Below are 60,948 nucleotides of genomic sequence, written 5' to 3'. Positions count from 1 at the left end.
AAACCGTATTGTATTTAAACAACAGCTACATGTAAGCATGGCATGTGAGGCTACTTCATCAGAGATCATTCAGGGACAGAGCCAATTAGTGGCGTCATTCTCACCTCCCAGCACATGGAACCACGGGGAAACTCAGAGATCCAGGGTGTCCTCAGGGAACGGAGGGAGGTGTGTAAACTGCAGGATCACATTTGCCTGACTTTGTGTGTATTTTCTCTACGAGGGAGAGACAACAAATCTCATGGGGAGTGACACAAAACATCAATTCGGGTATGTTCCAAATTCAAGATTTGAATATGGTAATGGGAGATGTGTTGGACTTACTGACTGAAATAGTGGCGTAGCTTTGAGGGGTCACAGAGCACAGTCACTCAATCTAGGATCCAGTTCCATTAGGTCAGAAGGGTTCACACTGATACAGAACAGATACACAGCCTCACTCTGCTAGGGATCTGAAGGGAATATGAATTTGGGTGATATTAGTTTACTTTATAATATATAGCTAAATCAAATTGGACAGATATAACCATCAGTTATTTATCATAAGAGCTTCCTGTCATCTATGAAGGTCTGCTTCTCACGTCACCACATTCCCGTGGATACAGGGTTGCCGAGGTTACCCCCTCTGGACCACATGACGCAATCCCAGTAGCTACACTGACAGCTCATTGAAAGCTCTCGATGGCTAGCCTACCACTAAAACTTACATTGAATGGTTTGCAGTTTTCAGCAAGTTGAAGAGCTCCACTAATGTCTAAAGACAAAACAGACTTTCAGTAGGAAAACATTTTTCAATTTTCTGTTACTGACAAACTAGCTAAGCTAGTTACCTACAGATTTCAGCCACAGAGACCTCAGTAGCTAGCACGGCACCTGCACCTGACAATCTCAGCCGCCGGCCACCTGAACATAAGAACTGCGCGCGTCTGTAGAGTACAGACAAGACAACCAGCCAAGTCACCCATCTCCATATACAGTGCATTCAGAAAGTATTCAGATCCATAGACTTTTTCCACATTCTGTTACATTACAGCCTTATTCTAAACTCTTTCAGAGTGAACATCGGGTTCTTGGTCACCTCCCTGACCAAGGCCCTTCTCCCCTGATTGCTCAGAATGATGGAGGCCAGTGTTCTTGGGGACCTTCAATGCTGCAGACATGTTTTGGTAGCCTTCCCCAGATCTGTGCCTCGATACAACCATCTCAGAGCTCTATGGACAATTCCTTTAACCTCACGGCTTGGTTTCTACTGACAAGCACTGTAAACGGTGGGACCTTATATAGACAGGTGTGTGCCTTTCCAAATCATGTCCAAACAATTGAATTTACCACAAGTGGCTCCAATGTAGAAACAGCTCAAGGATGAATGGAAACAGGATGCACCGATGCTCAATTTTGAGTCTCATTGCAAAGGGCCAGAATACTTCGGTTTATTTCTTTTTAATACATTTGCAAAAATGTCAACAAAAAGAAAAAAAAACATTTCACTTTGCTATTATGGGGTATTTTTTATTTAATCCATTTTAGAATAAGGCTGTAACGTAACAAAATGTGGAAAAAGTCAAGGCGTCTGAATACTTTCTGAATACACTGTACATCCTAAAACACACTACATAGTTGTTTCATTCTTATTTTGTGTACAGGACTTCTCATCTAAAGCATTATATTGAACAATGAGGACTTGACCACACTCACTACCTAGAAATTGTGTGAAAACCCAAAATGATGGTGGTTGAGGATTTGAGTAATATTAAAGCAAGTTTAAGAGATGTAAGCTATAATACAGACAGGCAAGCAAGCAACATTGCTTTCTAGCTATCAGATGGCTCAGCATCTGTTTGCAAAGTAAAGTCATGGATGGAGCCATCACAGAAAAAGTCTATGAACTTCATCAAAATATGAACTGAAATTACCTTTGTCAACACAAGACTCTATTCAGTGACCTCTCAAGTATTCCCCCATTGAGAAAAAAAATGAACCATAAGCCATCTTTTAAAGAGAGAAGAGACAAAACACAATTCCTTTCAGCTGTTCTTCTGAGAGAATATAACATGTTCACTGTCATTTCATTAAAGGCCACAGTCTGTTTTTAAAGTGGAACAGAAATGATTGAGGAAGTGGTTTCTTTCCTCACTTCCACTCTTAAAGCTAGAATCCTTAGTTGCTCCATACTTATTTTGGGTTCTAACGGGTACAACAGGTGAACTAAGCTCATGAGGCATTTGTGAGTTATATTCTTCAATAATCAATGGGTATATACACTGTGTACAAAACATTAAGAACACCTTCCTAATACTGATTTGCACCACCTTTTCCCCTCAGAACAGCTTCAATTCATCAAGGTGTCAATAGTGTTCCACAGGGATGCTGGCCCAGGTTGACTCAAATACTTCCCACAGTCGTGTAAAGTTGTCTGGATGTCCTTTGGGTGGTGGACCATTCTTGATACACACGGAAAACAGTTGAGCGTGAAAAACCCAGTAGCGTTGTAGTTGACACACTCAAACCGGTCCGCCTGGCACCTACTACCATACTCCGTTCAAAGGCACTTAAATATTTTGTCTTGCCAATTCACCCTCTGACTGGCACACAATCCATGTCTCAATTGTCTCGAGGCCCAAAAATCATTTAACCCGTCGCCTCCCCTTCCTCTACACTGATTGAAGTGGATTTTAACAAGTGACCTCAATAAGAGATCATAGCTTTCAACTGGATTCACCTGGTCAATTTGTAATGAAAAGAGCAGATGTTCCTAATGCTTTGTCCACTCAATGTATATACCCATTGATTATTGAAGAATTACAACTCACGAATGCCTCATGAGCTTAGTTCACCTGTTGTACCCATTAGAATCCAAAATAAGTTTGTAAACAATGTATAGCCTCAAAACTATACATTTGATATCATGGATGGTCAGTCCTTGTATCCATAGCGGTCTATGAATTTGAAAGCGGTTACATTTCTCCAGCACCATCCCGTAGCTTTGTAGAGAGAAGTGGAGAGCACAATGCCTTGGTATTGTTTTAATGAAAGATTCTAGTTCTAAACTTGGATTTTATTTTGGGGATTAGTGTTACCCATCCCATCCTGAAAAGACACTGAATGTTTATCTTTTCTTCAAACCAAAAGGACCAACATTGACACCACTTTTTTGTGGATCAACATAAGCCAACAAACAATACGTGTCAAGAAAGATGGCCTACATTTCTTAAAAATATATTGTTATATAAATATAATTAGGTAAAAATAAAGATTTCTTGACACACTGCAGCCCAAACCATATTCATAAGTGCTGTCTGATCACAACTTCTGCTCACTTTACAGGTTCATCCAGTATGAGTTCCCTTTTATTCAAAAGAATCTGGACAGGTTAAGGCACTGTTCTTCAGTCCTGATCCTGGAGACCAGCAGGGTGGGCAGGCCTTCCTTCCAGCCCAGCACTAACACACATGATTCAACAAGCTCTACTGGGTTGGAACAAAAGCCTGCATACCCTGTGGATCAACAGGACCATGATGGAAGAACACGGAGTTAAGGCAATTTCACAGAACTCTGGGGCAGGGACTCACAGCGAGTCTTTCATAGAAAGGAGTCATCTGAGGGTGGTGCATAGGAGAAACCTAGGAAGGCATCGTCAGCCTCCATCACAATGGTGTTGACTATGGAATCTTCAGTATAGCACACAGAGTTCGTAACAGTCTCGCCTGTGAATTCTGGATCAAAGTTTGTGATGTCATGAGGAGAATTCTGCAAAATAGGGGGAAAGAAACAACATTCAGTTCATTCATGCCTGTGGTCTGGTGTCTTACATATCTGTGTGTATCTGTGATCAGAATCAGATATAATCCTGAGAACATTTACCACATTGGGAGTGAATGGAGGTGGAACCTTCCTCTGTTCCAGGTCATCCCAGTTGATCTCTGAGAAGAAGTAGTGCTCTTTGATCTCATTCTGAAAAATATATAGAATATAATTCATGTTTAGGGTCTAGAATGACCAAGGCAAATGTTATTTACTTCATACTGATAAGTGGTGTAATGCAATCCATCTGCCCACGAGAAATGAACACTGCAGCTATTGAGAAACTCCTTGTCATGACAATATTTCTCCACCAGAGGGAATCAGATGCCATCAGCTATGGCAATACACTAGTCAGTTGTGAGACTGATGCTGACCACTCACAAAATCATCTCTGGAGCCCAGTCTGTGTGTGCCGTCCTTCTCCAGTAGAGCCTGCAGGAGGGACCAGGCCGTGTTGGACGCTCCGGGACGCATCATCAGGGGCTTGTGAAGGATGTTGTCATACATCTCATGGGTGTCTCTGCTGTAGAACGGAGGCTGTGGAACAGAGGGGAGACAGCTGTATTAGCGTAAGGGCAGCGTGTGATCAGGCAGCATGTCAAGGGTGCACGGACAGTAAATGTTGTTCCGGTTTTCATTGTCTACAACAGTAACTCACCAGGCCAAAGAGCATTTCATAGAGCACTGATCCCAGACACCACCAGTCCACTGTGTTGTCATATGGTTGTTTCCTCAGGACCTCTGGAGCTAGGTACTGGGGAGAGGACAGAGTTACACACATTAGCATTAACTGGCCTATTCAGTCTCAATCCAGAACAGTGGTCTAGACTAGGGTTGCAAAGGAAGGGCCCTTATCACATGTAAGATATATAAAATAATCAAATAAGATTTTCAAATAAAACAGAATGACAAATGATCTTAAATATAAAACCATCAACTTAGTGAATACCAGTGTTTAATAACATTTTGAACACTGTTCGCCACACAGATGGCCCATTATCCTCAGTCAGTACTAAATAATCTATAGTCATTGTGGAATTTTGGACAGAGTAGACCACTTACAAATTTCCTCACTTTCTCAATAAGGCCAGTCAGGAACGAGTAAAACAATCAAATCACAAGCATTCTCTACTTCACAAACTGAAAATGACACTGTCATTCATGAGAGATGTGTCTAGATGAGTCAGCTGGTAAAGGATTTAAATCTATAGTAACTCAGGTAATATATACTTTATTTTTTGTACTTTTTACCCCCCAATTGTCGTGATCGCCAATTGGTAGTTACAGTCTTGTCCCATCGTTGCTACTCGGGAGAGGCGAAGGTCAAGAGCCGAAACAACCTTGCACAGCTTCTTGACACACTGCTCACTTAACCCGGAAGTCAGCTGAACCAATGTGTCGGAGGAAACACCGTACAACTGGCCACCAAAGTCAGCGTGCATGCACCCGGCCCGCCACAAGGAGTCACTAGAGCGCGATGGAACAAGGACATCCCAGACCAGCCAAACCCTCCCCTAACCCGGATGATGCCGGGCCAATTGTGCGCCGCCTCATGGGTCTCCCGGTCGCGGCCGACTGACAAAGCCTGAGATCGACCTCGGGTCTGTAGTGACGTCTCAAGCACTGTGATGCAGTGCATTAGACCACTGCGCCACTCAGGAGGCCAGGTAATATATACTTTAATAACTTAAAAAATGTATTCATATATACTGTATTAATTTTATTGACTTTTTTCACAACTGCCACCAGTTTTAGACCAAAACATTGACAACAGACATGTTAAATAGCTGCATAAAAAAGGATTTCACCAGAGTTCCTGAATGAAATACCCTTCATATTTATTCATGTATTTAACATGTCGGTTGTAAATGTTTTGGCGTAAAACTGGTGGCAGTTGTGAAAAAAGTCAATAGTTTAAAGATTTGCAGAGTGGATAAAAAATGATGCATTCATTGATTAGATGCTTTTTCTTTATTAATTAGGCTGTTCTCTGGAACCATATAGTTGATCTACAAGAAACTCATTGACAATATGGACACCGATATAGAAAATGAATACAGTATAAATCCATTATTTTAAAAAACATTATTCAAGTATATATTACCCAAGTTACTATAGATTGCCATAGAGTCAGGTAACTTTGGTAAATTACTGGTAGCTTTGCAACCCTATTCTAGAGATGAAAAGGTTCTTATTACATACACTGCCCTGGAAAACATTACTCAAGCCCATTCTATACATACTACTGTATATGGCACTTAAAATGAGACAGCCATGTCAAGTTATTAACCACTGGCATGCCTCCCTCTTCATTTTCATTATGTACAATTTCCTTTGTTAATAATTAGTAGTGACTTGACACTAAATTGTGACGTCATGTGAACCACACGGCAGCAAAAGGAACACGTGGCATTAAATCGACCGTACTAAATGCTTAATGTTACCTCTGGTGTCCCACAAAATGTGCTTGTCGTCTCGGCTTGGGAAATGCCTTCCTTGCACAACCCGAAGTCAGTCAAAACTATATGTCCCTTTAAAGAAGGGGAGACAGGGAACATTTTAGACACTGTTCGCCACACAGATGGCCCATTATCCTCAGTCAGTACTAACTAATCTATTGTCATTGTGGAATTTTGGACAGAGTAGACCACTTACAAATTTCCTCACTTTCTCAATAAGGCCGGTCAGGAACGAGTAAAACAATCAAATCACAAGCATTCTCTACTTAAACTGAAAGTGAAATGGCCGTTTGTGACAGATGTCCGCTGGTGAAGGATTAGGCTTCACCACAGATGCTTGGATTGGTTTGTTTGGTACATTCAAATTCACATCGCATAATTTGTTCCACTGACTTGTAGTAAACACTTAGTAAGGGCTTTACTAAAGTACAACTTTTAACTAAGGTTAAATTGAATTGCAGAATTATTTGGGGTAATGTAAAAATACAAGGTAGACGACAGCCATGGGAGGATGCTTCCAGTTTCAAGAAACATTTGTTTGTGAACAGCTGTTTGTAAACAAACAGCCTGCATAAGTTTTGCTAGTGCAGGTTGTAATGAACACAGCCCTAAGCTACTACACATAGAACGGACTACTTACCCACTGCAAACAGAGTTAGGATGTCACACTTACTTCAGAGTCGAGAAGGATATTTTCTGGCTTCAAATCCCTGTGAAAAAAATACATCTCACGAACATTCATTATCCAAAGTCACTGTTATTGGATAATAGAATTGTGCTTAATGGATTACAATGGCTATTGTCTCACTACTTCTGGGAAAGTGGCCAATTGAACAGCAAGAGGGAATCAAAACAATCAAATCATGAAGAGGGGTTATTTAGTCCTAGTGATATGCATCCAGACATGATCCAGTGGATTACAATGTACATGATTAACAGAACCAGCATTACACTAAACTGAAACCACAGGCAGAGTGGATGGCTTGAGGTACTTGTTAAGGGGAAAATTGCCCTCACATGTCAATTAATGTATGATTATACACGTGCAACCGTGACGTTTGACTTAATGAAAATTACTACAGTGGACGGCTTTAAATAGGAACACTTCAATGATCACAAAGATCCAGGAATTTCCCATAAGATGCCATTAGAAATGGGACTTTTCCCAATAATTGAAAAGGGTGTGTTGCATGCACTGCTCATTCAGGATAGTTATTGTGGAAAACTGTCTCTCTACTACAAACCTCCAGCAGCCAGCTGGTGTACCAGAGCAATGACAACTGGGCCTTTGTAACACAAACTGGATTTGAACCTGGGTCTGTTAGCCTGTTGAGTGAAAGCCCACAAACATTGTTACATACGCACAAACAACCCACGTACCTGTAAACTATATTAAGAGAATGCAGATAGCCCAGTGCGCTTGCGATTTCTGCGATGTAGAACTTGGCTCTGGGTTCCGGAAAGGTCTGTTCTTTTTGAAGATGGAAGAAGAGCTGGAATCATAGAGGACAGTGAGACAGTTCCAAAGGACACGGTGAACTAATAGGAGCATGCCGTGACACAGTTCCAAAGGACACGGTGAACTAATAGGAGCATGCCGTGACACAGTTCCAAAGGACACGGTGAACTAATAGGAGCATGCCGTGACACAGTTCCAAAGGACACGGTGAACTAATAGGAGCATGCCGTGACACAGTTCCAAAGGACACGGTGAACTAATAGGAGCATGCCGTGACACAGTTCCAAAGGACACGGTGAACTAATAGGAGCATGCCGTGACACAGTTCCAATGTACATGGTGAACTAATAGGAGCATGACTGGATACAGTTCCCACCACTCATTTTGGCACCTTAGCAAATATAAACATAAAAGGCTGTGGAAAAAAACGTCTTTGCTGTGGTTAGAGCGTTGGGCCAGTAACCGAAATGTTGCTGGATCGAATCCCCGAGCTGACAAGGTAAAAATCTGTCAATCTGACCCCTGAGCAAGGCAGTTAACCCACTGTTCCCCGGTAGGCCGTCATTGTAAATAAAACTTTGTTCTTAACTGACTTGCCTAGTTAAATAAAGGTTAACAATTTTTTTAAATTACAAATTCAAATTATCCTCTTGGTCTTTCATTCAAAAATCAAACCTTAAAATGATTGAAAGAAATACATGAAAACAATATTTTCCTCCCAAACGTGTGCCACAATTATTGGCACCCCTAGAAATGACCACCTACATAACCTCAAGTTGTTTGGGATGGTTGCCATAAAAAAGCCTTTGCTGTCATCAAACAACAAACTCAAGCCTACAGTTTGCCAAACGTTACTGGAACTTTCAATGGGACCGGGTTCTATGTTCAGATGAGACCAAAATAGAGCTTTTTGGAAACAACCATGGTGTAGACAGAAAGATAGCCATGCAGAAAAGCAACTTATCCTCACTGTGAAGTATGGTGGTGGATCTTTGATGTTGTGGGGCTGTTTTTCTTCCAAAGGCCCTGGACAACTTGTTAGGATACATGGTATCATGGACCCCATCAAGTACCAGCAGATATTAAATCAAAACCTGCCTCTGCTAGGAAGATTCAACTGGGCCGTGGTTGTATCTTCCAGCAGGACAATGATCCAAAGCACACCTCAAAATCAATACAAAAACTGTTCACAGACCACAGAATCAAGGTCTTACCGTAGCCATCCCAGTCCTGACCTAAACCCCACAGAAAACGTGGACCGCGGAATCTGAAGAGATTCTGTATGGAGGAAAGATCCCTTGCCATGTGTTCTCCAACCTCCTTACAGGAGAAGACACAGAGCTGTTATCTTGGCACGAAGTATTGAATGAACAGGTGCCAATAATTGTGACACACCTTTGAGAAAAATATGATAAGAATTAATTTTTTTCTTTGAATTATTTTACTTTAATTAAAAGGTTAGATTTTTTAAAATGAAAGATCAAGAGGATAAACAAAGATGTTTTTTTAACAGTACATTTTGCTAATATTTACCAATGGGTGGAAATATTAGTGGAGGGCACTGTATTTCCACAATATTTAGCCCAGGTTGCTAACAATTGTAGCAGAGTCATGACACACAGCCATGGGTCAAAGTTCCTGCCACGTCTGCAAATTCCACATCACTATTACAATTGTCTCAAGCCGCACGTTGAGGGGATTAACTGAGTGCCTGAATACTAGCATCAACATGACATGAGCTACGAGATTAGCCTCAGCTCCCTGGAAAAACACCATGTGTAGCTTACCTGCACTGCCAGTTCCCAGATTCTGTGATTTAGGAGGAGATATCTAGCATAGTTCCCCCCAGCTAAAGCACATACTGATGACAACGGTAATCAGAGACGTTAGCTAAGGCACATAGCCTTCAGATCTGGAATATCCATAGGCCTCTGTAGCTTTTTGTAAAGATATCTGTAGTATTTCAATACAGTCAAAATATTTTTACAGACTTGCCATTATACCAATGTTAGAGAAACATTAAAAACCTTCCATATTGTCTGAACCACTTGGTTTTTGCTCTTTTTGACAGTCCCAGAATGGTATGTATAAAAATGCAAATAAATATTTTTACAAGAGTTAAATTGGCCAACACTGCACTAGTGGTCAGAAGGCATTTATTCAAATGTGGAAATTCAGCTCTCACCAACTGCACAGTTCCTTTTTTTTTTTAAAAGGAGGCGTTGAGCTTCGAAATGTATGAGTTTATCAACACCTACTATATACCTAAAACAAGTATAGCTTAAAACGAGTATAGCTTAAACCAGTGCTTCTCAAATGGTGGTTTGGGAGTGGATCGCAACAGATTATGTTTGGATAGTGTATGAACTGTCTATAAACTTTCAATGTAAATTCTATTTAATCTGAGTCTGTGGAACCAGCCCCAACGTTTATAAAGGGTCCTTGCCCTCAGGTCAGGGCTCATATCCCAGGGCTTTTTAGCAGGTTTCCTGTGCTTTGACCTCAGTGACTCAACAGTGTGTCTATTATGAATAACAGTGAAACTACTCACTTCTCCCCCGTTGACAAAATCCAAGACGAAGTACAACTGGTCAGTGGTCTGGAAGGAATAATGCAAGCCAACCAGGAAAGGGTGTTTCATGTTCTTCAGTAGCACATTGCGCTCCGCCATGATGTGTTTTTGCTGTTGGAAACATTTTACTATTGGGGTGAACGTACAAATAACATACCCAACATCAAGAAACATGTCCAATTCAATAATACTCTGGAATAAATTACCTCTCTCCTGTTGAGGATGACCCTTTTCTGCAGGACCTTGATTGCGTAATACTTTCCGTCCAGTTTCCGTTTAGCAAGGAGAACCTTCACGCGGGCGAGAAGAGACAGCATGGTGGACTCGCTGTTAAACCCCCCCAGTTACCATAGCGACAATACGGTACAAACAATGAGGCAGTGGAAATCCAGAACTGGAAGACGATCACTTCTCAAACAGAAAGGCTATCTAATAATAGACAAAGTAGTAAACCTTTTCGTTACCACACTGGAAAGACCAAACTAAATACCTGATCGTTTCAGTATTCATTGTTTGTGTTGCTGTGATTCTCCTTTGAGGGACCTACTTCAAGAACCAAGACCAGAGGTGTCAAACTCATTCCACGAAGGGCTGAGTGTCTGCAGGTTTTTGTTTTTTCCTTTCAATTAAGACCTAGACAACCAGGTGAGGAGAGTTCCTTACTAATTAGTGACCTTAATTCATTAAACAAGTCCAAGGGAGGAGCGAAAACCCTCAGATACTCGGCCCTCTGTGGAATGAGTTTGACAAGAATGACCAAGACATAACGGCTGTAATATTAAACTTTCAATAAAATCCCTGGTTTTCCTGAAATCCTGTTTGGAGAATTCCAGAATCAGGAGGAAATGAGCAGGAATACCAGAATCATCCAACCAGGATATCTGGAAAAGCAGGTTATTTATTGAAAGTTTTTTTGCAACCCTGCGTAATGCACTGTATTATACATAATCACATACCTTTCCAAAGCTCCCCTTTCCAATGACTTTAAGAAAGTCAAAGTCTGTGGGCTTTGCACTGAAATGTGGAAAACAAAAAAAGGTTGGCAAACAAAAGTATCTAGAAATATCTTTTTTAGAACAAATGAATGGCTATGACAAGGCCTGCAAAGGTTACTTGGAGGAAAAAGACATCCAGAAATCACACACATTTTCACAGGTAAAACAGAAATATCTGCAGACCTCAATTTACTGTGAGACTATAACCTACTGTGGATTTCCAGACGGTCCCAGGTTAATATTTCTGGAGGTAGAGCCGTTCTGTAAAACAGAGATGGAACAGATTATCTGTTAAAAACACAGGTTTAACGCAGGTTAAAAAGTGAGGCCATAGGATCTAAACCTTTATTCTGCCAGAAGTCTCAAGGGGTTTGAACTACACATACTGTACAGAATGACAATGCTGATAATGCAATATACAAACCTGCTGCATTATTACGGTTGTATAATGGAATCAATGATCCCACATTGAAAATACAATATCCAACACAGAATACTTCAAGTATTCATTCGTGCTGTATCAGAGCAGAGATGTTGGTCAACATTTCTTCATTTGAAAGACATGACTCTTTCAAAGATTGAGCGGTCATATCTCCTTCCCTCAGACATCATACTGTCCTGTCATCGCCTACCTTGTCATCTTCATCTTCTGATGGGTCTGAGAAGTTTTGAGATTTGTCCATCTGCAGGAATGCTCTGACATCAGGCCTGTCAGATCGTTGGCGAGAGAGAGGTCACATGTTAGGGGTCTGACAGACACACACAAAGCCACAGCTGTTAGAAAAGCGCTGCTTTCAGACTCCATGTTAAACATCACTGGGTTAGGAGATACTGCCATAAAACAGGGTTAGATCCTCCCTTTGTCACAGACCTAGGACCAACCGATCATCCCCAAATCCTAACCATACCCATTAGGGAAGAAAACGCTAAACTGACCTTGGATACAGATTGATTTGTCAAACCATCAGAGTACAGTGCAATAAATCGGGTCGTTTTTAAATTAATTTACCGTAAAGTCAGTTGTACAATACTTACTGGTTTCTGAGCTGAGGATGTGAGACCAGTCTTTGAATGAACTCATGTAAACCTGTTCTTCTTTGCTTGATAAACTCTAAAAGAAAATGGAAAATGTTATAAATAGTATATTTAATATTGACCCTGTATTCACAAATGAAAGACAAGTTCTAGACACAAAATCACTTAGTTGTTCTGGTTTAGTTTCATATTATCCATAATCCAGTTTGTCATGTGTACATGATCTAATTTGTTAAACATTTAAAATAAAATACTGGGCTGAAGTATAGAGGAGAACAGAGGGGCATGTATTGATTTCTGATCTACTAAAAACATTGAGTGTAGTTACAGATACTTTTACCAGACAATGTCAGATTAATCAATGTTACCTGGGTCAAAGTTGTCCCCAAATATTCTCTTGGGTGGGATTTTCAAGTTCAAAGATGGAAACTGTTTCCTCAACTGCACAAAACAAAAAAGTCAGACAAATCAGATTATATCAAAGATGAGGATAGGTATGTCATGGGGACCAAAATTACTCTCCATCTCTACCCCAACCATGAGAGTTGAATTAACTGATTTTCGAAATGTCAACTATACACAAATCCACAGTAATAGTGTCTAAATACAGTGAGTAATATAATGTGTGTGAAACGTCATTAACACGTCTTACAACATCAAGTCAAAAAAATAAAATTAAAAAAGAGCTAAGACCTTCAATGTTAAAACATCTGATAAGGTAAGGGATTCTGTTTTGATAAAAACCGAGCTTGGCCCAGTTTAGTCAGCTGATCTCTGATGAAAAGGAAGCCTGCAGTCTTATTACAACACGTATTTGTTACACAGGAACACTTCCATGTAGCAGAAAACCTATAAAATATATATTTGTCCTCCGAAGAGGGTATAAAAAATAAATAATTCAACTTACTGTGTTGTAGAGCTTGTCAAACTCTGCGTATCGCCTGAAGACAAACCACTCATGTCTTCCTACATTGACCATCACTTTGTAAACCTGGACAAATGTGGGGGGGGAAACACAGTATAAATCTAGACAAAAGACATGATGCCCTACTTTCTATAGATACTGTAATACTGCAGTCTGCAATACAGCCTGTTGAACAGCTGTTGCCACAACACTATAAAAGCATACTAGGTTTGTCTTGCTCCTAGCAGAACTCGGCTAGGCGAAGCAAAAGTTACTGTCCCTCTTGAAACACCGGAGCAACAACATTGCTTGATTGCTTCTGTGGAAAGGTGTCTTTTATACAGGTAACAAGCTGAGATTAGGAACACTCCCTTTAAAAGTGTGCTACTAATCTCAGCTCGTTACCTGTATGAAAGACACCTGGGAGCCAGAAATCATTCTGATTGAGAGGGGGTCAAATATTTATTTCCCTCATTAAAATGCAAATCAATTTATAAAATTTTTGACATGTGTTTTTCTGGATTTTGTTGTTATTCTGTCTCTCACTGTTCAAATAAACCTACCATTAAAATTATAGTGTTAATTTCTTTGTCAGTGGGCAAACGTACAAAATCAGCAGGGGATCAAATACTTTTTCTATACAGAAATAACAAAACAAATGCAGAAAAATTGCCATGTAACCAGGTCAGAAATCCCAACCTAAGGTTCACAAAGCTCCCACGTAGGGAAATGAAGCCTGCGAGAAGAACCCTGTGGCTTCAGGATATACGGTGTTTATTTATTTTACCTTTATTTAACTAGGCAAGTCAGTTAAGAACAAATTCTTATTTTCAATGACGGCCTAGGAACAGTGGGTTAACTGCCTGTTCAGGGGCAGAACGACAGATTTGTACCTTGTCAGCTCCGGGGTTTGAACTTGCAACCTTCCAGTTACCAGTCCAACGCTCTAACCACTTGGCTATCCTGCCGCCCCGGTGTGAGAGTGGAAAATTGTGGGGATACAGTGTTCAAGTAGGCAACACATAGCTATGTTTTCCACAGACATTTCACTTGTTTAGTGTAGTCCATTTGTAACTCCTCACTATTGTAGCTGTATAGTCTGTTAGTGTTGATCAAATCTAATTGTATGTGTCACATGCACCGAATACAACAGGGAAATGCTTACTTAAAAGTTCTTAACCAACAATGCAGTTAAGAAAATAACTTAAATGGTTAGTTCATGTGCGGGGCACTGGTGCTGAGGTAATTATGTACATGCAGGTGGAGTTATTAAAGTAGATGATAACAGAGAGTAGCAGCGGGGGGTGCAAATAGTCTGGGTAGCCATTTGATTAGCTGTTCATGAGTCTTCTGGCTTGGGGGTAGAAGCTGTTTAGAAGCCTCGTTGACCAAGACTTGGCGCACCGGTACCGCTTGTCGTGGGAAAGCAGAGAGAACAGCCTATGAGTAGGGTGGCTGGAGTCTGACAATTTTTAGGGACTTCCTCTGACACCGCCTGGTATAGAGGTCCTGGATGGCAGGAAGCTTGGCCCCGGTGATGTACTGGGCCATATGCACTACCCTCTGCAGTGCCTTGCGGTCGAAGACCGAGCAGTTGCCATACCTGTTAGGATGCTCTCGATGGTGCAGCTGTAGAACCTTTTGAGGATCTGAGGACCCAAGCCAAATCTTTTCAGTCTCCTGAGGGGGAATATGTTTTGCTGTGCCCTCAACACAATGGTCTTGGTGTGCTTGGACCATGTTAGTTTGTTGGTGATGTGGACGCCAAGGAACTTGAAGCTCTCAACCTGCTCCACTACAGCCCCGTTGATGAGAATGGGGGGGTGCTCGGTCCTCCTTTTCCTGTAGTCCAATCATCTCCTTTGTCTTGATCACATTGAGGGAGAGGTTGTTATCCTGGCACCACACTGTCAGGTCTCTTGACCTCCTCCCTCTAGGCTGTCTCATCGTTGTCAGTGATGAGGCCTACCACTGTTGTGTCATCAGCAAACTTGATGGTGTTGGAGTTGTGCTTGGCTGTGCAGTCATGAGTGAACAGGGAGTACAGGAAGGGACTGAGCATGCACCCCTGAGGGGCCCATGTTGAGGATTAGCGTGGCTGATGTGTTAATACCTACCCTTACCACCTGGGGGCGGCACATCAGGAAGTCCAGGATCCAGTTGCAGAGGGAGGTGTTTAGTCCCAGGGTCCTTAGCTTAGTGATGAGCTTTGAGGGCACTATGGTGTTGAACGCTGAGCTGTAGTCAATAAATAGCATTCTCACATAGTTGTTCCTTTTGTCCAGGTGGGAAAGGGCAGTGTGGAGTGCAATAGCAAGTGCTACGGGTTGGTAGACATTTAGGCAGGTTACCTTAGTGTTCTTGGGCACTATGCTTGAAACATGTTGGTATTACAGACTCAGATAGGGAGAGGTTTAAAATGTCAGTGAAGACACTTGCCAGTTGGTCAGCGCATGCTCGGAGTACACATCCTGGTAATCCGTCTATGCCAGTGGCCTTGTGAATATTGACCTGTTTAAAGGTCTTACTGATATCGGCTGCGGAGGGCGTGATCACACAGTCGTCTGGAACAGCTGATGCTCTCATGCATGTTTCAGTGTTAATTGTCTCGAAGCGAGCATAGAAGTACTCTCTTACATTTTTCTAAGTAATGAGAAAGCTCGGGAGGAGGCAATGTTGAAAAGTAATCTTTAGGCATTTTGTACTTTTCTTAAATTAAGTTTTGTAATTGACTAAAACAATGAGACAAAAAAAATGTGTTTGAAAAGTTCAAGTTTTTGCTGTGAAACCAAGGTAAACAGGGGTTATTTTCCCCCCAGGGCGGGCGGGCCGCAAGATTTTATCTAATTCCGACTGGGAGTGTACTAAACTCATTACTTACAGTGTAGCGCTTCTTCTTGTCCCTCTGCTCATTGTAGCAGGGAATGCTGACGTTGGGGTAGCAGGGAATGCTGACGTTGGGGTAGCAGGGAATGCTGACGTTGGGGTAGCAGGGAATGCTGACGTTGGGGTAGCAGGGAATGCTGACGTTGGGGTAGCAGGGAATGCTGACGTTGGGGTAGCAGGGAATGCTGACGTTGGGGTAGCAGGGAATGCTGACGTTGGGGTAGCAGGGAATGCTGACGTTGGGGTAGCAGGGAATGCTGACGTTGGGGTAGCTGGACTGTTCCTCCATCCTGAGCTGGAGCGGTCAGAGTTCAGAGGTTTAAGGGTCAACAGGTCAAGCCCCTCAGCACTCCTACACAGCGTCCGGTCCTGGACAGAGCTCACATTGACGACTGGACCATCCCCATCCTGGTTCACTGCTGTGTACAAGAGATGAGAGTGATTAGACTATAGATAGAAATTTACTCTAGAGAAGGGATACTGCTCTAAATTCCATATAAGAGAATGAGCATACCTGCTCTATCATGTTACATTTCTACCTTACAACCTTAACGTTTCAACCACCTGAATAAACCCCAAGCTTAGCCCCCACACATTGATCCTGTGTGGAGCTGATTGCAGAGCACTGTCAAATGGATCCTCAGCAGTTGTGGAGGGAGCTGGTGGTTCTAGCTGCTAGCGTGGCAGAGAAGAAACCACACTGGGGTCAGTGAGCAGCAACATCAACAGCAGGCTCATCTCATCCTGGGCAGACAGACATTAGGCTACCCTGCCAGGCCTCCCCGTTACACTCCCATTCAGTTTCTCACTTGTTACTTGGCCTATACAGCCACTATGACCTGTTAAATTCTTCCCTCACTATTATCCACCACCTCACTTCATCTCAGCTCCACATTTTCATCTCTCCTCTTCCCCACATGCCTACAATCCCTTCCTACCCCACCCTCTCTCCCCCAATAGGCAGACCCAGAGCTGCATGACCTCCTTCTCCCCTCTTATTCCCTCTCACCCACACCCTCTTCCCTACTCCCCCTCTCACCCACTCCCCCTCCCCACACACCCTCTCGCCCCACACCCTCAAAAACATCCCCCCACCCTCCCTCTCACCACACACCCACCCCTCTCCCCCCACACACACTCACCACACACCCACCCCCTCTCCCCCACACACACTCACCACCCTCCTCTCACCCCTCACACCCTCCCTTCCCACACCACTCCCACCCCCCCCGTCACCAAATTCACCCACCCCACACATATAAACCCTCCATCCCGCTCGCCCAAAAAAAAAAAAAACACCCCACCCAACCCGCCCCCACCCCCACCCCCCCATCCCACACACCCGCCCTTCCCACACCCACCCACACACCCTCCCTCTCGCTCCACACCCTCCCACCCACTCTCCATCGCGCCCAACCCACCCTCTCACCCTCCCTTTCACCACACACACACCGTCCCTCTCGCTGCCCACACACACGCTGGGTCTGTGACATTCTCCCTGGCTCCTGTCAGAGTGTGGAGGACTGGAGGTATTTATAGATAAACTTCAAAGAGTCAGCGGAAGGTGCACAGGCTCGTAAGAGACCTTTAGGAAGCTGCCCAGTGGGACCACCAAGACAGGAAGAGGGCCATTATAGAGACCACTCTCTACAAAGGTCATAGTAGCCTATATGGAAGTCATCTTGAAGACCTTATTCGTGTTCAGATTTGTTAACGTTTACATGCTGATTGCGTCATGTCTGTTATCTTGTTAGAAACAAAGCTCTTTGTTTGGTGGCGCGACGCTGTGACTGTGCCTTTGTTTCCGAGTGAGGTCAGCTAGCATGTTAAGTCATTTCTTTCAGGCCCTGGCATTGTGTGCTCGGTGTAGGCTATAACACGCTGGTAGAGATAGTTTAACTGTGCTGTACCGAATGTCCCGAGTCGAGAGATCTAATTCAACTCACGTAGTAGTAACGACATCAAGGGACAAAGCCTGTTAAAATACACAAGTGCAGGGATCGTCAGTTCCAAACTCACATCTATGCAAAAGCCTGGCAAAATGACTGCGGGTCACCAGACAGAATCCGCTTTTTAACATACCAGAAATACTTTTGTTCAAAAGAGAAATAAACTACCTGCGGTCTAATCTATAAAATACTCCTTCATTTGGAATGCAGAATATTCTTGAATAATATTCTTGATGAATCCGCAACCTCAAACCCATATTACAGTGATACACATGATCAAATAGGGGGAAATCAGACTTTAGCCCAAGTTTGTGTTCAGGGGATTTAGGTCACTAAATAAATACATCAAAAAGAAAACGAATCCTCACATTCTACAACAAAAACACATTCACTGATTGCCAGATGTCGTGCGATTTGTTACAACACTGGGCTTGAATGAACTTGTGCTGACAAGCTCAAATGTATTGCTATCAGAAATAACCCTCCTCTTCCAGGTTTGTTCAGACACACACATCCCTGCGTTCTGGACATCCTCTGAGGATGTTGAACAATCTGAACGGAATCATTTGTAGGAGTCTCAGCAGCACACCGTATCTTGTCAGCGGTTAGACCGAGAGGTCAGGAAACTCTTGATAAACAGAAGTGACCAGGGGTGGCATGAACCCAGTCAGTAAACTGTGTAGACATTGGGGGACATGGCCTACCTAACCAGGGGTGTCCTCTTCTCTGCTCTTATGAAAGGATGGCCATGGCACAATAGTATTTTTACAGACAGACCTACGTGTTGTTTAATTGGTGAGAGATCTAGACTATTTGTTATGCAACAGTATGGATTATTTCTAAAGCGCCGACTACCGTTAGCCTGTGGGCTAGAAATTAGCAACGAAACACTAATCTACAATAGACAAACATCCTCTCCCAGGGAGGAAATGATAATGAAAGGTTTCTCTCTAAAAAAAAAAGGGAGGCGTGAGCCTAACCAGGCTGGCTGACTAACCAGGCTGACTGACTAACCAGGCAGCCTGAAACGAATACCTGCAAAATCGTGTTAACGTTCCTTACCGGCCAGAATGTTGAATACAATGACATTTAGACTTACTAGTTGTTACATTTTAGCCTACATACAGTCCCATCATAACAAGTGTGAATTCTCAATCTCAACAGGGAACACTGCATTGACGTGAAATTACAAGTGGAAAAGTAACGTTACACACAGATGTTTTCACATTGAAGACATCTGGCTGTTCCATGAACAGACAGGAAAGAACAGGGGTATAATTATTAGTCCAAACAGTTGCAGAGTTTGTTCGGTCCCTCTCCGTTTACTTTCGTTTAAAAAACTTTTTGCAACAGAATCGGCGTAATTTTTTATTTAACCTTTAAATTAACTAGGAAAGTCCGTTAAGATCACATGTGTGTGTAATGAATACACCCAGGACTTTAAAAAAGTGTTTGTTAGTTGAAAAACGTTAGGTAAAGAGAGAGCTGGGCTCGGTTTCTCAAAAGCATCTCAAGAACGTAACCTTACGATGCTTTTGGGAAACCAGGTCCTGTAAGTTGCTGTTACTGAACATACATTTCTAACTGAATAAAAAGTTACGTAATGACACCATTTAACAGCTTTAGGGCTGTAGATGAGGCAATGATATTCGGTGAGTTGCATATACATATTGTACTACAACATTTCAGAAAAGTATACGTGCAAACATACCTCCAACTAACTCCAATGACGTGTCGCGCTGAAGGCAAATTAATGTGTCGGTAAAAAACGAGGACAAAATCCGGTGAGTTTGACTCAACTATGGGAAACGTACTCAACGGTAAAGCGTGTACTTTCTACCATCCACTCCGAGCTTCAGTGGAGGGGTAGCTCGAAACAGGAAACATCTAGAGGTTTGTGCTCAAATTCAAATGAAATTAGTCACGGGACCACACTCCAAGAGGATGAAAACATTTAGGTGGAAACATTAGCAAACAGTACCCCCCCCCCTAGCGGTGGAACGTGGGCAAGGCCACAACCTAAACCACGTTCCATGTGAAATGACTGTGTCGTTGACACAAGATCAACAGCCCACTGCATGTATGTAGAGCGTCATCTTTAATGGCTTTTAAAGGTCTGTCTGCCTGTTTGGTCATTTCTTGTAACTTTTGTTCTATTCTACTCAATTGTATTCTATTATAAATATATTATGGTCTAGTCTGTTGTGTTATTTATATTCTCTAATTATATTATTTGATAGTTAGAGCACATGGATGTCCAAGTCCTATCTAGCAGGTGTCCCTTCTGTTCTTGAAATTGTCTCTACATGCTTGGCGGTGCTTATATCATAACTGTGAAGGTTGACCTCTCTCTGACAGGAGGCTTGGTGACAGGAAGAGAGCAGTCCTGCAAGCTGCAGCGGTACCTTGAGGTCAGCATTACAGTGCTCCAGGAAAGTGGACGTCTGCCAAGGAACTATACTTGGCCCTGCCTCCCTCTTCAGGAAATATTGACTCATCTGTCAGATATGTCCTCAACCGGTACCAGTAGATAAAACTAACCTTCTTATCATCACTTTATGAAGGAATGTACAGTTCCCGCTCAGCCCAGTCAAAACTGTTCGCTGCTCTGGCTCCCCAATGGTGGAACAAACTCCCTCACGACGCCAGGACAGCGGAGTCAATCACCACCTTCCGGAGACACCTGAAACCCCACCTCTTTAAGGAATACTTAGGATAGGATAAAGTAATCCTTCTCACCCCCCTTAAAATATTTAGATGCACTATTGTAAAGTGGCTGTTCCACTGGATGTCATAAGGTGAATGCACCAATTTGTAAGTCGCTCTGGATAAGAGCGTCTGCTAAATGACTTAAATGTAATGTAATGTAATGAATGTTCATGATGAAACACACCACACTTCTTTCCATGTAACTACAGTCATACTGACTGGCTCTTCCCATGGCTATAATAGTGGCCTTTGTATTTAAGCCTATGGGTGGATATCTATTGAGATAAAGCTCACCCAAAGTAGGCATGTGTATTGTAATGAATTAGCTAGTTAAACACAGGGCTTAAGAAATGGGTATTTCCACTTTAAAACTGGATCCAGCATACAGTGTCTTCGGGAAGTATTCAGACCACTTCACTTTTTCCACATTGTTATTTTACAGCCTTATTCTAAAATGGGTTAAAACAATTCTCCACTCATCAATCTACACACAATACCCCAAAATGACATCACAATACCCCATAATGACATCACAATACCCCATAATGGAAAAGCAGGTTTAGACATTTTGGCAAATGTATTAAAAATTAAGCACTGAAATATCACATTCACATAAGTATTCTAAGCCTTTACTCAGAACTTTGTTGAAGCACCTTTGGCAGTGATTACAGCATCGAGTCTTCTTGGGTATGAAGCCACAAGCTTGGCACACCTGTATTTGGAAAGTTTCTCCCGTTTTTCTCTGCAGCTCTGTCAGGTTCGATGGGGAGCATCACTGCACAGCTATTTTCATGTCTCTCCTGAGATGTTCGATTCGGGTTCAAGTCCAGGCTCTGGCTGGGCCACTTATGGACATTCAGAGACTTGTACCGAAGCCACGCCTGCGTTGTCTTGGCTGTGTGCTTAGGGTCGTTATCCTGTTGGAAGGTGAACCTTTGCCCAGTCTAAGGTCTTGAGAGCTCTGGAGCAAGTTTTCGTCAAGGATCTCTGTACTTTGCTCCATTCATCTTTCGAGCCTAACTAGTCTCCCAGTCCTTGCCACTGAAAAACATCCCCACTGCATGATGCTACCACCACTCTCCACCGTAGGGATGGTATTGGCCTGGTGATGAGCAGTGCCTGGTTTCCTCCAGACATGACGCTTGACATTCAGGCCAAAGAGTTCAATCTAGGTTTCATCAAAACAGAGAATCTTGTTTCTCCTGGTCTGAGAGTCCTTTAGGTGCCTTTTGGCCATCTCCAAGCGGGCTGTCATGTGCCTTTTACTGAGGAGTGGCTTCCGTCTGGCCACTCTACCATAAAGGCCTGATTGGTGGAGTGCTGCATAGATGGTTGTCATTCTGGAAGGTGCTCCCATCTCCACAAAGGAACTCTGGAGATCTCTCAGAGTGAAAATCGGGTTCTTAGTCATCTCCATGACCAATGCCCTTCTCCCCCGATTGCTCAGTTTGGCTGTGTGACCAGCTCTAGGAAGAGTCTTGGTGGTTCCCAAGTTCTTCCATTTAAGAATGATGGAGGCCACTGTGTCCTTGGGGACCTTCAATGCTTCAGAATGTTTTGGTACCCTTCCCCAGAGCTGTGCCTCGACACAATCCTGTCTCCGATCTCAACGGACAATTCCTTTCAACTCATTGGTTTGTTTTTGCTTTGACAGACACTGTCAACTGTGGGAGCTTCTATAGACAGGTGTGTGCTTTTACAGATCATGTCCAATCAATTGAATAGTTGGACTCCAATCAAGTTGTAGAAACATCTCAAGAATGATCAATGGAAACAGGATGCACCTGAACTCAATTTCGAGTATCATAGCAAAAGGTTTGAATACTTTATGTAAATAAGTTATTTCTGTTTTTTATTTTTTTAAATAAATGTGCAAAAGTTTCAAAACCTGTTTTCACTTTGTCTTTATGGAGTATTGAGATTGACGAAGGATAAAATATTTTAGTATAAGACTAACGTAACAAAATGTGCAAAGGGTGAAGGGGCCCGAATACTTTCCGAATGCATTGTTCATGTAGGTTTACCGTACTCAAATTATGTAACGTCAAAGTAGTTGTACACAAGGGGGCAGCAGAACGTCGTTTGAAATAGAGCTGTCATTCCACGGATGATGTCATACATACAGTAAGTACTCTGTGTGCCAGGATCTGTTAATAGTACTACAGAAGGCATACTGTTTTGTTTTTATTGTTAAATTGTTTTGTTATAAAAACGTCCATAATCGGCTCGTTTTGACAACAACATTGTGTGAGGATTGTAGAATCAACGAACAAAAAATATAAAATAATATATTTTGTCACCATCCTCCGGATGATTGCAATGACACAATGACTCCTATGTGATGACAATATTGTCGTATTAATATTATCAGGTTCATTTGCGCTCAACGCAACACGCGCTTTTTGGAGCGCTCCCCCGATTCTGACCAATCAGGTGCGAGGCCGCCTGCGCAGATTGAAAGACTCTTCTAGAAGGAGGCTGGACGCGAGATTCGGCGGGATGGATAAAAATCAGACTGCGAAACAACAAAATAGAAGTGCAGTAAACAGTGAGAGGGAGAATAGTGTTGAGGCTTCAAGGCGGTTTACAGCTAGATAAATATGTTCACATCCTGTTCGATCGGATTATGACATTACATGCATCGTGGTGACATGCAAAAGATAAGCAGACTCGTTTTTTAAAATATACGATTGCACACATTTCCGACAGCGAGAACGAGTTTGACATGGAAGTGAAGCGCTAGCCAGCAAACGTAGCACTTTATTTTCACTGTCATAAAATAACCTGGAAGATTATAGACATCGGGTGGTATGGAAAACTGTCCATAGAGATCACCTAATTCGCTTTTTATATGGATTTTAGCCCAACTACAAATAGAGGATATTTTTTAAAAGCGTTGATCAGCTGTCAATATGGCCGAAATAAAGTCGCTCAGGTGGGTGATACATTGTTGCTAAAGTTACCATTCATTAGGCTACTTACTAGCTACATTTTATTGTTTCAGATATAATACAAAAGTGATCGTTGCAACAAAATAGTTATATTAAGTAAACTTACTCTGAACCCCTGCTCTTTGCATGGCATTATCTTATTAAGCCAGATGTCACGTTGATTTTGACACATCACGAACACCTGCTCTCAGTCACATTGTAGCATTTTAGGATAGTGAAATTCAGTAGGCTACAGTACAGCCTAGTTATGCCTATAAAGGTTCATTCAAATAATTGTATAATTTAATTAATACGTTATTTGGCAGGATGTATGTGAAAAGTGCATGATTATAGAACAGTCAGTATGCATGTGGCACAAAAAATGTCTCACTGATTATGTCCTGTCAAGGCCTGCGGCACGAGCTTGATAACCAATACAGTTGCTTATTTTGTAGTAAGCTAGGCTATTTCCTAAATTGCTAATGATACCATTGATAAAAAATCAAAATAAACTTTTGATTTGAGTTGTCGTGTGGGTTATGTAACTGCTTTGGTCGGTATTGTGGCCTATTTTTGGGGCTCAATTCAACATCCATTCATTGACATCTAGCCCCGAACAGAAAACATGGCTTTGTATCATGAGAACGACTATTATTGAACAGGTAGAGCGCTTGCTATTTTCATCTCGGGGTACATTTTTGTTGTTGTTTATAAGATTGGGTCATGGCCCAGCCCAGCCATCTTATTTTAGAATGAACATTATTGTTTTAGGACAAAGGGAGTTAATATAGGTGTATGTATTTAGAAAAAGCTCCTTTTTGTTGCTGTAGTCTAAATCCAACAGTGTGATTGTTTTGTACACCATTCTACCCTGTTGTGTGGATACATAATGGGGAAATCCCCAATGGCAAAAAAGACCCAGAGAGTCCCAAAAAATGGTACACAGAGCAGGCTACTACTTTAGGCTAGCCATCTATTGTTTTCACAAATCAGAATGTTCAGTTAATTACATATATTAATGCTAATGCTTTGGTTATTAAATAGACAGAGCACTAATGTATTAATTTATGGAGATATTTTCCCTCTTGAGGTAAGGCCAGAGTGATGCAGCTGTGTGTTATTAGTATTCATGAGTTTGAGCCTGTGAATGGCTGAATGAACTATTGGTTTATCGGCTGATTGGAACCTGCTCACTGCCCTTAAACACACAAACATGACAATTATGTCATTTCTGTCTGAATGAACAGCTCAGTGGCGCGTGTGTGTATCCCTCCACCCCCTACCCGCCTAGACCCTACCCCCTTCGGTGTGCCCCATCTGGGGGTGAAAGGGGAGGGCCAGGGTGGGGGAGGATGGTCCTCTACCTCTTCCTCTGCTTTACATTTCACATGGAAGTTTAAATTGAAGTAACGGGGTGGAAACACATTGACAAAGACAGTATTGCAGTTTTATATTTTATTCACATGCTAAATGAGGGATTGAAAAAGCATATGAAGAGGATGACACGTTTAGGTTCAGTTTGATTTAGAAAATATATTTTTGTGCCTTCGCTAACATCATACACATTCATTACGTAGGTTCATTCGTTACATAGGTATTAGACAGAGATTAAGCTAATCTGACCACTACAAATGAAGAACTAGTGTGTGAGGGAAAGTGAGCCTCAAACAGTGCAGGCTCGCTCAGGCACCTTAGCCAAGTTCTTATATAAGAAATAATTTCAATCCCCCCCGGGTTGGTTTTGAAACTCCTGTTTAGTTCAGCCTGGACCGTTAGGGCTGACCTGTTAGTTTAGCCACTCCCTGACCTGCCTCCTCGCCACACACACACACACACACACACACACACACACACACACACACACACACACACACACACACACACACACACACACACACACACACACACACACACACACACACTTTTATGCCACACACACACCTACCTTTATGCCACACACACGATCACACATAACTTTATGCCACACACACGATCACACATAACTTTATGCTACACACACACACACCTATATAGGACAAAGAGCCAGTTGATGTAGAATTACCCAGCCACTTCTACCTCTCTCTTTCCTGTAGTGAGGGAATTATGATGACATTTTATTGGCATGTCCCAGTCAGCACTGAAGAAGCCCTTTCATCACAGGCCAGTACTGAAAACCTGTGGGAGGCCTTGTTCTACCCACCACAGTGTGTGTGCGTGTTCTAATATTTGTGTGTTCATGTGCTCTGCTGGCTCGTGCAAGTGTTTCTCAGAGGCCAAAACAACAGCCATATTTAGGAACTTTGTACTTTGACATTTCTTTTAGAAGAAAAGGAGTGCTGTAAATCCACCCGAATGTTCATCCCAACCAGGACGATTGCATCATGCTGAATATTATATAGAAATTATTGCTTATTTTGCACATTAGAGAGCCATTTTTATTTTACCAGGTAAGTTGAATGAGAACACATTCTCATTTACAGCAACAACCTGGGGAATAGTTATCAGGGAGAGGAATGAGCCAAATGTAAACTAGTGATGATTAGGTGGCCATGATGGTATGAAGTCCAGATTGGGAATTTATCCAGGACACCAGGGTTAACACCCCTACTCTTACAATAAGTGCCATGGGATCTTTAGTGACCTCAGAGAGTCAGGACACCTGTTTAACGTCCCATCCAAAAGACAGCACCCTACACAGGACAATCACCTTTCCAATCTTTTTTTTTCAAGACCAAAGGAAAGGGTGCCTCCTACTGGCCCTCCAATACCACTTCCAGCAGCATCTGATCTCCCATCCAGGGACTGGCCAGGACCAACACTGCTTAGCTTTAGAAGCAAGCTAGACATGGGATGCAGAGTGGTACGCTGCTGGCAAATGCTACACAGGCATGTTAATGTTACAAAGGCTACTGAATGCAGTCCTTGTCCTTCCGACTCCAGATTGTATGGGGCTGTGGCTGACCTTGATCAATTACCAGGGTAGCTTAACCTTACTGTACAATTAGAGTACATTTAGGCTCATATGTCTCTGTGGTATTGCCTAACATCAGACTCTTACTTGACAGTATCTGGAATACAACAAGGGCAACAGCTCAGTACATCTGTTGGCAGCTGTGGTGTAGCTCTCATCAGTTAGAACAGTGTCAGTGTGAACTTATAGGTTAGGGTTGTTCTGTGGTTACTCTGGGCATCCGGTGTCCTCAGCTTCCTCCTGTTTGTTTATTAGATGTTCTACCCCTGGCACAATGTGATGCCATGAAGGAAGTGCTGCCCAGCAACAAGACATTTCCATCGACAGATTTAAGTTTGCACAACTACTCTCTGGTGACACAGTTTAATATTAGAGAAGGACCAGCTGTGTCCAGCATTACATCACAGTTTCACATTAGAGAAGGACCAGCTGTGTCCAGCATTACATCACAGTTTCACATTAGAGAAGGACCAGCTGTGTCCAGCATTACAGCACAGTTTCACATTAGAGAAGGACAAGCTGTGTCCAGTATTACAGCACAGTTTCACATTAGAGAAGGACAAGCTGTGTCCAGCATTACAGCACCGTTTCACATTAGAGAAGGACCAGCTGTGTCCAGCATTACAGCACAGTTTCACATTAGAGAAGGACAAGCTGTGTCCAGCATTACAGCACCGTTTCACATTAGAGAAGGACCAGCTGTGTCCAGCATTACAGCACAGTTTCACATTAGAGAAGGACAAGCTGTGTCCGGCATTACAGCACAGTTTCACATTAGAGAAGGACCAGCTGTATTATAGCTTTTACCCTTTTTCAACCTAGGCATAGAGACCGCCACAGCCAGGCATCATTATGTCTGATCTAGCGGGGAATGGCAGGCTAGGCTACTCTAATTATGGTTAGGAATGTCCTGTTTAATATGAATCTCTGTGCCGTTTACAGCTGCATGCCACTCATTGAGACTACTGCCAATCTTGCCTCACTATGAAGTACTCTGTGCCTGCTCAATCCATTGACATCTGATTCAGTTTTAAATTGGGCGGTTATTTGTAGTGGGGTATCGGTGGGTTGGTGCTGTATGTGACTCAGTTGTGGCATGAGTAATGTACTATTCCTGTTTTTGTATTTTTCTGTTTTAATTATGTCAGTTATGTTGATTTAATGAAATGTGAAGAGTAATGAAGTGATATGAGTAAGCTTAGTTTCATGCAGTTGTTTTTCTGAGCAGTTATCTGCCCTCTCTCCCCTCCATGTCTCTTTCCTCTACCTCCCTCTCTCTCTCTCTCTCTTTCTCCTTTTCAGTGAGTCTGACGATGAAGATCTACACTCCACAGATCCTGAGGGTAAGGACAAGAGCAAAGACAAGAAGATACTGTGCAAAGTCAAATGGTCTTGTGACGAGGTGGGTCAAAGTAGATAGAATATGATTTATTTTGTAAATGTGTGCTGTATTGTTCAACACTGTTGGTTTATCATTTAATTTATCATGATATGACGGAAGCCCTATGGGGCGTTTACTTTTCTGAAGTACTAGAGATACAGGGAGTGTCTCAGGAAAGTTGGCTCCTCACCTCTCTCTCTCTCTCTCTCTCTCTCTCTCTCTTTCTCTCTTTTTCTCTCTCTCTTTTTCTCTCTTCAGGATGAGAGGCTGAAGAAGTTAGTGGAGCAGCATGGAACAGACTCCTGGAAATTAGTAGCTAATCATTTCCCAGTAAGTGGTACAACTGTGACGCACTGTTAGAAAATGGTGTTCTGAGGGAAAATGGCGGGGATGCAACTCAATATTACGAAGGCGTTCTTAATGTTTTGTACACTCAGTACGTTATCTGGATAAGAAAGGTGACAAGACGGGTCACAGGTGTTGTGTAAGGAATGGGTTATTAGCCAGGGTGTGTGAATAACTGTAATAACACATGGTGTTGTGTAAGGACTGGGTTATTAGCCAGTGTGTGTGTGAATAACTGTAATAACACATGGTGTTGTGTAAGGAATGGGTTATTAGCCAGTGTGTGTGAATAACTGTAATAACACATGGTGTCCATGGGATGGGGGGGGGGGGTTGTGTGTTACTGAGGTGTCATGCTCTGCTTTGTGTCTGTCTGTCACAGGGGAGGACAGATGGCCAGTGTCAGCACCGCTGGCAGAAAGTGCTCAACCCAGAGCTGGTGAAAGGACCCTGGACAAAAGAGGAGGATCAGAAGGTAAGTGGAGATGGGAGTTACCCCAACCTGGCCTGAGTGAGGGGGGAGTAGAGGGAAAGAAATGGGAAGGGAGGAGGGGAAGAGGTAGAAAAGGAAGGTAGAGGGCTTTATTGGAGCAGGTCATTGATAATACAAACAAGCTGCAGTATAAACATAACAGACCTTCCTCTTGTCATCTGAAACATTGAAAGTAACATACAGTACACACGTTCCTCTCCTGTGCTGTGTCCCCGTCGGCAGCCCCTGCAGTAGTTTTCATTGACTGCAAACATCCCACTACCTCATGCTTTTAAACAACTTAAACAGCCTCTCCCTGGTCGTGAGACCCTCCTCAGCCAAGCTGTAGGCTCATATCTCTCATAGTTGGAAGGTGAACAATGCATTCCTTAAATAAAACTACATGATGCCTTGCCTGCTGGAATGTCAAGATTGGGGTTTTGCTCCTCCAACATCTAGGCTTCACATCACAACACATGCCAGTGATAGGATTGTTCTGGCTTGCCCTTAGTGACATGCTAGAAGTAAGATATACAGGAAGATAATAGCGCTGGCTAGTGTGAGACTGCTGAGAGATATCATCACATGTTTGGCTCCATGATAGAAGCACTATAGCACAGAGTTCTAATTCTTCATTCTGGACATTCTCTACGACGTTGCCAATGATGATGTGGCAGCTCTGTTTGTGAAGTAAGGGGCTGTAGTGGAGTTTCATAAATGGCCTATATCCCTCCAGTCATAGATTAAATATTAAACAGTATAGATATTTTTAGAGGTCCAGAGGAATGCCTGTCTAGATTGCATTGTTAGAAGTCACTATCAATTCCCTGTCTTCTTTGTTTGTTTGTGTGTGTAGGTGATCGACCTGGTGCACAAATATGGCCCCAAGCGCTGGTCGGTGATCGCTAAGCACCTGCAGGGACGCATCGGAAAGCAATGTCGTGAGCGCTGGCACAACCACCTGAACCCTGAAGTAAAGAAGTCCTCCTGGACCCAGGAGGAGGACTGCATCATCTACCAGGCCCACAAACGCCTGGGCAACCGCTGGGCTGAGATATCCAAGCTGCTGCCTGGAAGGTAACATCATGATATACTGTACAGTTCTATGCCTGAGGACGTGGGCGGTTGCAACTCAATAGAGTAAAAGGAATTCCCTTCTTCTCCTTGTCTGATCTCCTTCAGTACGGTGATGGCTCCAACTGGTGGTGCTATATTTCTTACAGCTACATTATTGGTTAAAGGGTTGGGCCTAAGGGCACAAGGTTTGTTCAGACCAGTCTAAAATGTCATGTCACGCTTATAGGACGGACAATTCCATTAAGAACCACTGGAACTCCACCATGCGGAGGAAGGTAGAGCACGAGGGGTATCTTCAGGAGGGCTGCAGGGGATTCGGCTTTGACCATGGGGGGGTGAAGAGAAGTCACCACAGACCCTGTGTCCCCCAACCAGACACCCCCCACCACGGGCACAGCCCTCTGGGAATGGAAGGACCAACACAGGTGAGACACGGGTCTCTCAGTTCAGATCCTCTGCGTAGGTTTGTCTTGATCATTCGGTTTGTTTGAGTTTTGAAGGCTTCTTGTTGATGGGTCTGTCCTGTGCTTTGTAGCTCGGGGGTTACCCTTATAGCCCTCACTGTGGCCAACTGATGGACAGCCTCCAAGACTCCTCCAGCTACTTATCGGTGAGTGACCTGTCCCTTACAACTGACCCAGAGTCAGGTTGGTTGTTTCCTCAAAATGTGCAACATTTGGACTGAAGAAAGGGCATCTGATCCTAAATCAGTAGACAAGTTGTTCAATCCTGTCCACTTTCCCCATCATATACTTTCCCACTCCACTACCTTCAGTCTGCACCTTTTATTAATCAGTCTCTCAATCAAACAACTGAACGATCTGCCTGAATCCTTGCTTCTTCTGTGTCTTTTAACATGTGTGGATTGGTGTTAATCTGAATAAGCCTTTGAGTCTGACTTGAGTAATTTGCGAGTACATTTGTTGTCTCCTTCCTTCCGTGCGTTTCTTTTCCTCACTCCCTCCGTCCTGTCCTCCTCTCCTTCCCGTGTGTGTTTATTCCAGCCGTCCTGCCATGACGACCCAGACAAAGAGCAGAGAATTAAGGAGCTTGAGCTTCTGCTTATGTCAGCAGAGACCGAGGTCCGGAGACAGGCCCAGTGCCGAGGCCCATGTGTAAGGACACACTCTCTGTGTGTGAGCTCCTAGTTGTACTGTAGTGTTGTCGTAGTAGCCTACCCATCTCACCCCTCTCCCCAAACTCCCGTTAGTTGTGCTTCCTAGTTCTACCCCTTCCACCCCCATTTACAGTGCTTCCTGCCATCCCGCTATGCGGCCGCCAACATAAACCTCCTCTACCCTCCCTCCCTCCCTCCAACCTCTTATTCGCTCTTCACAGCAGTAGTGCACCGTGTGTCACTTCAGCCAGCAGTTTGGTTTGGGACCAAACGTCTTTTATTTTAATTTTATTTTTCATCTCTTTTTTTCACTCTTTTTTTTTTTTTTTACCCCACATTTGCTTCTCAACCGGAATCCCCTCTGAGACCAGCCTTGACTTTTCCTTTCTTCATTTTTCTATTCACTCCATCCATGTATCTGATTTTCACCTGCATTGAAGATCAAACTATTATGATGATGTCAGTGGTTCAGATGTTATCTGATAAATCTCTTAGTGCAGTGCAACCCATGCTTACCACTGACTATTGTCACCCCACTTGTACAGTGTGTGTCCTGCCCTGTACTCTCCCTTCTTTCTCTCACACCATGCCAACATCTCACACCATGCCAACATCTCACACCATGCCAACATCTCACACCATGCCAACATCTCACACCATGCCAATATCTCACACCATGCCAACATCTGGCTTTCACTAGGGGCCTAAAGAGTTCACATGAAGTTTGAAGTTTAAAACTGAGGGGTTAAATTTGGCAGTTGGGAGATAAGGTTTGGGGTATACATTTGGGTTTAGATTGCTTTCTCCTTGTCAGTTCAACTTACATTGAAACTTCTTTGAAATGTCATTGGCCCAACCCTGACCTGTACAGTAGCCCTGGTTGATCCTGCCACCACAATCACCTCCACCCTAATCCCAGTTTCTTCTCCCCTAGAATGTGGAGCGTTACTCCAGCTGGGCAGACAGCGTGTCAGACGACACCATGACCACCAGCAGCAGCAGTCTGGAGGATCAGGCTGAGGGAGGCTGGAGGGGGTCAAAGGAGGGCCGGGGCCCCCCGATGGAGCAGGCTGAGGAGAGCTGGAGGGGCCCAGAGGAGGGCCGGGGCCCCCCGATGGAGCAGGCTGAGGAGGGCTGGAGGGGCCCAGAGGAGGGCCGAGGGCTCCAGGTCCAGCACCACGTCTCCCCCAATAAGTTCCTGTCTGTGGAGGCTAATTCCGTGCTCTCCACCTTGCAGACCATCCCAGAGTTCGCAGAGTCCATGGAGCTCATCGACTCGGTGAGTGTGTGTAGATGTGAATTTGGTGTCTGTGTGTATGTGGCAGTGTGTGTTTACATATACCAGACCCAGAGTATGGATGTATTAAAAATCCATTGTAGATGTGTCTGGCTCTACAGGACCCTATGACGTGGAGCGAGGCGTCCAGCTTCGACATGTCTGAGGTGACTACCCCCCCGAAACAAACACAAGGGGGCTACGCACCCCAGGGGAGAACCACAGAGGGGATGAGGTACGCAGTTGACCACCCCAACGGCACCTCCACCAAGCACTGTGCCCCCATGGGTCAGGGGAAGGCCCCACCCCACACCCCGAACAACATGCCCAGATCAAGTTTGCCTACCCTGGGGAGGAGGAAGAGGGGGGACCAGTCCCCTGATAGGAGTTGCCCATCCTTCTTAGACTCACCAAGCACCAACTCGCCCAAGAACACCCCCACGAAAGCACTGCCCTTCTCCCCCTCCCAGGTAAGACTGATGCTAGAAATTAGATCAAGCTAAAGCATGATGGCATAATGCATCTGGCTCTGGTAGTACAGTCTGTTAAAGACGCTTACTTTACACTTCCACTTTCTTCTCCATCTCCCTTCTCTTCTCCATCTCCCTTCTCTTCTCCATCTCCCTTTTCTTCTCCATCTCCCTTCTCTTCTCCATCTCCCTTTTCTTCTCCATCTCCCTTTTCTTCTCCATCTCCCTTTTCTTCTCCATCTCCCTTCTCTTCTCCATCTCCATCTCCCTTCTCTTCTCCATCTCCCTTCTCTTCTCCATCTCCCTTCTCTTCTCCATCTCCCTTCTCTTCTCCATCTCCCTTCTCTTCTCCATCTCCCTTCTCTTCTCCATCTCCCTTCTCTTCTCCATCTCCCTTCTCTTCTCCATCTCCCTTCTCTTCTCCATCTCCCTTCTCTTCTCCATCTCCCTTCTCTTCTCCATCTCACTTCTCTTCTCCATCTCCTTCTCTTCTCCATCTCACTTCTCTTCTCCATCTCCCTTCTCGTCTCCATCTCCCTTCTCGTCTCCATCTCCCTTCTCGTCTCCATCTCCCTTCTCGTCTCCATCTCCCTTCTCGTCTCCATCTCCCTTCTCGTCTCCATCTCCCTTCTCGTCTCCATCTCCCTTCTCGTCTCCATCTCCCTTCTCGTCTCCATCTCCCTTCTCGTCTCCATCTCCCTTCTCGTCTCCATCTCCCTTCTCGTCTCCATCTCCCTTCTCGTCTCCATCTCCCTTCTCGTCTCCATCTCCCTTCTCGTCTCCATCTCCCTTTTCTTCTCCATCTCCCTTTTCTTCTCCATCTCCCTTTTCTTCTCCATCTCCCTTTTCTTCTCCATCTCCCTTTTCTTCTCCATCTCCCTTCTCTTCTCCATCTCCCTTCTCTTCTCCATCTCCCTTCTCTTCTCCATCTCCCTTCTCTTCTCCCTTCTCTTCTCCATCTCCCTTCTCTTCTCCATCTCCCTTCTCTTCTCCATCTCCCTTCTCTAACTGTTGTGATCATGACTTTCTCCAGTTCTTCAACACATCAGGAGGAGAGCATCTGAGCCTGGACAATCCAGCTCTGACCTCCACCCCGGTCTGTGACCAGAAGTGTCTCCTCAACACACCCTTCCAGAGGGAGACCACGCCCAAACACCAGAAAGAGAATGTGGGGTAGGAGGCGGCTACAGGTTCCTCCATATCTTCAAAATTGCTTTTAATTGGCTATATTACATGTGTGTTGATGGATTGATCTCTTCATTTTAGCAGGTGTTGTAAGAATATCTCTCTTTGTCTCACTCAGTTTCAGGACCCCTAAGATCCATAAGTCCATCATGGTTCCGACTCCCAGAACTCCTACTCCGTTTAAGAATGCCCTGGCCGCCCAGGAGAAGATGCATGGGCCACTAAAGATGGTGGTAAGTGTCAGTGTAAAGTTGCTCTGTCTGTGCCCTGTAGTCTAAGTATTTATAATTGAATGTGTGTGCTTAAGAGTGTAAGTACTTTGTGACAGTGCTCGTATTAATGTAAGTGTGTGTGTATATTTCAGCCCCAGTCCCTGGCCTTCCTGGAGGAAGACCTCAGGGAGGTGCTGAAGCAGGAGATCAGATCAGACATCTTCACCAGGGAACTACAACCACATTTCACAACATGGAAACATGATGTAAGTGTTTTTTTTTACAGAACTGTATTTGTTAGTGCTGGCTGTCTTTATTGGTATCCAGTCTAGAGGTCAACCGATTTCAAGTTTTCATAACAATCGGTAATCAGCCTTTTTGGATGACGATTATAGCTGATTACATTGCAATCCACGAGGAAACTGCGTGGCAGGCTGACCACCTGTTACTCGAGTGCAGCATTAAAATGACCTTGTGGCTGCAAGGAGCCAAGGTAAGTTGCTAGCTAGCATTAAACTTATCTTGTAAAAAAACAATCAATCTTAACATAATCACTAGTTAACTACACATGGATGATGATATTACTAGGTCAACTAGCTTGTCCTGTGTTGCATATAATCAATGTGATACCTGTTAATTTATCATTGAATCACAGCCTACTTCAACTTCGCCAAACGGGAGACGATTTAACAAAAGCCTATTGCCGAAAAAAGCACAATCTTTGCACAAATGTACCTAACCATAAACATCAATGCCTTTCTTAAAATCAGTACACAGAAGTATATATTTTTTAACCCGCATATGTAGTTCAAATAAAGTCATGTTAGTAGGCAATATTAACTAGGGAAATTGTGCCACTTCTCTTGTGTTCAGTGCAAGCAGAGTCAGGGTATATGCAACAGTTTGGGCCGCCTGGCTCGTTGCAAACTGTGAACTAATTTGCCATAATTCTACATAATTGTGACATAACATTGAAGGTTGTGCAATGTAACAACAATATTTAGACTTAGGGTTTCCACCCGTTCGATAAAATATGGAACGGTTCTGTATTTCACTGAAAGAATAAACGTTTTGTTTTCGAAATGATAGTTTCCGTATTTGACCATATTAATGACCCAAGGCTCATATTTCTGTGTGTTATTATATCATAATTAAGTCTATGATTTGATAGAGCAGTCTGACTGAGCGGTGGTAGGCAGCAGCAGGCTCGTAAGCATTCATTCAAACAGCAGTCCTTCATTTGCCAGCAGCTCTTTGCTGTGCTTCAAACATTGCGCTGCTTATGACTTCAACTCCCGAGATTAGGCTGGCAATAATAAAATGCCAATAAGAACATCCAATAGTCAAAGGTATATGAAATACAAATGGAAAAGAGAGAAATAATTGACGCATCATAATTCCTATAACTACAACCTAAAACTTCTTAAAAGGGGATATTGAACCACCAGCTTTCATGTTCTCATGTTCTGAGCAAGGAACTTAAACGTTAGCTTTTATACATTACACATATTGTGTTTTTGCATTATTTAAAGCAAATTGAACATGTTTCTTTATTTATTTGAGACTAAATATATTTTATTTATGTATTATATTAAGTTAAAATAAAAGTGTTAATTGGGCGGAAGGTAGCCTAGTGTTTAGAGCATTGGACTAGTAACCGTAAGGTTGTAAGATCGAATCCCAGAGCTGACAAGGCAAAAATCTGTTGTTCTGCCCCTGAACAAGGCAGTTAACCCACTGTTCCTAGGCCATCATTGAAAATAAGAATTTGTTCTTAACTGACTTGCCTAGTTGAATAAAGGTAAAAATTCAATAAAATTCAGTATTGATGTAATTGTCATTATAACAAATATATAAAAAATTGGATGATTTTAAAAAAAACAAAAAAAACATTTAAAAAAAATCTATCTGCTTTTTTTGGACCTCCAATAATCGGTATCGTCATTGAAAAATCCTAGTCGGTCGACCTCTAATCCAGTCTAACCACAACCTTGTCCCTGTTTCCTTCCAGGTGGATGGGCCAGCCAGGAAGGTGCGTAAGTCCCTGGTGCTGGACTCCTGGGGGAAAGACTGTCTTAACGTCCAGCTATTCCAGGAACAGCGCAATAATGCACAGGTGTGTTCTGGGAACTAATCAATCAGACTAGTCAGTCAACCAATGAACCAACTAATCAATCAATTAATAAATTAATCAGTCAACCAACAAATCAATATCTACCCCTCCTTGCCCCCCTCCAGGTCCCAGAGGAGAGTCTCCTGACCAGCTCCTTACTGATGACCCCCCTCCCTGAGAGAGACAGAGAGGAGCACCCCTGCACCCCCTCGTCTGGGAGGGAGGGGTCCTGTGCCCCCCTACTCTACCTCCCCAGCCCCCGCAAGAGGAAGAACCCCCCTTCGGTCAGAATGTCCCACCATGATTCACTTAGACAGGTACACACAGACATGTCTCTTAGGTTTTAATCCTAACTAACCTCACATTATTGCTCCTTAGATGATGTATATAATGATGGAGAGAGGGAAAATATTGTCTGTTCAAATTATACAGTATGTCGGGTTCAGCTGGCCACTTTTTAGTAAAAATGTATTTATTGAGCATCAAGGTCTTGGATGTCACAAGGGGATAGAAGGGTTGAGAGGTGGGAGAGATAAATCCTCTCTTCTTCTCATGCAGGTAAAAAGCGAGTGGGAAGCAGTGGTTTATGGGAAGACTGAGGACCAGCGGATCATGACAGAGCAGGCCCGGCAGTATCTGGGTAGTACCTACCCATCCTCCGCCTGCACCTCGAGGGCCCTCGTCCTCTGAGGCCTATGTCACCACACACTACACCAGTGTGGCAGAGTTGCTATGTAAACCACGCTCCTTCTCCTAACGACTCTTAGCATACTTAGACAATCTGGTGTAGGCAACTCAAATAATTTTGAAAGTTGTGTATTGATAAGATCCCTAAGTGAACACTCAAGTGTACCACAGAATACTTTACAGAAAAAGCCAAGTCAAGCATTTTTTTTCTCAGTCACACTACCCAAGAACCTTGACGTCCTTGATTTGAGTTTTTGTAGCCATAAATTCCTTGGTTTGTCTTTTGAATACACACAAGCCTAGCCATGTAACAGGTTTGTACAGATAAGAAATACTAGATTCTCTGCACTATAATGTGTTAAAACGGAACAACCTGCACATACAGTAAGTAGTAAGCTGTAGAAATAGACTGATTATTACTAGCAGTGGCTGAGTCTCATATTGTTCATATATTGTTTAAATAAAAATGAAAAAAATCTGTTTTATGATGTAATATTACACGTATATGTATATTTTCTAACTTGTTTGTAGAACTACCCTGTACTGCTACACCTGTTGTTTTGAAGTCTTAGGAGAGAGACAGAGCGCTGTCTGTATGGCACTACTGAGTTGGGGTTGGCTGCAGAGAAGCCATCAGTGTTGAGGTGACTGGATAGCACTTGTGATGTGACTGTATTGTTTCAAAACGCAATCAAGTTTCTGTTCCAAGGCCATACTTTCCTTTTGCTGTCTCGAGTTGAGACATTTGTTGAATGTATTTCATAGCGTGAAACTGCGAAGAAACTCCAAATGGAAGGGTACTTTTCCCCCCGTATTTTATTTATTATCTGTATTCTAAAACATAGATATTAATATAAGTGTAAATTGAACACATTCTCCTTTGAGAACTTCCTAAAGCCTTTCCCTGCCCCTAAGATTTGATCTGTCAGTTCTACTTCTTACCTTCTATTGATCTAGGTTGTGATTGGGGAAGGGTACACTGATCTAAAAATCAGAATCCAGTTGTCATGTTTGCTACTGACCAATAGTGCTCAGTGTGCTAAAACGACCATGTTTAGTTGAGGGGATCCTCCTGTTCGCATGAAGGCTGTATGTTCTATTTATTCAATGTTTACTCATTTATTTATTTAAATACAAAGATAAATGATCAAATAATTATATTTTCTTCTTATCAGAAAAGGATTGGGCTACCTTTCACCTAATCTCTCCAAATTCGACATAACAAGCAAACATGCACTGCCACTAATTCCTTTTTATTCAGTAATTGTTTTAACTATCAGATTGAGTTAATTACCATTCGTATAGTGACATCACTGAGTTGTTATTGATAGAACAGTTTCCCCTGGAATCAGTTGTTTTTTTTGTAGCAGGACCCAGTCTCTAATCATAGACAAATTGCACTTTGCTCATTGTTTTAAGTGTTGTTTCGTTCATTTGTTTGAGCATGACCTAGCTCGTTTTATGTGTGTGTGTTTTGGTCATTTTTTTCAAATCCAATGCCGTTAGATGAATGTCTCACTACATGTGACAATTGAACATTGACCTAAATAGGTATAGATGGAGCTGCTTGATGTATGTTTTTACATGGCATGTAAAGATTGAGCTTTTTGTAAAGATGGAAATATTGTAAAGATTAAGCTTTGTTTTTTTTTGATCAATTGTTTATCAGTAATAATCACCAGGACAATATAAGATTTTCAACAGACAAAATATTATTTTTTGTTGTATGTCTTCATGTGACAATGCAGTTTTCTATAGCTCTGTTTGGTTACCTCTGTAATAAAAGGGTGCAGCAGAGTATCTATGGTCCCTGTGGTGATGGTTGGTGTCATTCGTTCCAACGGTCTTCCAGCTGTTTAGAATCGGGATTATAATTTGGATTATAATCTGGATTATCTAGCATTAAGTGTGTTTGACAATAAAAAGGGAATCTCCTCGGGAGAGTTCACAAGGAAAGATCATGTATGTTCACCCTCTCTGAGCTCCACAGAGCTTCAGTCTCTGATCTTTCTTATTTTCCTTCATCGGCTACACTAAATGTGTATGTTCTGTTGGTTGGTTTGACTTCAGTGTGTTTGGTTTGTAACATGTTTGTATGTTAATACTTGGACATCTAACCCTATGTTATGAGGGAATGAAGTACATTTATAGTAGTTGTTGTCATAATCATGCATGAACAACAAGCAATACGCTGGACCTTTCCAGTACCATGTTTGTACAGTAATCACATACGTAACACTTGTCTTGTTTTCTGCTGTAATCGTAACCAGGCAACACAGAATTCTTGCCAACTGCAAATGGAACCATGTACTTAATATGGAATAGTAATAAAATGTTATTGCATTTGTGGTTCTTTGTTATTGTGTCATGTAATCTCAATATGATGTCGCACCTTTTAACACTTCAGTGTTAATCACATGTCTAACCTCCTGGTTATCCAAATACCTTCTGTATATCCCTTTACCGTCCAGTGGAAGGACTTCTCTGTTCCCTGTCCAACACTGTCAGGTCCTGATGGCAGTGGATTAACAGTGGCTGGGGTTGACTGCAGGCCCGACCCCCGTTCCCTGCCCTGTTTATATGTACCCCTGTCTGTGGTGTACTTGGGGGTGCCGTCAGCTTGGCCTGGGCTCACCATGTACACAATCCCCCTTCCGTGTGTGTGTGCTTGGGGGTGCCGTCATCTTGGCCTGGGCTCACCATGGACACAATCCCCCTTCCGTGTGTGCTTGGGGGTGCCGTCAGCTTGGCCTGGGCTCACCATGGACACAATCCCCCTTCCGTGTGTGTGCTTGGGGGTGCCGTCATCTTGGCCTGGGCTCACCATGGACACAATCCCCCTTCCGTGTATGCTTGGGGGTGCCGTCAGCTTGGCCTGGGTTCACCATGGACATAATCCCCCTTCCGTGTGTGTGCTTGGGGGTGCCGTCAGCTTGGCCTGGAGTCTGTGGACACGAGCCCCCCTCCACCAGGACAAGATGCCTCTCCACAGGGTCAGCTGCTGGCCCTAAATACGCCAAGTCATCCGTGACTTAATGCCCCCGGGCCCCATTGTCCCCAGGGCCTGTTGCTTTTACATCCCCATCCACTCAATTGCCTCAAGAGGAGGGGTACAAGGCCCAGCGACTTGCCTTTTGTTAGGGAAGCATGAGCAACACAAATATCCACTACATCAATCTATTTTCCCTTGCATATGGCTCTTTTCTGGGCAGGATTTATTACCATTTTCATTATTTTATTTAACTTAGTCCTGCATGTTGGAGCTCGGAGTCTAAGATTTTCACTGTACCCTGCAATCACACCTGCAACCCTGTACATGTGACCACTAAACACTGAATCTGATTTGAGCTATTGTTGCTTTCAGACGGTCTGTGCTCAGCCTTGAGACACGTCAAAGGCTAAGTGCCTTTTAGTTGGTTGTTGGCAGCAGCCTGTAAAGTGTTATGTTTACTGAGTGTATTGTTTTGGTTCTGCACAGTGCACCTCTTATTGACTTAGCTTGGCCACACATGCACTTGTTGCATATCAGTACAGATATGTGTAAACTATACAGTGTATTGACAGCCATTTATTGTGGTAGTAGCACTCAATCAATGAGTAACAAATTCAGTGATTTTAGAGAAATACATTTTACATCAATGAAATGTAACATACTGTTGTATTTATTATAGTACAGTGCCTTGCGAAAGTATTCGGCCCCCTTGAACTTTGCGACCTTTTGCCACATTTCAGGCTTCAAACATAAAGATATAAAACTGTATTTTTTTTGTGAAGAATCAACAAGTGGGACACAATCATGAAGTGGAACGACATTTATTGGATATTTCAAACTTTTTTAACAAATCAAAAACTGAAAAATTGGGCGTGCAAAATTATTCAGCCCCCTTAAGTTAATACTTTGTAGCGCCACCTTTTGCTGCGATTACAGCTGTAAGTCGCTTGGGGTATTTCTCTATCAGTTTTGCACATCGAGAGACTGCATTTTTTCCCCATTCCTCCTTGCAAAACAGCTCGAGCTCAGTGAGGTTGGATGGAGAGCATTTGTGAACAGCAGTTTTCAGTTCTTTCCACAGATTCTCGATTGGATTCAGGTCTGGACTTTGACTTGGCCATTCTAACACCTGGATATGTTTATTTTTGAACCATTCCATTGTAGATTTTGCTTTATGTTTTGGATCATTGTCCTGTTGGAAGACAAATCTCCATCCCAGTCTCAGGTCTTTTGCAGACTCCATCAGGTTCTCTTCCAGAATGGTCCTGTATTTGGCTCCATCCATCTTCCCATCAATTTTAACCATCTTCCCTGTCCCTGCTGAAGAAAAGCAGGCCCAAACCATGATGCTGCCACCACCATGTTTGACAGTGGGGATGGTGTATTCAGGGTGATGAGCTGTGTTGCTTTTACGCCAAACATAACGTTTTGCATTGTTGCCAAAAAGTTCCATTTTGGTTTCATCTGACCAGAGCATCTTCTTCCACATGTTTGGTGTGTCTCCCAGGTGGCTTGTGGCAAACTTTAAACAACACTTTTTATGGATATCTTTAAGAAATGGCTTTCTTCTTGCCACTCTTCCATAAAGGCCAGATTTGTGCAATATAAGACTGATTGTTGTCCTATGGACAGAGTCTCCCACCTCAGCTGTAGATCTCTGCAGTTCATCCAGAGTGATCATGGGCCTCTTGGCTGCATCTCTGATCAGTCTTCTCCTTGTATGAGCTGAAAGTTTAGAGGGACGGCCAGGTCTTGGTAGATTTGCAGTGGTCTGATACTCCTTCCATTTCAATTTTATCGCTTGCACAGTGCTCCTTGGGATGTTTAAAGCTTGGGAAATCTTTTTGTATCCAAATCCGGCTTTAAACTTCTTCACAACAGTATCTCGGACCTGCCTGGTGTGTTCCTTGTTCTTCATGATGCTCTCTGCACTTTTAACGGACCTCTGAGATTATCACAGTGCAGGTGCATTTATACGGAGACTTGATTACACACAGGTGGATTGTATTTATCATCATTAGTCATTTAGGTCAACATTGGATCATTCAGAGATCCTCACTGAACTTCTGGAGAGAGTTTGCTGCACTGAAAGTAAAGGGGCTGAATAATTTTGCATGCCAAATTTTTCAGTTTTTGATTTGTTAAAAAAGTTTGAAATATCCAATAAATGTTGTTCCACTTCATGATTGTGTCCCACTTGTTGTTGATTCTTCACAAAAAAATTCAGGTTTATATCTTTATGTTTGAAGCCTGAAATGTGGCAAAAGGTCGCAAAGTTCAAGGGGGCCGAATACTTTCGCAAGGCACTGTATGTGCTTTGGATGTGGCCTAATGTTCAGAGCTGCGCAATTGCAAACCTTGCTGTGTGTGTGTGGTGACCTGTCATTCAGGGCAGGTGTTTTTTTGTGTGCCTGTTTTGCATGTTATTTTGGCATTGATATGTGTCATATATCAGTTTGCAAACAATGTAAAAAAATAAAATAAAAACGTACAAGTTAATGAAGTAGCATACAAACATGGTATTTTTTTGCTTTATTGAGTAAGGCAGCTCCAATATGCAGGTGTTTCAGCCTAGCTCTGTGCTTTCTGTGGTGGTGGGTCAGCCAGCGGAAAATACAGAGCGTAGGGGTTGGTCATGTTCTCTAGTTGTGCTGGGACTGTCACTCATGGGGACACTACGTCACTGCAAAATCTACAGGGAGAGCTCGAAAGTTCAAGCACCTTGGGTGATGCTGTAGATTCACCTTAGAAGTGCCCATCCAAGAAGGCTCAAGGTCATTGGCCACAGATGAAATTACGTGAAATCACATATCTACCGTTGCTTTGATTGTACTGATCATGTCAACATCATACTTTCAAAGTCTTAGCTAGAAAGCTAGACAAGCAGCCATCGTCATGAATCAAGTCCACAGTCTACTGGAAATCATTTCAATCCTTGTCATATGAAGAGAAATGATAGACAAAACTTGTCGGTGCTCATCGGCCATTGGACATAAACATTACACAAGTTGGAAATTGCAAATTCAACAATGAGTGGTTTGAAAGGAATCAGTAGCTAACTGAAAGCTTTGCAAAGCAATCACTACTGTAGGCTGCTATTTGGTGGAGAGGGTGTGTGGACAAGGTCTGGGTTTAAGGGTCTCTTTTCCAAGCTTAAAAGGATAAACATTCACATGCAAAACCATGGGCCAGAAAAAGTTGAATACATTGGCCATGCTGTCCAGCATGACCTCTGCTGCATTGAAACAACTGGAAACTCAGAACTGGGAAATCTCAGACTTCAGTGAGTTCAAGACAACTGGGAACTCTGAAAAAAAACATTTTGAACAGTCATCCAACTCGGAATTCCAAGTCGGAACTCGACTTCTTTCTAGAGCTCCAACCTGAAGATCACTGACATCATGATTCAACCTTGTTTTTCTCTGAGTTCCCAGTTGTCTTGAAAGCACCATACATCCAGAGAATGCCAGACTTTGATGACAACGTTTGATGACAAGTGAGCACAGTTGCTGCATAAATTATGTAATATGTCAGGGAGATATACTGTAGCTAATTTAGCCTACTGTCCCAACTTGGTTGTGCACATGTAGCCTATAGCCTGTTTTTGGAGAAATGTACTCATTGAATATTGCAAGAGCTTTTATTGTAGCTTTTATTATAGCTTTTATCATCCAGTTCTGACTTGGTATACAGGGATAATACTGTAAGAACAGCCCATGTCCTGAATTCTGCCGCTGTACATTTCAAAAGTTTCGTTGCCAGACAAGGCTCCACTGATAGCCAGGTGTAGTGGTGGTAAGGGTTTGGGATTGCTGTTGGGACAGCTTTATATAGGCCCTTACAGTTTGTGGGCAACATTTGTCACCGTTATAGTGCAATGAATGTATTGTTTAGTGTTGTGTTGTGTTGTGTAGTGGCTTTGCTGGCATGCATCTAAAATATTTTTGGGTGAATTTTCCCCACCAAGATTTACATGCTAAAATCTCCACTGGTGTGTGTATGTTCATTGCAGAGAGCTTGAAGGAGCAGCATGTGAAAAGTGTCCCTGGCCCCTCCCATATATCCCCTCCACATACACCCACACACTCATACACACACACATCCGTATACACACTGACACTGCCAGCCTTTGTGTATGCCAGACAGCAGATGGCAGCCATTATAGCACTGACAGGGCAGTCATCTGTCAGGCACCCTGTTAGATTCCCCCTGAACACACAGCACAGCACACCACTGAGTGGATGGGGCACTTTAGGCGGGAAAACCAGTGTGTGTGTAAATGTATGCACTGGGTGTGTACTTGTATGTTTTGGAACCTGGCCTTTCTGTTGTAAATAGGTCCTAGTTTCCACTCTCCCTGTGTGTGTCACTGCTGTGAGGTTAAACAGGCTCACATACGAACACAAGTACATGATATGCTAGTGGAGCCTACTGCCTGACTACACATCTTTGCCTACAAACAACAGATACATAAAGAGGGCTCTGTGTGTGTTTATTAATATCTTGAATAGGGCTTGGGGTGTCAAGGGGCCCTGGTTGAATGAGCATGGAAGACAGAGTGTATGAGTGGTACAGACTCTGTTCACCCGGGGTGGGGCAGGCTCATTACTGTCCTGTATAGCATCTGTTGCTCCCATAAGAGTGGGGCCTCTGTCAGGTGAGGGAGGACCAGTGGGACACGTAAACAAAGGCACACTGTCACCCGTGGATATCAACCACATCAACCACATCCACAATAATCCTGATCGCAAGGCTGTGGCGGGCCTCCAGCATCAAACATCCTCTGTCTTCCGGCATCAAACATCCTATGGGGCCTCCGGCATCAAACATCCTATGGGGCCTCCAGCATCAAACATCCTATGGGGCCTCCGGCATCAAACATCCTATGGGGCCTCCGGCATCAAACATTCTATGGGGACTCCAGCATCAAACATCCTATGGGGCCTCCGGCATCAAACATCCTACAGGGCCTCCAGCATCAAACATTCTATATCACATACTAAGAAATTAGGAAGATTTGTGAGTGAACACCCAATTGTGAAGAAGATCAAGATGTTGTTCTTACACCATTTCTGCCTCCCTCTGAACAACACAGGGGTTTAAACTGACCATACAACTGGTAATAAGTTACAGAATGGCTTATGGCTTTGGCTTTTCAAATGTCTACCTTGTTAACCAGCATTCACCCAAGTTTTAAAAAATGTTTATTTATTTATTTATTGAATATCCGAAACATACAATATACTTGCAGTGAAGCCGCTCAAAACAACTACATCATACCAGTCATCCAACAGATTCCCATTCAGTGACACACAGAAGCATCCAGGGTCAATGCTCTGCCCAAGGGCATTCCCCCAAGTTAGCACTACTGCTAGATAGTGCCATTAGACTCAGTATCTAGCCATACATTCTTAGAAAAAAAGGTTCCAAAAGGGTTCTCTGGCTGTCACCATACGAGAACCCTTTCTGGTTCCAGGTAAAATCATTTTGTGTTCCATGTGGAACCCTCTGTGGAAAGGGTTCTACAGGGAACCAAAAAGGGTTCTTCAAAGGGTTCTGTTTCTCTATGATGTGTTACATTAAAGAATAAAGACAGACACTAATGTCAAGTTCATAGCCATGTTCAAGTATTGTACACGTCCCTACATATGGGGTCAGGGGAACCGCCCAGTTAGTCGATTACCTATCAACTAGACTCTGTAACATCATATTTTTCAATAGAAAGTGCAAAAATAACAGCACAACATTAAGTTCTTAACAGTCAAGTCATAAGAAATAAAAAATACATACATTACATTTTCTTTTTACTTCAGTCGTAGTCTTTCTCTCTTTTTTGTATTTTTATTACAGAAGACAAGTTAACACAGTCCCTTGCTTACAGAGTAAGCCTTTCCGGTGGCTTACATAGCCGACCCACGGGGAGTAAGTATGGGCTCTGGTGGGTAGGATTAGGGCCACGAGCTGGAGAGCTTGGTGGGGTAGAAGCCTCCCCCGCAGTTGGCTCATGTCTCAATTGCCGTTAGGCCTGGACTGTGATGCAGCTCATCTAGGTGAGTGTATGGTGTGTTCTGGTTTGTTGTCTGCTCTGCTTATGCACACATCCACCCGATTGTAATGATAGCGGGAGCCACCGACACCCACCAGGTAAGAACGTGGTGCAACTTGCTGTAGGTACGTGCCCAGCTACCAAAGTCATGTGTGGTCTCTTGGCAGCAGTTTCATCCTTATTGTTTTACCCACCGGTAGGTCTCGAGCAGTCCAGTCATAGAATACCTTAGCGAGCTGCTTTCTGTGGCACAGTTTGTCCATGACGCCAACCGTGACACAGGGCTCAAGTACCTGGTTGGCTACGGGATGGTAATCCTCAGACGTCTGGACAGAAGGCGTTGCGCTGGGCTGCTGTCCATGTTTTCGGTGGGTGTGTTCCTCCACTGTAAGATGTTTTTTCAGGTGTCATTGCTGTCACGCACGGCCTTGAGTAACAGGTTTTTATCAGGGGTCGTTGCTGTCACGCACGGCCTTGAGTAACAGGTTTTTATCAGGGGTCGTTGCTGTCACGCACGGCCTTGAGTAACAGGTTTTTATCAGGGGTCGTTGCTGTCACGCACGGCCTTGAGTAACAGGTTTTTATCAGGGGTCGTTGCTGTCACGCACGGCCTTGAGTAACAGGTTTTTATCAGTGGTCGTTGCTGTCACGCACGGCCTTGAGTAACAGGTTTTTATCAGGGGTAGTTGCTGTCACGCACGGCCTTGAGTAACAGGTTTTTATCAGGGGTCGTTGCTGTCACGCACGGCCTTGAGTAACAGGTTTTTATCAGGGGTCGTTGCTGTCACGCAAGACCAAGGGTAACAGGTTTTTATCAGGGGTCGTTGCTGTCACGCATGGCCTTGAGTAATAGGTTTTTATCAGGGGTCGTTGCTGTCACGCAAGACCAAGGGTAACAGGTTTTTATCAGTGGTTGTTGCTGTCACGCAAGTCCTTGCATAACAATCTTGACAGCTGACTACCTTGCCATTTGCCTTTGGGTGCCTTGGAGGGGAGGTCACGTGGTCAAACTCCCATTCTGAGGCGAAAAGCTTGAACTGTGCAATGAACTCTGGGTCATTATCCGTGACGACCTTGTCAGGCTGGCCTTGCCTTGCAAATTGTGTCTTACAGCGCTTTATGACCGTCTCTGCAGACAAGTCAGGGAGCAGTTAAATTTCCCAAAAGTCTGAGTAGTGATCAACGATCAGAAAATAGTCATTTTGTCTGTGGCTGATTAAGTCCATGCTGGCGATTTGCCAGGCCCTTGTGGGCAGTTTGTGCGACATCATGGTTTCCTTTTGCTGTTCATGAGCATACTCGTTGCATGTGGTACAGCTTCTGACAAAGTCTTTCATTTCTGCTTGCATGTTTGGCAGTATAATGTTTCACGAGCCTGGCGGTAGCATGTGTAACCTCCAACGTGACTGGAGTGTGTGAGCGTACGCATCTCTGTGATTTGGGTGATTTGGGGATAATGACCTTCTGACCTCTGAACAAGATGCCATTTTGCACACTCATCTATTCTCGAAAGGTCCAGTATTCTCTCACTGTGAGAGGTGTCTCCTCTTCCAGGTACGGCCAATCTGTGAGAACCATGGACATCAGCACCTGTAAGGTGTTTGTCCAGCCCTGATCTGGGCTAGGCGGTGATCTGTGATGTTCAAGTAGTCTTCCTGATTGATCTGTTGAACCTTTTGTTGTTCCTGCTGTAGCAAACATATGTCATGTCACTGATAGGCAATGCCTCTGCCTGTACATGGTGCTGTTGCCCTGCTCAGTGTGTCGCTGATGTACAGTACATCTCTGGTCCCAGCTTGTAGATGACCTACAGGCTATAGTTTTGCAGAGTCAGGAGCATGCCTTGAAGCCTCTTGGGCGTGTTGAGGAGAGGTTTACTGAATACGGCATTGAGTTGTTTGTGGTCAGTTTCAGCGGTGACCAGCTCTTGACCATATAAGTAGTGATAGAAGACGATGCTGAGGCACTCTTTCTCAATTTGTGCATAGTTTTGTTTGGCGGAGTTGAGAGCTCTCGAGTCAAACACAATGGGCTGGCCTTCCTGAATAAGGCAGCATCCAAGTTCACTTTGGCTGGAGTCACTCTGGATTGTGACAGGTTTTGTTACATCGTAGTAACACAACACTGGCATGGATGAAGCCAGAGATTTCATCTCTTGCACTGCGGCCTTGTGCTTGAATAGCCAGTGCCATGTTGTGTCTTTGTCCAACAGCCAGTGCAGAGGCTCACAGACTGCTGATAGGTGTGGCATGAACTTTGTAAGATAGTTTGCAAAGCCGATGAAACACTGCACTCCTTTTGCATCAGACGGGTTTGGCATGTTGAGGATCGCTCTGACCTTGTCTGGGTCCGGCTTCAGGCTTTTGGCTGAGAGAATGTGGCCATGGAAGTGGACGTCTTTCACCTTGAACTGCAGCTTCTTCAGGCCAAGGCGAAGCTTAACTGATCGGCAGCGCTCCATCAGTGCCAGGAGCTTCACATCATGGTCGCGTTCTGCTTCTTCGTCTGTTTCACCACAGCCTACGATCAGGACATCATCGGCGATGGGTTCAATGCCCTTGAGCCCAGCCAGTAACTCGTGCTGCTTGCGTTGTTATACCAATGCGCCACGGAGACACCAAACGGGAGCTTGAGTCAGCGTTACCGTCCTCAGGGGGTCCAGAAGGTAGTCATGAAGCTGCTTTCTTCATACAGCTTACATTGCAGGAATGCATCTCGGGCGTCCACCAAGGGGATGGGGATAGGGCTGAGGACATCCTTCAGTGTTGGCATGATGTAGTGGGATCGTTTCAGTGCTTGGTTCAGATGCTTTGGGTCAATGCAGACTCTCAGCTTCTCTGTTTTTTTCACTATGACCATATTGCTGATCTCGTCAGTTGGTTCAGTCACAGATGTCATGTGGCCATCGGCCTCATACTTGTCCATCTGGGTCATCACAGCCATTTTCATTGAAATGGGCACAATGCGAGGAGCACACTGGACTGGAGTGACGCTCTCATTCAATTCAAAGTGTACTTCCCCAGGTACTGATTCAATGGGCACGTTGAATACATTGTCATATCTGCTGAGTAGTTTTACTTTGGACAGGGGTTCATGCTGGACATGCTCCACCATATGCAGGTCATTTGGTAAGGTGAACTCCAGCTTGTGTTTATGTCCCCGAATAACACATTCGGTCTGAAAGGTGCCCATAGAACTCATTAGCTCTCCTGAGTACAGCTTTATTCTAGTATCGCTGAGCAAGAGATGTGTGTCAGGTGGCAGATATATTTTGTCTTTGTAGCTCATTACATGGCACATAGTACCAGAATCCAGTTGACATTGTTGCAGCTTGTTGTGTAACCCTAGTGTCACAAACCATTTCTTACCTCTTGAGTGTACAGCCCTCACTCACCCTTCTTTTGAGACATACTTTTATAAAGTGATTATTAGTTCCACACGCTCTGCATGGTTTGCCATAGGCAGGGCAGTGCTCTTTGCCTCTAGCATGTGCATTTCCACAGTATTTGCATGCTCTGGGGCAGTATGTGTTTGCCATTCGTGGTGAATTGTTCTGCCTCAATTGGTTTTGTCTGAATGTTTGCCTGGCAACAGTGTGAACACTATCCGCGTAAGTGCGTGGGGTTTCCATTTCCATTGCTCTCATTCTCATGTCAGTGACTCAGCAGTGCGGGACATTTCAATGGCAGTAACTTATGTTAGGCCTTTCTCTCTTAGTAGACGCCGGCGAGTGTCTTCATTTGCAATCACAAGTACTATCTTGTTACAAATCAGTTCATCTTTCAATCCCCTTTATTCACAAGTATCAGATAGTACTGACTCAAAATCTTCCTGTTTGCAGCGTAAAAAGAAAAAACGAACTTGTAAAGGACATTCCTGGCGTGTTTGAAGTAATTCTCCAATGCATTCAGTATGGCGTTTGCATCACCCTGTTGTCATGCTGTGAAGGTGAGATTGTGCCTGTAGATGTGCTTGCTGTGAGAACCATGGGTTTTGGTGGCGGAATGTTCGCTGCCATAGCGATGGAATAGGAGATGAGATGTATTTTCCTTCAGCCATCGAGGTAGGTAGTGATGCTAGCTAGCCTGCTAACAACGAGTTGATCACTGGTGTGACTGACGTTAGCAGTAAACAACGAGTTGATCACTGGTGTGACTGACGTTAGCAGTAAACAACGAGTTGATCACTGGTGTGACTGACGTTAGCAGTAAACAACGAGTTGATCACTGGTGTGACTGACGTTAGCAGTAAACAACGAGTTGATCACTGGTGTGACTGACGTTAGCAGTAAACAACGAGTTGATCACTGGTGTGACTGACGTTAGCAGTAAACATCGGCGTGTGTTCGCATACGGAACGTAACTGCCTCTATACTGCTCTTAGCTACAAAAAATAACAAATGTGTGGTTTTCGAGACACTTCTGATACCATGTTTCTGTATGGTAAGTTAGATAAAAGAATGAAGACAGACACAAATGTTCAATTGCCATGTTCAAGTATTGTACAAATCGCTTACATACGGGGTCCGGGGAACAGCCCAGCTAGTCGATTACCTATCAACTACTCTGTAACAGGTTCTCCTATGGGGACATCCAAAGAACCCTTTTGGGTTCAAGATAGCACCTTTTTTTCTAAGAGTGTAGATTCACATATTAGGCAGGGAGATGGTCCCTGTTAGAATAGATCCTTACATGGAACTAATACCAACTGATCAAAAGACACATCACTGGGCTGGTGGACGGGGCGTGTACATCTGATTGATATAGGTCAAGGTTAGGATTAGGATTAGAGAGTTTGACTTTGAGTCCTTCCAAAGGATACATTCTGTGTGGAGTCCAGTGAGAGAGCTGTTTTACCATTGCCATGGCAACCTTCACAATAAAGATGCCATTTCCTTTGGCATGAGTGTAAAAGCACGGTTTGATGATTTTTATGAAAAATACATTCCTGGCTGATGTTGCGTTTCCCACAAATTACAGTTGAACAATTTATAGTCAAAAGAAAATATATAAATGATTGAGTGCATGTCGTAGTTGCTAAATAAAGAATACAGCCTAATAAGGATGACAACATGGAACAGAAAAGCACAGGTAGACTCATGGAACATTATTTGGCTAATGTAAACACAGTTAGCTTTATAAAATATAGTCATACATCTTATTCCTCTTTGATTATTAATAAAATACTCCCCCCCCCTTTTCAACCCCTCAATTTATGTCTTGCTTAATGTCACAACTTAATCACGGAAGCTTTATATACATGATTGATCTTTCTCGAACACTTTACAGAAGAGGCAGGGAAGTAGTTAACCTCACTCCAGCTCTTAAATTATGCAGCCAGAGGATCAACTGACTAGCAACAGTGCTTTAACTATAGCAACCCTACCTGGCCCCAACAGGGGTGGGGCTGTGGATGGGATTGGGGCTGGGGCTGGGACTGGGGATGGGACTGGGGATGGGGTGGTGGACGGGGCTGGGGATGGGGCTGGTATTGGGGTTGGGGATGGGGCTGGGGAAGGGGCTGGGGCTGCCTGTTAGGGAGACAAATCCTGGACTTCAGTATCAGTATGGGGCCCTCTCTCTTCCCCTCGGCCTCCTCTGGCCCCCCACCTGCTGCTGCTCTGCTGGCTCTGCGGAGAGCCTGGGGTGCGCTGGGGGACAACACGGACACAACAAACACAAAGGACTTGTTTATTACCGCTGACCCAAATTCCAACGTTCCACACAGACAAGACAAGCACCGGGCTGTTCAGGGGGTTCGCTCAGAGTGTGTGTGTGTGTGCAAGCTTTCACAGCTTAAGGAGCAAGGTTCACCTCCACACACAGATAAGGTGGGGCCAAGTTACATGCCCACATACTGGGATAAGTCAAATGTATGATCTTAAATAATATCTGAAACAACATCCAACAATTGTCTGCTTATATTTCCTAGCTCACTGTGGGTATTTCAGTCAGATTATACAGGCAGTTCTGTTTCACTGATTGACATTATGAAACACAATACTTTTAGAGGGAAAGAGGGATCCCTCATCACCCCCCTGAACGTATGGCTGTGATTGTGAGCCCCCACTGTGTTGTGTGAGGGAACAGCAGTACAGTGAGAGGGAATTGATCAGAGGGAGATAGGGGTGGTGGGGTGGGGGTCTTAATCTCTGTGCTTTGTCAACTAATGAGGGATGAGAGAGGGGCCACCTGTTCTGGGCGGAGTGGAGTGGGAGGGGGTGGAAAAGGGTTTGGGTGGTGTGTGTGGGGTGGGAGCAGCTGCTGGTGTGTGTGTGTGTTGTGTACACACACTTGTGGAGGGGGGTTTGATTGAGGATAGGATTGTGTGTGTATATATGTGTATATTTGTGTGTGTTTTGGGCGCGATGTACTCAGCCAGTACCACCTGCATACGTGGCCTGAGCTGAACACCGTCTTGCTAAGCAGCAGACATCGTTAGCTGGCTCATCATCCTGAGAACACAAACAGAGGTGTGTCAGTGAACGGGTGGGATTACTGCTGTGACTCTTCTCTCCTGATATCCCTCTGTCCTGTCACGAACCTCAGGTAAGCAGCTAAAGAGGCTATTCTAACCTGCCATACTGTTCTGTAAGTCAGCAGAGCTATTCTTTATAAATAGCAGGGATGGACAATCTTATCTCTGCGAGCAATGCTAGGGCAGATTTTTGTCCCAGCCAAGTAAATAGAATATCTTGTTGCTCATCTCATCTTCACACAGAAGCAGGATGACCTCACCCCGGGTCAGCTTCAGTTCATCTGGGGCTTGTAGCTGCACTTTACCACCATCTAGTGAATAGATCAGGAAATGCATCTCAAATAAATGCTCAGGTAACAAGACAGATATACAGTATATCACAAAAGTGAGTACAGCCCTCACATTTTTGTAAATATTTTAGTATATCTTTTCATGTGACAACACTGAAGAAATGACACTTTGCTACAATGTAAAGTAGTGAGTGTACAGCTTGTATAACAGTGTAAATTTGCTGTCCCCTCAAAATAACTCAACACACAGCCATTAATGTCTAAACCGCTGGCAACAAAAGTGAGTACACCCCTAAGTGAAAATGGCCAAATTAGGCCCAATTAGCCATTTTCCCTCCCCAGTGTCATGTGACTCGTTAGTGTTACAAGGTCTCAGGTGTGAATGGGGAGCAGGTGTGTTAAATTTGGTGTCATCGTTCTCACACTCTCATACTGACTGGTCACTGGAAGTTCAACATGGCACCTCGTGGCAAAGAACTCCCTGAGGATCTGAAAAAAAAGAATTGTTGCTCTACATAAAGATGGCCTGGGCTACAAGAAGATTGCCAAGATCCTGAAACTGAGATGCAGCATGGTGGCCAAGACCATACAGCGGTTTAACTGGACAGGTTCCACTCAGAACAGGCCTCGCCATGGTCGACCAAAGAAGTTGAGTGCATGTGCTCAGCGTCATATCCAGTGGTTGTCTTTGGGAAATAGACGTATGAGTGCTGCCAGCATTGTTGCGGAGGTTGAATGGGTGGGTGGTCAGCCGTACACTGCATCAAATTGGTCTGCATGGCTGTCGTCCCAGAAGGAAGCCTCTTCTAAAGATGATGCACAAGAAAGCCCGCTGAAGACAAGCAGACTAAGGACATGGATTACTGGAACCATGTCCTGTGGTCTGATGAGACCAAGATAAACTTATTTGGTTCAGATGGTGTCAAGCGTGTGTGGCAGCAACCAGGTGAGAAATACAAAGACAAGTGTGTCTTGCCTACAGTCAAGCATGGTGGTGGGAGTGTCATGGTCTGGGGCTGCATCAGTGCTGCCGGCACTGGGGAGCTACAGTTCATTGAGGGAACCATGAATGCCAACATGTACTGTGACATACTGAAGCAGAGCATGATCCCCTCCCTTCGGAGACTGGACCACAGGGCATTATTCCAACATGATAACGACCCCAAACACACCTCCAAGACGACCACTGCCTCGCTAAAGAAGCTGAGGGTAAAGGTGATGGACTGGCCAAGCATGTCTCCGGACCTAAACCCTATTGAGCATCTGTGGGGCATCCTCAAATGGAAGGTGGAGGAGTGCAAGGTCTCTAACATCCACCAGCTCCATGATGTCGTCATGGAGGAGTGGAAGAGGACTCCAGTGGCAACCTGTGAAGCTCTGGTGAACTCCATGCCCAAGAGGGTTAAGGCAGTGCTGGAAAATGATGGTGGCCACACAAAATATTGACACTTTGGGCCCAATTTGGCCATTTTCACTTAGGGGTGTACTCACTTTTGTTGCCAGCGTTTTAGACATTAATGGCAGTGTGTTGAGTTATTTTGAGGGGACAGCAAATTTACACTGTTCTACAAGCTGTACACTCACTACATTGTAGCAAAGTGTAATTTCTCAGTGTTGTCACATGAAAAGATATACTCAAATATTTACAAAAATGTGAGGGGTGTGCTCACTTTTGTGATATACTGTATAGTATTACAGGAGGTTGGTGGCACCTTAATTGGGGAGAACTGGCTCGTGTTAATGACTGGAGGGGAATAGTTGGAATGGTATCAAAAACATAAAACACAGGGTTTCCAGGTGTTTGATGGTATTCCATTTGCTCCGTTCCGGCCTTTATTATGAGCCGTTCTCCCCTCAGTAGCCTCCTGCGACTTGTATGCATACACAGCAGTGTCCCAAGTTTCAGATCTCAGCAAGGCAAAATCCCAGGCTCACATGGCTGTTTCTTTTCTGTGTGTGGGTCTCTTCTTGATTGGTGTGTCCAGGTGTAACGTCCTGGCCAGGTGATAGTTGTGTCCAGGTGTAACGTCCTGGCCAGGTGATAGTTGTGTCCAGGTGTAACGTCCTGGCAAGGTGATAGTTGTGTCCAGGTGTAACGTCCTGGCCAGGTGATAGTTGTGTCCAGGTGTAACGTCCTGGCCAGGTGATAGTTGTGTCCAGGTGTAACGTCCTGGCCAGGTGATAGTTGTGTCCAGGTGTAACGTCCTGGCCAGGTGATAGTTGTGTCCAGGTGTAACGTCCTGGCCAGGTGATAGTTGTGTCCAGGTGTAACGCCAGGTGATAGTTGTGTCCAGGTGTAACGTCCTGGCCAGGTGATAGTTGTGTCCAGGTGTAACGTCCTGGCAAGGTGATAGTTGTGTCCAGGTGTAACGTCCTGGCCAGGTGATAGTTGTGTCCAGGTGTAACGTCCTGGCAAGGTGATAGTTGTGTCCAGGTGTAACGTCCTGGCCAGGTGATAGTTGTGTCCAGGTGATAGTTGTGTCCAGGTGTAACGTCCTGGCCAGGTGAATGGAAAGCTAACCTGTTTTATATAACCACCAGCACAGCTAATCTGATTATCAGGCCTACCTCCTTTAAGCCTACTGTGTGTTTATAGGGAGGAGCATTCATAACATCTCTATTCTTGGTCATTAGGCCTACATGCAATGCATGAGAGACAGACAGGTTCTCTGTTTATATCATGATATGATACTACTAAACAGGGTCAGTGTAGGAGTAGGCTTTATCTGTGTCCAGGAAACCATTTCTTATCAATAACTTTACAGCATTGCCTGTGTGCAGGACAATTTGTAGAGTTTTGGCGCAGACCTCTGCTGATTCCATCTGGCTCTTATTGCTTGACTTGACTGAGGCAGTCTTCTACTATAGCACATCGCTACTTTCAGCCACAATGTTAGATTCCAAAGCATTCCTCTACAGGAGCATAGTGAAGGAGAGTTCTGTTCACCCCTCCGTCCCAAAGTGTTGCACACCCCAGCTGTCGTGCCTGTTATGCACGTGCAGGGAAAAACCTGATACATAGATTTGTTTAGTTGCTTTCTGTGCTATTGCTCTGTCTGCGCACTACGTGTTGCTTGTCCCATGTCGCTCTGCAAGGGCTCACTGCTCCTCATTTGTCTGTACTGGTATTGTTTTAAATAACCTGCCCAGGGACTGCAGTTGAAAATTAGCAGGCTGAGTAAAACTATCACTTTTACTGAAACGTTGATTAATGTGCAGTCCCTGTAAAAATAAATTCACTCATGTGGCATTACTGTCTGTAGCTGGATCACATGGAAGTTGTGAACTTACTTGTGTATAGCATTGTAACTTTATCTTGTTACTTTTTAAAATATTATCTATTTGCATATTTCCTTACTTTTAACTGCCTTGTTGGTAAAGAGCTCATCAGTAAGCATTTCATGGTAGTCTACACTTGTATTCAGCACATGTAAAAAAAAAAAAAACATTTGATTTGCTATTGTGCTCAGTGAAACTACAATGTACTGTTTGTTGCCTTATTCTTATGATAAATCACACAAAAAACACCATCTTTATGAAGTTGATTTTAATTGTGTTGAAAAATATCAAACATAACTCTGTACCCAAATGTTACACATTTTTACAACAAATTGTTATTTCACCTTTATTTAACTTGGCAAGTCAATTAAGAACAAATTCTTATTTTCAATGGCGGCCTAGGAACAGTGGGTTAACTGCCTGTTCAGGGGCGGAACGACAGATTTGTACCTTATCAGCTCGGGGGTTTGAACTTGCAACCTTCCAGTTACCAGTCCAATGCTCTAACCACTAGGCTAGCCTTGTAGACACAAGGCAAATCATCACCATATACCATTTTTACACAATGTCATGGGTGATCTATTTTGAATGACGGGACAGAAGCCCCTCCCCCCTATTGCACCTGACCTGCATTAAGGGGAGACAGCTCAGAGACACATCACTCCCAGCAACATGCAGGTGGGAAACATAATGAAGATGCCAATTCATACTGTGCAGTCTGAGACAAGGCTATTGTGATGTATGACATACAATGTTTCAAATGTTCCCCTTTAGCGTTTCCCAGCTCCTTTTTTACCTCCAGGTGGTCCTTGACCTTTACCCCCTGCTCTTCCTTTGCCACCCCCTGCTCTTCCTTTGCCACCACCTCCTTTACCCTTTCCACCCCCACCCTTTCCAGAGAAATTACCACCCTTGCGTCCCTTCTTCCCCCCCTTCCTAAATTTCGCTGCAGACTCCTCTCGGTCATCCTCTCGCATTTGTTTGTTTACAGCTTTGTTGACGTCCAGACGAGGTTTCTTACTGTCCATCACCTTGAGCAGATCCAGCTGCCTCTGCTTTTCACTGGAAAAGTTACCGATGACAGGCTGGAATTTCCTCTTCTTCCCGGTGTTTCTGGGAGCTTTCTCCTTCGGTAGGCGATCTTGGAATTTACCTGCGGAAGCTGTGGATACCTTGGCCACATTGACAGCCCTACTCAGGTCACTTGTGGATTGCTGCGCGGTCGGTGTGAGTCCAACACCTGGTACTTTGATCTTCTGTGCCCTGGCTATGTTCCTCAGGCGATGCAGCTCGTTTTTTGCAACCTTCTCCTTCTTGGCTTTGTTCCGTTTGGCAAATTGGTCCTCGTTGGGGTCGGCTGTTTCGGGGACCTCAATCAGCCACTCTTTCGTGCCATCATTAACACGCTTGTAGCCCCAACGCCGCTTCCACTCTTTGGCAACATCGTCCCATACCAGGTTAGTTTTCTTCTTCTTTTGGATCCCCTTCAATTTGGCGAATTCCTCCCATTTGGTTGGAGGCCGGGGCTTCGGTGGGGGCTTCTCTCTCGGCAGTGCAGTGGTCGGCTCGGGTAGTTTGACTACGATTACCTCCTCTACTCTCTCTGTGGGATGCTTCCATATCTCGTTGATCAGGAGCTGCGTGTTGTCACGAGCTAGCGAGCGCAGGAAATCGTCTTTCTTCTGTTCACGGAACTGTCGAATATCAATACGGTTCTTGTCGTATGCGACCAGGTTTCCGATATCAAACTCAAGGTCCAGTTCTTTTTGAACGGTGATACTTTTGAGTTTTTCAGCCTCATCTCGTTCAGCTTTAGCAAGCACGTCTTCTATACTGCACGCAGCCATTTTTGGAAGCATGTCCGACATACGTGGTTCATGTCACGTGAAAGGTCACTTTAATTTATTTCCGGGTTAAAATGTCCCCATTCGAAAAATAATTCCTCATGTCCACGCGGTGGAGACATTGTCTTACTTTTCTCGTTGCCATGATTACAATTTCTGTTTTTTAAAATCCAGTCTCATGAACAAAGTGAATAGTTTGATTATAATACTTGATTCTATTATCTGGATGTCATATTACTTCATGTTTAGCATTTCTTAGTAATAAAAAAAATGGTCAATGATTTACTTAAAATAATACATAATAATCCAGTCCTACTGACTGCTCAATGCTCTTCTCCTTCAAGACTCAATGGACTGAAGGTGAGAGGTGTGAAAAGAGGATACTCAATGTCCTGCTGACTTGGTCATAAATGTGTGGATGGATGAGTGTTAAGCCAGGAAGTGAGTCATCATTGTGTGTACTGTGTGTGTGTCACTTCTGAATAGACCCCACCAGGGACCTGAACGTGTCATGGTTGATTCATTCCAGGATGCAGTGTATAGATCACTCATCAACAATCAATCTGCGATTTTCTCTCATTGATCTGATCTTTCAACACCTGTTAGATTTAGTTTCCTTATTCACTTCATCATCTAAGCAGAGGAACATTTCAACAGAGATCAGGTAACAATGGAGTTAGATAAAAACCTATTGCCTCACAATCGTTATAGGGGACTCCATAGACAATATGGGACTCACTGCTCACCATGCTTGTCTTCTAGGTAGAGAGAGAGAGATTCTTTGTTAAGGGACTGTATGTTATTTATAATGAGGGATACCTAGAGAAAATCTGACCTCTCTGAAATGAAAATGGATGTCCCTCCCTTCAGTAAAGTGTTTTTTTTTTACCCAACCCAAACCTGAACACTTGATAAAAAAATAAGAATGACCCTCCCCTATACCCCAAATAATAGCCAGAAGGTTGTGGATTTGCAGACCACTTTAGACAAGGGTAGAGGTTAAAAGATATCCATTATAATAAAAGCACTACATTAACCTATCATCTTATTTGTGGTCTGATAAAAAAATAGCCTTTTATAAATGGATTTCATGCAATTCTACATGATTTGACACGACTGTAGACAACCATCACCTTTTTAATCCCACAACAGAGCATGAGAACGAATGGGCACATGCTGCAACACTGGAAGCGTTGTGATTTCTATACAGCCCATTGTTAAAGAGGATAGTTTGGAACAGTGCTAAAGTTGACTATCAACTGTAAACATTTGGTGTAATAGAACCAGTTACAACTGAAGTATCTGATTATCAATGAATATAAGAAAAATACCTTTGTTGTTTAACACAGTAGCTGCATATCAGGCATGTCTATGTACACTTGTAACTTTTTCATTTGGTAAACTGTCAATTTCTAACTTATTATATTTCATTCCATGATATTGTTGTTACAAAATAGATTTGTTTTGACTGTGATTAGGGTATGGGAATATCTGCTAGGCTAAATTAACAAACTAGGCATGCATAATTCACCGCATGATCCTCAATAATATATATTTCTTAAACGCAGGCAATAGCCTTGAAATAATAATAATAATAATATAGCCTTAATAATTATTTTTAGCTACTGTTGTATCGTGTTTTAACCATAACAGTTTACAATCCAGGGTTACTCCAAGCAGTTTAGTCACCTCAACATGCTCAAATTCCACATGATTTATTACAAGATTTAGTAGAGGTTTAGTGAATGATTTGTCCCAAATACAATGCTTTTAGTTTTAGAAATATTTAGGGTGAACTTATTCCTTCCCACCCACTCTAAAACTAACTGCAACTCTTTGTTAAGTGTTGCAGTCATTTCAGTCACTGTTTTAGCTGACATGTATAGTGTTGAGTCATCCGCATACATAGGCACTCTGGATTTACTCAAAGCCAGTGGCATGTCATTAGTAAAAGATTGCAAAAAGTAATGGGCCTAGATAGCTGCCATGGGGAATTTTTGATTCTACTTGGATTATGTTGGAGAGGCTTCGATTAAAGAACACCCTCTGATACACCTGCAGCTCTACATGCATTCGTAAATCAAGACTTTTCTTAAGTTGGGCTCTGGGATGGTGCAACTGTTGAGAATGTGAGCCTATGGTTGTGTGGGGGGAAAGGATTGAGTGTGTATGATTGTGGGGGTATATCTGCGTATCACACAACTGTTGCGAAGGAGTAAAAGATGTTAGGGACAATATAGGATGATTCACAATTGTTTGCTAATGTAATAATTGCTTGCAATAATGTAATTTTGGCAATGGTGAGACTGGTGAGAGTTAAAATCCTTTGCATAAATTGCCTCTCATTACTACAAATATTAATAGCTAATTATGGAAAATAAGAAACAGGATTTTTAATATATATATAATACAAATTGAGGTGAGGGTGATGTATTTGGCGGTTGATCTACTTCTGTTCTGTAAATGGAACTGTGGTCTTTTCGAAGGATGGATCCCAGTCTTTTCAGGGCTGTGGGATATGGGGGGGTTGGGGGTGGTCTGCCGGGCATTGGGATGACAACACAACTCGGGACGAGGAGGGATTTTAGCGGTTGGAATAGTGGGGACCAATTGGAGGTTTACTTAGTAGCAATGCAAATATCAAGGTACAGCTATATGGACACTCAATCATCATGTTACTTTTTAATGGTATGTTTACAAACATATTTTGATAAATATAATTGAAAGTTGTCTCATTATGGTAAGTGGTGAAATAAGTATAGCCAGTTACTATTGTAATGACTTAGCAGATAATAAGAAAAGACGATCAGTATTTACCTGGCTAAAAGAGAAGGAATATAATATCTATTGTTTACAGGAAACTCATTAAATTTTAGATGAGGTTTTGTGGAAAAAGGACTGGGGGGGGGGTGAAATATATTTACTCCCATGGGCAAAGAAATTCAGAAGGGGTGATGGTTTTAATTAACAGTAATTTTGATCCAAATGTGCAAATTGTCCAAACAGATTATCAAG

At 43.5% G+C, this 60,948-nt stretch overlaps 3 protein-coding genes across 5 annotated transcripts; 1 reads left to right on the top strand and 2 right to left on the bottom strand.

Annotated features, from left to right (window-relative positions):
- Nucleotides 1-1,493: 1,493 nt before the first annotated feature.
- LOC123991329 (serine/threonine-protein kinase Sgk3-like) lies at nt 1,494-20,017 on the bottom strand. Its single transcript, XM_046292816.1, has 17 exons — nt 19,772-20,017; nt 16,107-16,530; nt 13,229-13,312; nt 12,690-12,762; nt 12,322-12,397; nt 11,919-11,994; nt 11,498-11,547; nt 11,248-11,305; nt 10,498-10,581; nt 10,271-10,402; nt 7,641-7,753; nt 6,934-6,970; nt 6,246-6,332; nt 4,460-4,555; nt 4,183-4,338; nt 3,862-3,951; nt 1,494-3,747 (listed from the first exon to the last, which is right to left on the bottom strand). Exons 2-17 carry the CDS (start codon nt 16,398-16,400, stop codon nt 3,580-3,582), a joined length of 1,674 nt encoding a protein of 557 aa, XP_046148772.1. The 5' UTR covers nt 16,401-16,530; nt 19,772-20,017; the 3' UTR covers nt 1,494-3,579.
- Nucleotides 20,018-23,271: 3,254 nt separating this feature from the next.
- Nucleotides 23,272-39,344, top strand: mybl1 (v-myb avian myeloblastosis viral oncogene homolog-like 1). 3 transcript variants are annotated; one of them, XM_046292814.1, is made up of 16 exons: nt 23,272-23,704; nt 27,973-28,072; nt 28,310-28,381; nt 28,779-28,871; nt 29,725-29,945; nt 30,172-30,370; nt 30,481-30,555; nt 30,950-31,060; nt 31,997-32,341; nt 32,461-32,808; nt 33,842-33,981; nt 34,112-34,226; nt 34,358-34,471; nt 36,217-36,321; nt 36,444-36,635; nt 36,877-39,344. In XM_046292814.1, exons 1-16 carry the CDS (start codon nt 23,682-23,684, stop codon nt 37,006-37,008), a joined length of 2,385 nt encoding a protein of 794 aa, XP_046148770.1. In that variant the 5' UTR covers nt 23,272-23,681; the 3' UTR covers nt 37,009-39,344. The 3 variants fall into 3 exon arrangements, with proteins under 3 accessions (XP_046148770.1, XP_046148769.1, XP_046148771.1); XM_046292813.1 differs by having other exon boundaries at nt 32,443-32,808; XM_046292815.1 differs by lacking the exon at nt 30,950-31,060 and having other exon boundaries at nt 32,443-32,808.
- Nucleotides 39,345-56,342: 16,998 nt separating this feature from the next.
- Nucleotides 56,343-57,962, bottom strand: LOC123990261 (ribosome biogenesis regulatory protein homolog). Its single transcript, XM_046290844.1, has one exon. It carries the CDS (start codon nt 57,955-57,957, stop codon nt 56,860-56,862), a length of 1,098 nt encoding a protein of 365 aa, XP_046146800.1. The 5' UTR covers nt 57,958-57,962; the 3' UTR covers nt 56,343-56,859.
- Between the last annotated feature and the right edge of the window lie 2,986 nt (nt 57,963-60,948).

Source organism: Oncorhynchus gorbuscha, linkage group LG12, assembly GCF_021184085.1.
Source record: "Oncorhynchus gorbuscha isolate QuinsamMale2020 ecotype Even-year linkage group LG12, OgorEven_v1.0, whole genome shotgun sequence".
NCBI classification, from domain to species: Eukaryota; Metazoa; Chordata; class Actinopteri; order Salmoniformes; family Salmonidae; genus Oncorhynchus; species Oncorhynchus gorbuscha.
This window is presented reverse-complemented; position numbering and strand designations above follow the sequence as displayed.

What these genes read in the sequence shown, in the direction of transcription:
- LOC123991329 (XM_046292816.1), bottom strand. Translation starts at nt 16,400, where the DNA reads ATGGAGGAACAGTCCAGCTACCCCAACGTCAGCATTCCCTGCTACCCC. An exon ending in CATTTTGTGGGACACCAGAG is followed by an intron (nt 4,556 to 6,245) that starts GTAACATTAAGC and finishes TCCTCTCCCCAG; the next exon opens with TACCTAGCTCCAGAGGTCCT. An exon ending in CTCCATTCACTCCCAATGTG is followed by an intron (nt 3,748 to 3,861) that starts GTAAATGTTCTC and finishes CCTATTTTGCAG; the next exon opens with AATTCTCCTCATGACATCAC.
- mybl1 (XM_046292813.1), top strand. Translation starts at nt 23,682, where the DNA reads ATGGCCGAAATAAAGTCGCTCAG. An exon ending in CAAAAGAGGAGGATCAGAAG is followed by an intron (nt 28,872 to 29,724) that starts GTAAGTGGAGAT and finishes TTGTGTGTGTAG; the next exon opens with GTGATCGACCTGGTGCACAA. An exon ending in TGCCCTTCTCCCCCTCCCAG is followed by an intron (nt 32,809 to 33,841) that starts GTAAGACTGATG and finishes GACTTTCTCCAG; the next exon opens with TTCTTCAACACATCAGGAGG.
- LOC123990261 (XM_046290844.1), bottom strand. Translation starts at nt 57,957, where the DNA reads ATGTCGGACATGCTTCCAAAAATGGCTGCGTGCAGTATAGAAGACGTG.